The 72089-nt window shown below is 40.9% G+C and overlaps 2 pseudogenes; one reads left to right on the top strand and one right to left on the bottom strand.

Annotated features, from left to right (window-relative positions):
• Positions 1-22046: 22046 nt before the first annotated feature.
• LOC123955945 lies at positions 22047-69925 on the top strand (annotated as a pseudogene).
• On the bottom strand, positions 26431-26945 carry LOC123925253 (annotated as a pseudogene).
• Positions 69926-72089: the final 2164 nt, after the last annotated feature.

The raw sequence follows: 72089 nt of genomic DNA, 5'->3' as shown, positions 1-72089 counted from the left end.
AGGTTCCTCATGAAGGAATTTAACTTCTGAGCTCCACACTGCCTCATTTCAACATTATACAATGACCTATCTTCTTCAAATCCTCCCCCATCCTAGCTGCTTGGAATTTCTGGAATTTCTCCTGCACTAGCAGACAGGCAGTGCCAGCTTCCCAGCATTTTATAGCAGATGAACTGGACCAAAAACCTGCTGGATGGGGAGGTCTATTTCAAAGAAAAGGAGGGACACGGAAGAGAACATGTGTATACTACGCCGAGATCACCTCAGTCCACGATGGCCCAGTGTCCCAATCCGGACTCAACTGGAAAGCTCTCAGTCTGTTACTGACAGCTAGCTGCTCCATATAACTCAGTCGTGGCCTTTGGATTTCTTTGGCTCAGTCTTCATGCATTTATTTTCATTTTTTATACTGCATGTTCTTCCTTAAACTGTGCTATCTTTTCCTTTTACAATTTGTTTTTGCCCTGTTTGATTGCGGTGTTGGATGACTGATAATATTACTTACGTGGTGGGGGCAGGGGAGACTTAAAAACCCCCGTGACTTGTGTTGGTGCAAGTGCTTAACTTGAACGTACAACTGAACAGACTTTCCAGAGGTAGGAGGCGAGGAGCTGTGAAGGCATCAGAGCTCCTGGTAAATGGGGACACTCATAAAAACAGCACAAACTGTCTTTTCACAAAATCAGCACTTTATTTTTTTAAAAGATTTTATTTATTTATTTGACACACAGAGAGAGATCACAAATAGGCAGAGAGGCAGGCAGAGAGAGAGAGGGGGAAGCAGGCTCCCTGCTGAGCAGAGCTGGATATGGGACTCTATCCCAGGACCCTGAGACCATGACCTGAGCCAAAAGGCAGAGGCTTAACCCACTGAGCCACCCAGGTTCCCAAAATCAGCACTTTAGAAGTCAAGTTTCTGAAACTCAATTACAGAAACAAGTCAGGGAGTTTGAAATACTTGCCCAAGGTGACTTGTGACCTAACTGGTGGGAAGCAGACTCAGGAGCAGAACCTACCATTACAACATTCTAGAGGACTCAAGGACTTTCAGTATCCCCTGGTCCAGTGGCTTTAGCAAGCTAGAAACTTGAGACTCAAAGGAAACCTCATTAAGGACAGATCCAGTCTGCGGGTGCAGATTGGAATGAGCACAGGAGTTGAAGCCAGGATGTTTGTGTAAAAATCTGGGTGACCTTTAGTGAACCATTTAACCTTTTCAAACCCCAGCCTTCACGCAACTGCATCACAGCCTCTGATCTCCATGATCCTGCTGGGGCCATCCACCACGTGGCCACTGCTGCTCTGGGAGCCAGTTGGGGCCATCCACCACCATCGTGAGGGCAGGCACTACTCCAGGTCACTGTTGCGCCCTCACCGGGCAACCAGCCAACCTTATTCTTTGTGTTGTCTCCCTTGAGTCCCTTGTCCTACTCTCACAAAAGCTGCTCCAGACTCTCACCACCCCTGCTACATTATTTTTTTCCCTCACATTGCCTCAACAACCTTAGCCTCAGTTTATGTGTAAACTCACAAATAACCAGGAAACGTTGTGCAAATTTTTAACTGCCAATTAGCAAAGTTACCTTTTTTGCAAAAACCCTAATCCATTTGCCTCTGTCCTGTTGTCTTGCTTGCTGTATCCTGGTGCCTCACACCCTGCCTACCACCAATGATGCTGGTGAAGGATGGGAGACTCAGAAGCCAAGTCATTTGTCCAAAGTTATATAAATACTAATGAAAGAGCTGCAACTCCGCAGAGTTCTGTTCAATTCTGAAGTTCATGGCCCTAACCTCCCAGAAGGCTTCCTTTTAAAAGCAAGAGAGTTGCAGGAACCCGTTCTTTCTCCTGAAATAGACCTCCCTTCACATTTTATAAATTCACTTGGCAGCTTAAACTCCCTCACAGGAGTGGCTCTTTCTGTTATTGCTGCATTAGGAATAGAGAAATTTAAGATGTTGAAAAGCTTAACATCTCACAGAAGCTCAGAGAACTAACTGGAAAATGCCCTTCTTGGTGTCCACTCACACTTTGTTCTAAGGGTAATTCCCCAGGCCTCTGATGGCCTGGACAACAGGACTTTACAGAGTCCTGCATTACTGCCGTCAGTATAGGTAGGTTAACCCAATGGCATTTCAGATCTGGGTTCCAAACAGCAAGTGAGTCAATGCACTGACCCCTGTGCTCCAGGAAGTTGTTTGCTACACTTGGGACTACGCAATCCAGGGACATTAGTACAGCGACTATGTGATGAAGGGGCAGAGGTGACGTAGGTCAAAGGTGGGGGGACCGAGTGGCTAACATGAAAAAGCAAGACTTTGCTACTTCAACAGTATTTCACAATGCACTAGTTAATGATACAAAAATGGGGATATAATTTCATCACTTGGAGCATGTTGGCCCTAATACCATGTGGATGTGTCTTAACAAACTGTTAATTGGTTCAGACATGATAACGAGATAAGTATGGTCGTGTTCCAATAAAACATTTATCTATTGGGGAGGGGAGGCGAACCATAAGAGACTATGGACTCTGAAAAACAACCTGAGGGTTTTGAAGGGTCAGGGGTGGGAGGTTGGGGGAACAGGTGGTGGGTGATGGGGAGGGCACGTTTTGCATGGAGCACTGGGTGTTGTGCAAAAAGAATGAATACTGTTACGCTGAAAAAATAAATTAAAAAAAAAAAAAAAGTAAAAAAAAAAAATAAAATAAAACATTTATCTATGAGCATTGAAATATGAATTTCGTATAATTTTTACCTGTTACAACATATTATTTTGATTTTTATTTCTTCAGACTTTTAAAACTTAAAAAAATTTTTTTTTTGTATGGCTCACGACCCTACAAAAAGAAATGGCAGGCCATGGGGTGTTTGGGGGGCTCAGCCGGTTAAGCACCTGCCTTCAGCTCAGGTCATGATCCCAGAGTCCTGGGATCCCTCTCCTTCTGCCGCTCCCTGCCACTTGTGCACGCTTGCACTCTCTCTCTCTCTCAAAGAAATGAATTAAAAAATCTTTTGAAAGAAAGAAAAGGAAGGAAGGAAGGGGAAGGGAAGAAAACGGAAAGAAAAAAGAGAAAGAAAAAAGAGAAGAAAAGAGAAAAATGGCAGGCCATCTCTGGCTAGCAGGTTGTGATTTGCCGACCCCTGGTTTTGACCAATGATGACGTACCCCCTTGGGACTGTAGGAGATGCCTACCTTTCCTGAGACATCACCACTGCAGACCTGGAGAGGGCTCAGGGGGAAGCAGGGTTTTGTTAGGTAATCAGGAATGTCCCCCACAGCATATTAAGCATAGGGTAAGATTCTTAAGGTTTAATCATTTTTAAAAAGCAGATTGCAGGGGCACCTGGGTGGCTCAGTGCGTTAAAGTCTCTGCCTTCGGCTCAGGTCATGATCCCAGGGTCCTGGGATTGAGCCCCACATCGGGCTCTCTGCTCCTCGGGGAGCCGGCTTCCTCCTCTCTCTCTGCCTGCCTCTCCGTCTAGTTGTGATTTCTCTCTGTCAAATAAATAAAATATTTTTTAAAAAAAGCAGATTGCATGACAACTTCATGAAGACACGCAGGCAATGTGTTATGGCAGCTCAGAGAGCAAATGCATCCTAGTTGTGTGGTCAGGAGATTCTTCAGAGAAGGGGATGCATTTGAGTGGAGCTCTTACTGTCTAAAATAGTTACTAGACAAATTCCATTTATGGAGTGCTTATGACCAAGCATTGTGCACTTTCCCATTTCGTACTCACAACATCCTATGAAGTAGACACTTACAACTGGGAACACATAGGCTTACAGCTCAAATAACTCCAACCACCGAAGGCCCTTCTTGCTGACCTCTGAACCCCCGTCCTCATTGCTCTCCCCCACCTAATTCAGAATTTATTTTACACTTTCAAAACAGATAGAGGGAACACAGAGGAAAAGTATGATGATGAATTCCCTGCCTTGGAGGCCCAGCAGGGACAAAACCAGATTTCTCTGACTGGGGTTCATCCAGACTGCTGGGAAGGGAACCCCAGGGAAGACAAGGGAAGCCCAGGGTGCCCCACCCCCACATAGAACTCTGCAGTGAGTCCATCCCTGTGCTCTAGCTGCAGGCAGCATATGCTTAAAACTAAAGAGTGTTTGGGGGCACCTGGGTGGCTCAGTGGGTTAAACCTCTGCCTTTGGCTCAGGTCATGATCTCAGGGTCCTGGGATCGAGTCCCATGTCCGGCTGTCTGCTTAGCAGGGAGCCTGCCCCCCCGCCCCCCGCCTGCCTCTCTGCCTACTTGTGATCTCTCTCTGTCAAATAAATAAATAAAATCTTAAAAAAAAAACAACAAAAAACTAAAGAGGATTTCACCTTAACGTCTACATTTTAAAGCTGGAGCATTTCGGCAACAAATAAGCACAGAGAGCTCATCCTAGAAGTGAAAAGAAAGGGCTATTCCTCTGACATCTGGAACTCAAGCTGCTGTGCTCAGTTTGGCCCCGCAGGCTCAGGCAGACACATGAGGGGGCGGCGGCTGCTTAGTTGAGCAGGCTTTCCAACCCACCGAAGATGGAAAGGCTTCCAGGCTCTCCTTCCATGTTTCTTGCATAGACTGGAGAAATGCAGTCTGTGCTAAAATTACTAGCTTACGTGAGACTTCCCTACAATATCGAGATTGCTTGCTTCAGGCATGAGTCCCTCACAACCGGTGGACATACCTAGTAATGGCTCAGAAGCCATTGCTGAACAGAACTGCCATGATGAATCACAGCAGAAAACTCTTGCTGCCGGACGTGGTAATGAGGAGCAGAGGAGCCATGGCCTCCAAACATTGACTGAAACAGCAAGAAGCCCGACGCGCTTAACAGTCGTGGGTCGTCGGGAAATCGGCTGCAAGTGAGGAGTGATTGAAGCCGGCAAGTACAAAAGTTCTATTCGGGACAAATTCTTATGTGTTGGAAGGAAAGCACTTCATCAACTCCTAGAGTCAATGATCATAGACAGATTATTCAAAGCACACGCTCACACAGAAAAAGCAGATTGCATGTCAATATGGACTGCAGCTGGACAGTCCCAACCATTTCTGCCTGTTGAAATCTGCCTGCTATTTACCAAGACCTGTATCAAACACAGGCGGCTCAAAAGCCCTTTCATGATCTGTTGTTCTCCCAAACATGTCCCTTCATTGCTTCCTATCAATAAGGAACTTTCATTGACCACTGATGGGCTCTGCACCAGCCCGTGCTGAGTGCTAAAAATACAGAAATGAAAGACACAATGGCTAGCCTCAGAGAAACTTCAGTCCAGGTAAAGGAGGAGGAAACAAATAATTAAAATTTGGTGAGGGCTTGCCGCAAGAGGGGGGCGGGTAGTGTGGCATCCCAGAGAAGGGAACGAATAAGGGACAGAAAAGTGAGTTGTAGGGGAAGTCCCCAAGGGACCCCCATACTGGGGTGGGTTTTGAAAGACAAGTGGCCCTTTCTTGAGGGAGGAAAGCCTGTTGATGTATCACTCAGAACTCTTACTTGCAATCAACAGAAGCCAACTCTGGAGCACAAAAGCGAAAGATTACAAGGATGCTGGGTGCCTTCCGTGTTTGCTGAATGAGCCGATGGAGCTCCCCAAAGAACTTCTTGCAAGGGTCTCCAAGCCCACTGCAGAACTGTTGAGCCATGGAAACCATGCTGCAACTCCTTCAGAGCTTCTAGATGTTATAGTCTGTACTACTGTCGCTTTCCTACCAGGGCCTCTGCATCCTAACTGCTGCTCTTCCCAGCCGGGCACCTTCGTTACCAGCCTGGCCAGAGAAGTCACTGCCACGCCATGGCCACTGCCTTGTTTTGCTCATTTCCAAATCAATAAATCACACAGAGGCAGCCGATGGAAGGAGTGTGAGTCAGGCAGCTGTACCCTGATCTGCAAAGGGGGCTGCGAACGTGAGATTTCTGGCTTGTCTTAAAAGACAAGTTTCCTTGGTAGAATTCCCCAAATGTAGGCAGGGCTGTAAGACAATGCCAAGCAGCCAGAAAACATGACACATGTCCGCTGGAGGCAGGCTGAGCATTCCCATCAGGAGTGTTACAAAACAAAATTCGGCCAAGTGAATTTGAAGATCTAATTGGTTTTATTAAGTAATTCATGAATCAGGCAGCATCCCATCCAGCAAGTAGAGGGAAGCTGAAAGGAGCTGTGCACAATGGAAGGTTCTCAGAGGAAGGAGGATGGAGCTAGAAGTTATTTGCAAAAGAAAAGAAAGGATTGTTTCAGGCCAGGTCAGCTTCTTTATGGGGAAAGAAAATGGCAGGATTTATCATGGAGATAACCTCACTAGGGCTCATCAGGAGATTTCATATTGACTGTTAAAATATCACATTCCTGGGATAGGTTGAAACTGTAATTAAGTCTGGGTTTGCTGGGGCGGGAGTGGGGGTGGGTGTTGGCAAATGATTCCAATTGGGCTTTTTTTCTTTTTTTTTTTTTTTTTAACAGAGAAGACTGTACAAAGGTACAACTCATTTGGGGAACCATAGAAGTCTGGCTCTGTGTAGGGGAGGTGGGGGTATAAAGCTGAGAGCGCTGGAAAATTCCGCTAGATGGGTGGGAGGAGCCAACCGCTGAGCCCTGGGAGGGGGGTGCCCTATAGTAGAATCTACTCTGTGTCCCTTGCTGAGGCGCAAGAGCTCTGACTTATTCTACCTCTGGCCCCAGCTTTGCCCACAGTGGGTTTTAGGTGCTGTCAAAAGGAATTGTTGTGAGAGATGCCTGGGCGGCTCAGTCAGCTAAGTGTCCAGCTCTTAATTTCAGCTCAGGATCATGAGGTGGAGCCCTACTTCAGACTCTGTGCTCAGTACAGAGTCTGCTTGAGGTTCTTTCCCTCACCCACTGTCCCTCACCCACCCACCCCCATCCCCCACCACTATGGTACACATGCTCTCTCTCTCTCTCTCTTTCAAATAAATAAATAAGTAAATAAAATCTTAAAAAAGAATGAGTCATTGCAATAAATTTGTCAGATTGCACCATTGTCTTACAATTTATCAGTACAGACATTGTAGGTACCTGTGGTCTTCTCTCCCACAACTGTCTGCCTGAGACTCTCTTCCTCCCCCTCTGCACCCCCCACCACTGTCGTGGTTGCACACACTCTCTAAAATAAATAAATAAAATTCTTTTTTTAAAAAACGAATCATTGAGGACGATTGGATGGCTCGGTTGGTAAAACATCTCCCTTTGGCTTAGGTCATGATCGTGGGGTCCTGGGATGGAGCCACATGTCGGGCTCCCTGCTCAGCACGGAGTCTTCCTCTCCCTCTCCCTTTGCCCCTTCCCCTTGCTTGTGTACTCTCTCTCTCTCTCAAATAAATAAAATCTTAAAAAAAACGAATCATTGCAATCAATTTGTTGGATTACATCATCATCTTACAATTCAGCATGAACATTGTAGGTATCTATGGTCTTCTTTCCCCACAACTAGGCCTCCTTGCAATGGATACTTTTCTAAAAGCTAACATGCTTTAGATATGAAAGTTATTCCATTACTAACTCTTAAAGAAACATCCCCATTTTTCATTGATGTTTTCATTTAGATGCAACATCAAAACCATCTTTGAAAATGGTTATAAAATATGGCTTGAGAGCCATAATAAACAATAATCTGTCCAATGATAAAACAGATCAAAACATTACCAACTTTGCAGATCTTTTACACTTATCAGATTAATCGTAGTAAGCATTATAAGCATTTTATAAATATTTTTCAATAAGAATTCTAAAAGCCCATTCTCTTCGCCTTCTTTTTTCTTTAGTGATCATTAGAAGCTGCAAAATCTACTTATAATTGGTCCGATTTTCTTAGAAGTGCAAACTTATCAGAAATATATGAATAAATTTTCTTGTTTAGGTTCTTTTCATCTCTTATGTTCACATCTGACACCAGTCAGATACATCCCTTCAAATTTTCAGAGTCAATAAGCACTTAATTCAGCTTGAACAATTGCCATTTGGGGGAGGGAGAACTTAGTGTATAGCTTCTCCATAACAGCAGGAGGAACAGTTCCTCCTTTGGTCACTACAAAACAGTTGCCTTGGCAACTATGATGCTAGACTACCTCAACCCTACAGTTCTTAGATCTTTCTTCTTCTCATATATATTTTGGTCACTGTGGTCAATGGAAGATTTGAGGTTTATCCTCTTGGGAAGGATCCCTTTTAGTGAACCAAACAAGACAACCAAAAAAGGAAGTTTTTATATTTAGGGATGTTACATAGACGGATCATTTAATATATGGTTAAAAATTGCACTTGTTTTTATCTTTTTAAGCTTTTTTTAAAAGTAGGCTCCAGGGGTGCCTGGGTGGCTCAGTTGTTAAGCATCTGCTTTTGGCTCAGGTCCTGATCCCAGGGTCCTGGGATCGAGCCCCACATCGGGCTCTCTGCTCAGCTGGAAGCCTGCTTCTCTCTCTCCCGCTCTCCCTGCTTGTGTTCCCTCTCTCACTGTCTCTTTCTGTCAAATAAATAAATAAAAATCTTTAAAAAAAATAAATAAAGTAGGCTCCACACCTAGCATGGAGGCCAACACAGGGCTTGAACTCACAACCCGTGAAATCAAGACCTGAGCTGAGACCAAGAGTCGGACCCTTCATCGACTGAGTCACCCAGATGCTGCTGTTAACAATTACCATTATGATTTAATACCAGAAAGCCTAAGAGGAGGTTGATTCCTCTCATCCTAAACTGGTGCTAAGACTCAAAGGAAAGAGGCAGTAGGTCCCATACATTCCAGAAAGAGCTGCCGCGAGTGGATAACCACACCTCCTTGTAGGGTTAAACAGAGGCAGCACAACCTGCTGCCTTCTCATCTATCAGCCCAGCCCTCCTCGTCCAGGCTCCACCGTCACAGTCTGCAGTGGGAGAGTGGCAGGGACTAGGTGGCAGGGACATGTTTGTCATTAGACATAGGCGAACTGTGAGGGCCAGGAAGAGTGCAGGGCTCTTGTTGAGATGCCTATCCCCCCCATTCATAAAATCATTTAGGCCACCAAAGATTGAAGAGGTGAGGTGAGAGAAATAGGTGAAGGGGACTGAGAGGTTAAAAACTTCCAGTTTTGGGGCGCCTGGGCAGCTCAGTGGGTTAAAGCATCAGCCTTCAGCTCGGGTCATGATCTCAGGGTCCTGGGACCAAGCCCCGCATGGGGCTCTCTGCTCAGCAGGGAGCCTGCTTCCTCCCCTCTCTCACTCCCTGCCTGCCTCTCTGCCTATTTGCGATCTCTGTCTGTCAAATAAATAAATAAAAATCTAAAAAAAAAAAAAGAACTTCCAGTTTCATAAAATAAATAAGTCACGGATATGAAAAGTAGAGCACAGGAGCTATAGTCAATAAGGTGGTGATAACGTATGGTGACAGACGGTGACCACACTTACCATCGCGAGTGTTGTGTGATGTACATTATTGTCAAATCTCTATGTTGTGTGCCTAGAACTAATATAACATTGTATGTCAACTACACTTCAGTAATATACTTTTTTTACATTGAGAGGAATATGTTTGGCTCTCTTCCCAGCCAGTAGACTGTGAGCTGCCAAGTCCCTGTCCTCCATGGTGCAGTGAACTGTACAAGCAGAGTCAAGCACGATAAGGAGGTCTGGGGAGGGCTTGGTGTGTGTATTGGGGGCAGCCAGAGTGCAGAGGTCTCATGGACCTAAGGACTGATGCCTGTTTCTCGGAGATTTCTGATGGTGGAAAGGCTTACCGTGCTGGTTTGAAGGTCTAGTGGTCTGGTGAAGGACATCAGGGCTCTCAGCCGGTCCTATGGCCCCACGTGACAGGAAGAGAAGAGCCTGGGGGCTGCCCAAGGAGCCAAAGGAGATGATCTATCGCCTGAAGAGAGATTTGGGGGTAGGCTAACAGCAGCACAAGCCACTGCCCTTGTCTGAGAGGATCGCTCCAGCATGGAGGGAGCCAGAGCAAACCTGGACACTCTGCCCTAGAGAACCCCACAGCATAGTCTCTGAAGAGCCTCATCTGGGCAGAGACCACCAGCATCAGATGGACCCAGAGCGAGGCCAGGGCAAAAGGCAAGCCCGACTTTCCTGTCCCCTTCCTGCCCCATCTTGGAAGAGCTGAACTCACAAGAGGAAAGGGAAGAGAGAAGGAGAGAAATTGGAGTAGGAATTGAATCAGACCAAATTATCCTAACCAAAGGATGAGAAAGTTTTATGATTGGTGTGACCACTCTATTTCAAAATGCAAACTAGACTCTATTGACTGTGCTGTACTTTTTAAATTTTCTGTAGCGTATCACATGCTAAATAATTCACTTATGTATTACGTGTCTTATTTACTGTCTTTCTCTTTTCCACTCACCTCTGTCTTCATCCCAAAATGTAAACTGGGCAAGATCGAGGATCTTTGCTTTTAACTGTTTCCCTGGCGTCTGAAATGATACATTTTGGTAGCCCATCACTACATGTGGCTGCTTAACTTGAACTTACAAGGAAATAAAGTAAATTCATTGCTTCAGTTGCCCTTGACACATTTAAGTACTTAATACCCACATATGGCTAGTGGCTCCCATATGGGGCAGGGCAGGTATGGAAAATTTCGGTATCACTGAAAGTTTTTGTTTAGTTGTCTGTTTGTTTGTTTTAAGTAGGCTCCATGGAGCCCAACTCAGGGCTTGAATTCACAACCATGAGATCAAGACCTGAGCTGAGATCAGGAGTCCAATGGTTAACTGACTGAGCTACCCAGGCACCCCTCACTAAAAGTTTTATCGAACATTGCTGATCTAGAACAATAGCTGGCATGCTGTGGTACTCAATAAATATTTGTAGAATGAGTAATTGAGTGACCGAGTTGTTCTGAAGACAAAATAGTCTATCGGTTAAGAGAACAGGGTCTAGAAGCAAACTGCTCTATTAGTAGTAGTGCGAGAACTTGGGTAAATGACTTGATCTTTCTGCGCACCCATCACAAGACACTTAGCCATTTCTTAACATTTAAAAAGTGCTTTTAGAAAATTGAGTATTTTGGAGAAACACAGATACAATCACTGAAAGGGTCTACAAATAAAGGGATACATCCATTCTTTGGAAGGTCCAGTATATTTGAGGCAACACAGCCTAGAGAGGATTGCAGATCTGGAGTCAGATGGCTTGAGGGGAAAAGCCCAGCACCTATTTTTCCTGCTGGGTGATTAGAATAAGTCTTCTGGGGATGAGAATGAGGGAAAGATACAGTTCTACCAACTGATGCCCTGTGTACTATACCCATCCCCACTATCCCCAAAGCCTAGGTGATCTCACCAATGAAGACTTCCGTGTGCCACATTCTAACCTTCTCTTTATAATAGGATTCTTCACCCTCTGTGTGCAAAATACTAGAACAAGGCATTCAACCAGTCCCCAAATGAATATCCATCATTCAAAGCAATAGTCAACATCTCCTTCCCAAGCTTTGTGCTAAACACTGGAAATTTGGAGAGGAAATATAAAGCCTTGTTTCCCAAATAGCAGGAACTGCACCAAGGAAAGGAGTTCACTGAGTATTGCAGAGGCATGTCTGGGATGCTGGGGAGCAACAGGGAAAGGGCACGGACCAAGCCCAAGGAACCAGGAAGCACACATGGAAGAGGTAATGGCTGAGTCCTGAAGTATGAGAAGCAATTGTGAGTAGGAGTCTGAAAGGAGGAAACTAACTGTGCAACTGCATGAGAAGAAAGGAGAAAGAAGCATGACAGTCTAGAAGCCCCAGTGGTTCGATGCAGGATCAAAGGTGAGGATAATAGGAGAAGAAGTTAGCAAGGAGCAGGGCTGGCCTCCACGGGTCCCACAGACCCTGCTAAAAGTGTTGAGTTTGTTCAGAAGGTGGTAGGGAGTTGAGGAGTAGACTTACTTTCTGATATGAATGTGGAGAGGTGGATAGGTAGCATGGAGGGAACGTTGAAAGCAGGGACTCTGGAGCCCGACTTCCTGTCCTTGAAGACCAGCTCTCCCATTTGATGGCTTTATGATGGTGGACAACTTCTTTAAGCCCCAAATTCCTCACCTTAAAAAGGGAAGAATAATTCTACCTGTGTCATGGAATTTGGTGAAGGTAAGATGAGGTAACATATATAAATAACTTATTATAGTCCCTGATGCATGGTAAGTGGTCAATCAGTGCTAACTATTTTTATTATAGATCATTGGAATAATTAGCAATTCGGGTTTTTTTTGTTTTGTTTTGTTTTTTGTTTGCCTTATTTTTATAGTAAGTGCTAAGTGAATGAACTGACGTCATCACAATGAAAGGTATTTAAAATGTTATCTAGGCACCCTAATAAAAATATAAACATTTTATTCATTTAATAAAAATTGACCATGAATGATGTTCATGGCTAGGCAATGATGTTCGGTGGTAGGCAGTTTTAGACAGAGAATAAAGCAGGGAACAAGGATGACCAAGGTCCCTCCTCTCAGACAGTTTATACTCTAGTGAGGGAGGCTGACAATAAATAAGTAAACAAAAGGGTTGACATGATCTGTAAGCTCCAAGAGGCAGGGAGCTTAACTGTTTGTACCCAAGGGCACGCGAATTAGCGCCTACTGGAGGCGCTTACTGAGTGTATTGAGGGGAGGAAAGGAGATTGCTTCAGAGGGTGATGAGTGTGAGCAAGGCAACGCAACTGGACTAATGACGGAGTGGGAAGGTTGGCTTCACCAGTTGTGGTGCAGCTAAGAAGATGGCTGATGAGCTAAGTTGGAAAGAGGTGAGGGAGGCAATCATGGGACAGTCTTTGAGAAGAGTAGTCCAGGAAAGAGGAGATTCCATGCCAAAGCTAAAAGTCCTAGAGCAAAGCTGTGTTGTGTTTGTGAAGAACAGAAAGCAGACCTAAGTGGCTGGAACCACAGTGAGGGGAGGGGAGGGGGAAGGAGGTGGGAGCCACAGTCAAGCACTGGGCATGGAGGGCATTTAGGTCCATTTCCTCACCCTGCACAGAACCTACCTGGGAAGTTTTTCTATTCCTTCCCTCAGAATGTCTACAGAATGAATTGCTTTGTTTGTCAGCTACCCCCTTGGTCTTATATAATAGAATGACCTTTCCAGGCTGGGGCCCTGGAGACAGACTGGATTCCTCTCTCCTGTTGCCAGGGCCCTGCCCTGCACTTTACCTGCTCAGTGTTTCTCGATGTGTTGGTTTATTTGTGAGACTAATGTAACAATAAAATGAAATCTTACCCTCTGGGGGAAAATTTCTGAAGTACAATGGGGAGCCAGTTTAGGATTTCAAGCAGGTGAAAAAGATGGTCTGAATTATGCTTTAATGAGAGCTTTAGTGGCTAGGTAGGGAAGAAATTGCAGGAGAGTGGGAATGACAGGACGGGGGCCACTTAGGTGACCAGGACAATGGTGGCTTGGACTGGGGATCTAGAATGAGGGGCAGAAGAATGAAGGAACCCCCAGCTCAGGTTCCAATCCTCTGTAGTCTTTTTAGCAGGGATGCACATGTATACACACACATACCACACACGCCATCACACATACCCCACACACCACATACGTACACACACACCACACACACAGACTACACACACACTATACCACACATACACTATATACCACACACACACACCATGCACACTATACCACACACATACTACACACTACACACACACACAATCCTCACACACACATATCCCACCTATCCCTCATGTGCACAAATTACACTGCACACATCCTTCACACACACCCCACAGACACCACACACTATACCGCGCATACCCTATATACCACACACACACCACACACACTATACCACACATACACTGCATACCGCCCCCCCCCCACACAGCATACATATATCCCCCAACCCCCTCACTCCCACACACATACTACATACCACACATACCCACACATACACCCACACACGCTACCGGAGCACCGCATGCCGCCCCCCTCCCCACACCACGGTATAAATGTTTCATGTACCATGAGATTATCTCCGCCTGCAGAGGGCACCTGAGCCCTACAAATATATCCCAGGGGCAAAGGGGTGATAACTCTCAGGAGAAGCGGTTTCCCGGGGACCTAACTTGTGAGGGCCAGGAAAGGAAAAACAAAACAATCCCAACTGGAGCTGCAGTCTTGCTTACTGGAATTTAAAAGCTCTTCTTCTAAAAATCAAATTTTCTTGCCTTGGCTTGTCAAATAAGGCAACAATTTGGGCCTTCGCACACTAGCGTAAGTCGGTTGCAGTATTCAGGCCTCCTCCTGCTGCAGAGAAGAGAGAGAGAGGCAGTTTGACAGGCAGTTGAGGGGAGGAGAAGCCTAATTTCCAGAGAGGATCTGGCCAGGGTGCCAGGCCTGGGGAGGCCCAAAGCTGGGAAGCTCTGAGAAGGGCAGGCAGCGCAGAGGCAGGCCCCCAGGGGCAGCATGAGGGTGAAGAGGGAGGGGTGGGGGTAGGGCAACCAGGGACCTTTCAGGTACCTGAGAATTGGGGCTGAGGACAGTTCTGCCTGGAAACATCTCTGCCAGCTCCAGAAATCATTTGCTGTGTCTTACGCTGTGCAGCTCACATTAGAAGGACGTGATCCTGCTCTTTGAGAAACTTAAAATCCAAAGCCATTTTATATATCAATCTGCTGAGAATGAGTCATTTTCCATTGAGGCTGAGAAGCGAGCACCTAGACAGTCTGATCTGAAGGGCATAAAGCCACTTCCTCTTCCGGCCCCCATCTCCCACACAGGCCGCTGCTGCAGGTCTCCCCACCCTCCCCCCAACCCTGGCCCCCACACACCTGATGGTGCCCTTTGGCTTGGCACACTGAGGACCTAGTGCGAAGGCTACCCTGTGATCCAAGAGACTCCTCCACCCGTGCCCCCACAGGAGCACGTGACCATGACCCTTTGACCACATTGCCTTGTATCTCTTGTTGCATCACCTGTTAACCTGTGACCCTGATCCGATCACCAGACCCTGGAAGCAGGGATGGAGTCTTACTCATCTTTGTATTCCAAGGGGACCGAAACTGTATTTTCACATAATACATGTTACATATTTATACTAATACCAGGTATCCACGTCTATTTTAGACTGGGTTTGATACTCTTGTTTGGCTTGATTTACAGCCTGGATTAGCCTGAAATACATCTATATCTACCGAGAAAGGTAAACATTTCCAACCGTGGATGGTGTGGAAACACAACTGGTGTTAGCGCACCTGTGAGAAAGGAAGGGAAATATTACCTCTGACATTCTGCCACACACCCACCCATTCCCCACCCCAACTGGGAAGCCTGGTGACAAACTATGCCCTAAGTGAGCTCAGCTAGCCTAGCCTCCTTCCTCCTCTCTGCGCCTTCAGCCAGTAGGCTGCCTGGAGAAGAACGTTCGTAATAATTTGATACTTTTACTGATGAGGTCATGTGTAAATTGAAATGACTAGCTGAAAGTGCTGGAGAAGTGGGCTTATTCTGCAGGCATATTTCACAAAGAACAAACCTCAGTGTACCAATGCCACTGGCAGCCTGGCTGGTTGGATTTCCAAATATTGACTGTTTGTGGACTTCCTTCTTGCGTGGTGTCCTCTGTCTGCCCTGACAGGCGATGACCTTGGATTGGATAATCCTGATGTCATGCGGAGAAGTAAACGAGATAGTAGCTACAGATTGTTTAGTACTCCATAGTGGCTGTTGGTGTTGTGATTATCACTGTTTTCTTATTTGTTTATTTCAATTTTTTTTTGGAGAGACGAAGTGGGTGTGCGTAGGGAGGGAGGGGCAGAGGGAGAGAAGGAATCTTAAGCAGGCTCCCTGCTCAGCATGGAGTCCAATGTAGGCTCACCACCCTGAGATCATGACCTGAGCTGAAATCAGGAGTCACTTAACCCACTGAGCCACACAGGTGCCCCATTATCACTAATTAACTGTTACATGGCAGGTATATATGGTACTTCCCAGTTTTGTTGGAGGAAGTTTTATGCACTCTTACACAAAAGCATTGAAACTTAATTTCGAGTTGATTTTAGGGAAGGAATTATTTTGCACATAAAATAACTTCCTTTTATTTACACATGAAATCATAAAATCTGGATATTCAGTAATGTCTACCAAACCTGAAGACAAAATATAAAATCTATGGGCGTGCCTGGGTGGTTCAGTTGGTTGAGCATCCAATTCTCAATTTCAGCTCAGGTCATGATATCAGGGTCCTGGGATCAAGCCCTGTGTCCCGCTCCATGCTCGGGGCAGAGGGTGGGGTCCGCACCTTTCTCTGCCCCTCCCCGTGCTCTCTCTCTCCCTCTCCCTCTCTCTCTCTCTCTCATAAGTAAATCTTAAAATATATATATATATATATATATGTATATATATATATATATATATAGGAGTGCCTGGGTCTCTCAGTCGGTTAAACATTTGCCTTTGGCTCAGGTCATGATCCCAGACAGAGTCCTAGGATTGAGCCCCACATTGGGCTCCCTGCTTAGTGGAGAGTGTGCTTCTCCCTCTCCCACTGCCCCTCCCTTCCCAGCTCATGCGTGCTCTCTCTCACTCACTCTCTCTCAAATAAATAAATAAAATCTTAAATATGTATGTGTATATATATATATATATATACATACACATATATTTATGTAATCTCTATAGCTAAAAGTAAATGTATTGGTATCAGTGAATACTGGTATACAGTAAAGAACAAAGCCACATATTTATTGGAAAATGAATCACATATACAGGTGATGCTAGTGACTGAAAAGTAATGCATAATATAAATTAAATGTGATTGCATATGAAGTATATATAGACAGAGCAAGTGTGATGGAAAATGGAATAAAACAAGCAGCAAAAACGTCAATGAATGCATAAGCAAGCAGCCACAGAACCAGAAAAACTCACCTGGGCAGTGACATTTGTGTTCCACTGACCTGCCCTCACAGCAAAGGGGCTTCTCTATTTGCCCTGTTGTGGTCCTAGCATGAACAGATTGGCGGTAATGGCAGATCGGCAGACTATTTCTAATTTTCCCAAGATGTGTTATTTACTTAGCTCTAAGGTGTTTCTTAGAATTAGCATAGTAGCTAAATAATGTACGAAATGAATGTGGGTAGATTCAGTATTATGGAAGTGCATTAAATGGAAGCAAATTCACTTTTACTATTAAGCTAAACTGCTATTTTATCATCTTTGCTGCTCTTCTGTAACTTTGTGTAATTTCACCCATTTTCAATATTTTTATATAATTATAATATACACCCAACATCATCTTTCAGTTTAGTGAGCCACTAGTGATTGAATCCCACTTCTAACTCAGTAGTGAAAAAATTTCAAACGATCATTAATTCATACAATGCTTTGGAATCAGATCAGTTTTATATAGATATATATAAGGTTTATATATATGTATATATAACACATATTTAACACACATGCACACACCTCCAATTATATATATATCTATCTTCATATATATATATAAAATTGGAGGTGTGTGCATGTGTGTTATGGTAATAAACATAATTATCATATTATCCTCTAGACAGCTGTCAGCAAAGGCTTCAAATCTTGCATTCTCGCAGCTGGGCCAATCCTTTCCCTACTGCACTGCTGTGACACCTGAGGAAGGTCTAATTCTCAACCCTGGTTCTTCCTGTCTGTCCTTCTTATTGCACAGAACCAAGAATGCCTTTCTAGAGCTCAGGATATGACCCTTCCTAAACTCTCAGACTGGCCTTGTCCAAAGATGTGTTATAATTCAGAATATTTGAAAAACTCTTCCCAACATCCAACACTAAATGTACATGCTGCTTAAAAATACAACTCAATGTGACATCAATAACATTTTTACTTCTAGATTTCTGCCTTCGAATCACAGATTCCAGAGATCTGCAGCACCATGAGTTGGCTAGAAACAATGTTCTCCTTAATTTTTAAAATTCTTTCATTTCCTTCAGCATCTGCATGTAGAACTATATTAAAATTCTTTTTTTAAAAAAGATTTTACTTATTTATTTGACACAGAGAAAGAGAGATCACAAGCAGGCAGAGAGGCAGGCAGAGAGAGAGTGGGAAGCAGGCTCCCTCCTGAACAGAGAGACCTATGGGGGCTCCATCCCAGGACCCTGAGATCATGACCTGAGCCAAAGGCAGAAGCTTAAGCCACTGAGCCACCCAGCCACCCCAGAACTATATTAAAATTCTTACAACAGGGGTGCCTGGGTGGCTCAGTCGGTTAAGCTCTGACTCATGATTTTGGCTCAGGTCATGATCTCAGGGTCCTGGGATTGAGTCCTGTGTCAGGCTCCATGCTCAATGGGGTGTCTGCCTCTCTCCTTCTCCCTCTGCTCCTCTATGTGTGCGCTCTCTCTTAAATAAATAAATAAATCCTTTAAAAAATTCTTAACAACAATAACAATACACTCTTCCTGGAATATCTAGTAAGAGTTGAATGATGAAGGTTTAGGTCCAGAAGTAGTAATTGCTGAAAAAATTGGCTTTGGTATTCTCTAGGAGTGCTATGTTTGAAATCAGAAGACAGCCTTATAAAGGAGAGTGCTTCTTAGCCTTCTAGATAGTTTAACATCCTCAACCAAAATGGTTTTCTGCAGAAGCTTCAAGTTTGGCAAACACATCTCTGCGCCAGGAGGATGGGTCCACCCCAAATCAAAGTGACAGAAGTTCCTCTGTCTAGGACCGTTCCAGACCTTGCCCTATGTATATCTTAACCTAACTGTTCATTTTTTTTCTTTTTTAAATTTAAATTCAATTAATTAACATAATGTTTTATTTATTTCAGGGGTACAGGTCTGTGATTCATCAGTCTTATATAATACCTAGTATTCGTTACATCACATGCTCTCTCCCAGTTACCCCATCCCTTCCGCCCGCCCCCAGCAATCCTGTTTGTTTCCTATGATTAAGAGTCTCTTATGGTTTGTAAGAGTCTCTTCTAGTTTGGGACTTATGGAGTCTCTCTGGTTTCGTCTTGTTTCATTTTTTCTTCTCTTCCCCTATGATCCTTTGCCTTATTTCTTAAATTCCACATATCAGTGAGATTATATAATAATTGTCTTTCTCTGATTGACTTATTTTGCTTATGGTGTTCATTTTTAACACCACTAGTAATGGGACTGACAAACACAAATGCCTCTTGACATGGAACACAGTGAAAAATATAACTTCAGTTCTGCATTTCTCCTGATTTAAAAAAACCAATAACTTCAATCTAATCACTAGGAAACAGGAAAAAAAATAAGGGTGTGCTACAAAATAATTCACCTGAACTCTTCATAAACCTCAAGGTCAAACACCTGAAATTAATCTAACATAGCGTGTCAACTATACTTTAATTAAAAAAGAAGTCAAGGTCATGAAGGACAGCGATGCACTGAGGAACTCCAATCAAAGGAGATGAAGAGGCATGGAATTAAATGCAACCTGTGATCTCTGTTCAGGTCCTGGATGAGGAAAAGAGTTTCTTTTGCTCTTGCTATAAAGGACATCATTGTGACAGTTGGTGGAATTTGAATTAGGTCTGCAGATTGAATTATAGTATTATATTGATGTTAATTTTCTAATTTTATAATTGCACTGTACTTATGTAAGATAATGTCGCTTTTTTTTAAAAAGATTCTATTTATTTATTTGACAGACAGAAATCACAAGCAGGCAGAGAGGCAGGCGGGACTGGAGGGAGCAGGCTCCCCACTGAGCAGAGAGCCCAATGTGGGGCTTAATCCCAGGACCCTGAGATCATGACCTGAGTCGAATGCAGAGGCTTAACCCACTGAGCCACCCAGGCGCCCTGAGTATTTCAGTAAGTATAAAAAGTTCCCTCATGTTCTGCCGTACCCAATCACCTCCTTCCATCCCCACTTCATGATAACTTTTGATCTGATTTCTTCCCTTTAGCCGTGTCTTCTTCACGCTGTTATGGAAGCAGAATCATACAGTGTATGGTCTCTTACGTCTGGCTCTGTTTGCTGAGCACTATGACTTTGACGTTCATCAGAAGTAATAGTCTGATCATCACTTTTAGTAGTACACCAATTATAACACTTTTTCTTTATGTGTATCCTAAGTGAAGGTAGAGCTGTGAATAGCTAAATAAGCCATACTGTCATTGTAGTGTATCTCAAAATTCTGTCTGAAGACCACCTGCACCAAAATCACCTGGGTGCTTGCTAGAATCTCGGATTCAGAACTTTTGAGCTACTCACTTATGTGTTTAGTGAGCGCCTCCATGTGACTTCATGCATAAGTAAAATCATAAACCGTCAGGTATTCCAAGATGAACAAGAATATCAGAGTTAAGTGGTTCTGAGTTTGAATCTAGCTCTGCCATTGATTAGCTGCAAGAAGTTGGGCAAATTTCCTAAACTCTCTGCACCTATTTTGTACTTGGAAATACTTAATATATTCCCCAAATACTTTTGAGCATCTATCATATGACAGGCATGGTTCTAGAAACTAGACTGCAGCAGTGAATAAGACAAAGTCCATTCCTTCATGGAACACACATTCTGTCAGAGTGAGATAACAAAAGCACATAAATATGAGATAAATTTCCGTTGGTGGTACTCTGCAGAAAATGAAACAAGGTTTTGACATAGAGGGTACCTTAGTTAAGATACAATCTAGACTACTTGTCACAGAGAAACTAAGAAATATATTTAAACAAGAAGGAAATGTTCCCCTCCCCCCCTTCCTTTGTGAGAGTCTGGAGGAGGCAGCAAGGGACAGAGGTAGGGTGGCTCTCACCTTTCTCTCTGAAAGCCTTCATCTCTCCATCTCCTAGCTGCTTCAGCTCCTATAATCTTGTCTGTATTCCAACTAGGAGGAAAGAGGAAAAGTTTAAGGGGAATTTGTGCCCATTTTTTTTATGGGTCCATCACTTCTAGTCACATTCTGTTGATAAAACGTAGAGGTACCTGTCTGCAAGGAAGGCTGGGAAATGTTTCTTCTGTAGCCACATAGAGCGAAAACACCAGAGGAAGAGGCAAATGGGGATTGGTAGACAACAACAATCCCTGCCAGAGAGTGGGACTGGGTGGTGCAGGAGGCTATTTTAACATTAAAGGCCTCTTTTGGAAAGCAGTAGTTGAGAGTCTGGGCCGCCTGTATGGCTCAGTCTTTTGAGTGTTGGACTCTTGGTTTCGATTCAGGTCCTGATCTCATAGGTCCTGGGATGGAGGCCCACCTCTGGCTGTGCAGTCAGCAGGAGTCAGCTTGGGCATTGTCTCCCTCTGCCCCTTTCCCTGCTCGTACTCTCTTTCAGTCTTTCTAAAATCAATCAATCTATCTATCTATCTTTCAAAAATTTATTTAAAAATTTAACAAAGAAGAAGAAAGAAAGTTGAGCTAGGGTAAATTTCAGTCCTTAGTAATTCGTGAGGCACATTTTCCTCAACATGTTTATGACTCATACGCTTTTCTGTATTTCCGTTTACAAAAAACTGTCCACCAATCTTGATTCTCTCTGGACATGGTAGGGGGAAAATTGACGTCAGCCTTCAGCGGCCACCATGCAAGTCCAGTCCAGAGGTTCGCACCTGATTTCTCAGCCGGCCTTCTCCCGGGGTTTATGCTCATGCACTCCGAGGTCTGACCACCCCTCATCCGTCCTTCGCGGCCTTGCTCAAGGGCAGGACGAAGCCACGCCTTTCTCTTGCACATTTTTCTCTCTGAAACCATTTTGGGGTGGGGGGCGGGCGAAGAAACATACACGTCTCATGTTTTGACTCTACATCAAGAATAGAAACTGAAAAGAAATACTAATTTCTATGTTCCAGGGTAATTTTCCTTTTTTAAGCTTGTGGCCACGGGCCATTCTGAGAATGGGATGAACGCTGTGCATCTTCTCCCCCAGACGCCGCCCAGTAGGGTCAGTTCTCCGCCTCTTCCCGCCCCCCAAAGTAGTACTGCACACTAGATCACTTCCTCCACTCTCTTCCTCTCCCATGCGGGTCCTGATGTCTGAAGCAGCGCATCTTAGCTGACCTCAGGCATCCACTCCACCTAGGCCACTAGAGTCGCGGGGACGCAGCTGACGGGGCCCGGCCGGGGACGATACCGGAACTCAGTTACCGACCCCTGTTGCCCACCGGAACGTGAAGGGACGGAACGCGCCAGGCTGCGGAACGGAAAGAGAGAGCGGGGGACGTGTTTGGCAGAGGGACGGTCTGATCGTTGGTTCTCCCAGTCTGGTTTGTCTCTTGGCGATGTTTCCGAGGCTCTCCGCGATCCTGCCTTTACGCCCTCTCTCCCGCTTCCCTTTATGCTCTGGAGGCTCAGAGGCTGCGATTGTGCGACTCGGTGCTCCGCACGGAACGGTCAGGTACCGCATTTCGGCCCTGTTGGCCCTGCGGGTGTCAAGGCAACCTCCGGGGCTTTCAATGGTCATTCTCCGCTTCCTGGGGTGGATGTTCCAGCCCGCGGGATCTCAGAGGCCGTTGCTTTAAAGCTGAGGAAAGGGAAAGCCCAGAAAGCTAAAATGACTTGCCCAAGGTCATAACGTGAGTGAGAAACAGAGCTACGGTTGCAAGGTTGGCTCCTGTCCCGAGCGCTCCGCCACGCCTCCCCTCATTCAGTCCGGGCTCCAGAAGCAAAGTTGTCTCACCTTTTTTTTTTTTTTTTTAACTTCCCAAGACTATAACGGTCTCATTCCTGCCTCCATTTATTCTTTGATTCGTCATTTAAAGTACTTACCCTGTACCGATACTGGCGTTAAACCCCGAATAACAACAGTTCTGCCGCCACGAAGCTTGTAGTTCACCAAGCATGCAATTCAAGTTTAGCAGAGTGAAGCTGAGATGGTGTGGGTAGCACAGAATGCTTTATTAATTGCAGTCATGGCTGGGTGAGCAAGTCGGGACAGCCAACTATTGCAGGAGAGTTTCAGAGTATCCTTTCTGGAAAAGAAGTCTGATAAAATCTAAAGGGGGGCCAGGGGTTGGAGCTAGCCAGGCCAGAAAAGTAGTTATGCATACTTGGTCTTGCTGTTTATTCTCTAAGATCTCCTGTCATTATGGGAACTTAATTCTACTGCATATAGTGCAAGCAGAACGATTTGGGACCAGGGTCACTATGGTTGAGTGTAGTTCAAAGCAGGTTAGTAGCAACGGAGATGGGAAAAAGTAGCTGGATGGAGGAGAAAAATTGCACAGGTAGAATTGATGTGATGTGACATATGAAATAAGGGTAAGGTAGAGAAAAGATTTAAGCAGGCTACCCTACAAGACAGGTGTACTGTTAATGTTAATAGAAGATTGAAGAGCAGCTTTCAGAAGGCTTTTAAAATATGTCATAGTTTTAAAATTCAAAATATCTGTTATGGTAAGAATCCCCTTCAGTACAGAAGGGTGAGAAATGGTTAGTCAGTATGAGAGAGGAGCTCTTGAATGTCATTTTGGATGTGTTGTATTTGAAGTGCTGGTGAAATGCTCTCAGTGGAAACAAGCCCTGGTGGGAGGTTAGGACCAAAGTTTTATTATTTTAGTGTTATGGAGTTACTGCCCGTACATGATTTTCCTGTACTAAACATAGATTACGTTCTGTGGCCCCATAGTAGTCTTGGAAGGAAACATTGAAAGATGGGAGGTTATATGTGAGATTCTCCTGATTGCCACCTTTGTTATAATACCTTTAATATTTAACTTTAACATTGAAATAATATTTTCCTAAACTGAATCGTACCATGTATTGAATGATATGATGAAGATCCTGTGTACTGATTATAAAGATACTAATTATGTAATTGGTTTTGCATTCTAATTGTTAAGTGCCTCTAGTTGATAGCCATTGACTTTTTTTTTTTTAAGATTTTATTTATTTATTTGACAGACAGAGAGATCACAAGTAGGCAGAGAGGCAGGCAGAGAGAGAGGAGGAAGCAGGCTCCCTGCAGAGCAGAGAGCCCGATGCGGGACTCAATCCCAGAACCCTGAGATCATGACCTGAGCTGAAGGCAGCGGCTTAATCCACTGAGCCACCCAGGCGCCCGCCATTGACATTTTTATAAGCAGATCAAATAGTTTGTTTCAGAATTCTTGGCAATAGCCATTTTTTTTCTTTCATTAAAGGGTCCCTAGTTTGATACTGCTATTGGCTAGCTTTGAGAAGTTGAAATAATATGTAGCCCAGGGTATGATGTGCGGTCTTGAGATGAGTTGTATCAGAAGCACCTGGCATCTTGGTTAAATGCGGGTCCTTGCGCAGTATACCAAACTTAGCAACTAAGAATCTCAGGAATATATTGTAAATAAGCTCCCTACGTAATTCAGATGATCCCTAAAGGTTAAGAACCACTGACTTAACTTCTTTAAGCATCAGTTTCTTGTATAAAACAGAAGTAGTAAAACCTGTCCTGTAAGATTGTAAGGATTAAAGGACGTGTGTCACGTAGCTCCTTAGATATGCGGTCCTCTGGGGGCACCTGGGTGGCTCAGTGGATTAAGCCACTGCCTTCGGCTCGGGTCATGATCTCAGGGTCCTGGGATCGAGCCCCACATCGGGCTCTCTGCTCCGCAGGGAGCCTGCTTCCTCCTCTCTCTCTGCCTGCCTCTCTGCCTAGTTGTGATTTCTTTCTGTCAAATAAATAAAATATTAAAAAAAAAAAAGATATGCGGTCCTCTGATGGGCAATATCAGTATTACTTGGAAATTTGTTAGAAATGCAAACACTTTGTGTCCCTCCTCAAAGCTACTGAATAAGGATTCCTTGGTGGGACTACGTAATTCTTACGCATATTGAAGTTTGAGAAACAGTGTTCTAGCCTGTTAGCTTCGGAAAGATAGGGACCATGAGATTCTGATTTACTATTGTATCCTATCGTCAATGCATAGTATAGTATCCAGCACAGAGTAGATATTGATTGTATTTAATGAATGACTTTGTGTACATTTTACCTTTCTAATCTAACACTTTCATTACCTTTTTACATTTTTTTAATGTTTTCTTTTTTTTTTTTAAGATTTATTTATTTGGGATAGAGAGTGTGAGAGAGAGCACACCCACGAGCAGGGGGAGGGAGAGAGGAAGAGGGAGAGGGAGAAGCATGCTCTCCATTGAGCAGGGAGCCCCACGTGGAGGATGTGGGGCTAGATCCCAGAATGGTGGCCTGAGCGGAAGGCAGATGCTTAAGTGACTGAGCCACCCGGGTGCCCTAGGTTCTTAATTTCTTCAATATCAGGACACCTGGGTGGTGCAGTTGATTAAATGTCTGGCTCACTTTCAGCTCAGGTCATGATCTTAGGGTCCTGAGATGGAGCCTCACATCGGACTCCGTGCTCAGCTTGCTTGGGATTCTTTCTCCCTCTCCCCCTGCCCCTTCTGTTTGTGCTTGCGTTCTTGCTCACACGCGCTCTCTCTCAAATATATAAATGCACCTCAGGAAAAAAAGTTCTTCAATATCAAGTATCAAAAGATTTTTAACACCACAAAAAAAATTAGATATTTGGGTGACTTAGATTTGGCAGATCTCTTGCATGAATTTGAAATAGATGTAATCATTTGTGTCATTCTTTTTCACAAATGTATTTAATGAAAAAAGTGGAAAGTAGCCATTGAACATCCTTTTCACTGGTCCAATTTCAGCTTAGTTTACAAATGGTTATTGGTTAAATGACATGCAGCTCAATGAGAAAGTTGATCAGGTTAGAATAACACCCAGACATTAGAATAATACTCAGACATGTTTTTTAAAGAAAGTAACTTTTTTTTTTCTTTATTAATAGAAATTTCTGGGGGCACCTGGGTGGCTCAGTGGGTTAAGCCTCTGCCTTCGGCTCAGTTCATGATCTCAGGGTCCTGAATCGAGCCATGCATCGAACTCTCTGCTCAGCAGGGAGCCTGCTTCCCCCTCTCTGCCTGCCTCTCTGCCTGCTTGTGACCTCTCTGTCAAATAAATAAATAAAATATTTAAAAAAGAAGAAATTTCTGTATTTTAATACCTTTTAAAGAGGTAGTTTTATATCATGTTAAGAATAAGGACTTGGTAGTCAGTTTGGGGTTTGAGAATAGTAAATTGCAATTTATTAACTCTGTCATGGTTTTTGCAACCTTTTTTTTTTAAGGTTTTATTTTTACTTATTTGAGAGAAAGGCAGAGAGAGGGCACAAGCAGGGGGAGTGGCATGCAGAAGGAGAAGTGGACTCCCCAGCAAGGAGCCTGATGTGGGGCTCAATCCCAGGACCCTGGGGTCATGACCTGAGCCAAAGGCAGACACTTAACTGACTGAGCCACCCAGGCAGCCTGTGGAACCCCCCCCTTTTTTTTTTTTTAATATTAGTTCATGTCTTTTTTTTTTTTTTTTAAAGATTTTATTTATTTGACAGACAGAGATCACAAGTAGGCAGAGAGGCAGGTAGAGACAGAGAGGGGGGAAGAAGGCTCCCGCTAAGCAGACAGCCCAATGCGGGGTTCATCCCAGGACCCTGGCATCATGACCTGAGCCGAAAGCAGAGGCTTTAACTCACTGAGCCACGCAGGCACCCCACAGTTCATGTCTTTTATCAACACAGATACAATTACTTGTTTTCCAGTTTGTTGAAGCAATAGGTCAGACAACATTTGTCACAGTGATGTCTGTCACGGTGGCTAGCCATGAGACTCCAGCACCACATCCATCTGAAGGGCACTTCTGATTCCACTATATAGTATTTCAGGACAGCTAACTTAACCTTTCTCTCATGAGGAATTCTCAAGAAGAATTTCTTGGGAGTGGTATAAGACTTCTTCCTTTTCTTAGCACCATGGTGAAGTCTCAGCCAAAGATGAAGAGTGGACTCCTTTTAAATGTCGTGTCAGACAGAGTACGTCCATCTTCCAGGTCCTTGCCAGCAGAGATCAGTCTCTCTGGTCAGGAGGAATTCCTTCCTTATCCCGAATCTTGGCCTTTACAGTTTCTATTGTATCTGAGGGTTCATCCTGGAAAGTGGTCTTTCCCCATAAGGTTTTTATGAAAATCTTTCCTTTTGGTGATATTTCCACCACATATGGTAGATCACAAAGTTATCACCTTTTCTAAATGTCACAGAATGCATAGAAAATGATCTTGTGTCAAACCTTGACGTAAACGGAGGGAAGCAACAGATGGGAGCTCCAGCAGCCCCAGGCTTCACCCAGCTACCCCAAGGACCAGGTAATCAGTCAGTCTCAGCACACCTGTAACCCATTTGTGACTCACCAGTGTATCTTAGGCCTTAGTGAGCCCTGCGCTACATGACCTTGGGTAAATCACTTCGCTTCTCTGGTTTCTATTTTCCTTATCTGCAGAATGGGGGTAATATGGAGTTGTTGTGGGTATGAGGAAATGTAATCAATATTTTGCACCAGACTAAGCACATAGTATATACTCAATAAATGTTACATTGCTCTTGGGGCATCCGGGTGGCTCAGTGGGTTAAAGCCTCTGTTTTTGGTTCAGGTCATGATCTCAGGGTCCTGGGATCAAGCCCCACATCGGGCTCTCTGCTCAGTGGGGAGCCTGCTTCCTCCTCTCTCTTGCTGCCTCTCTGCCTACTTGCTATCTCTGCCTGTCAAATAAATAAATAAAAAATTTTTAAAAAGTTACATTGCTCGTGTTGGAGAGGATGTGGAGAAAGGGGAACCCTCTTACACTGTTGGTGGGAATGCAAGTTAGTGCAGCCACTTTGGAGAACAGTGTGGAGATTCCTCATGAAATTAAGAATAGAGCTTCCCTATGACCCTGCAATTGCACTGCTGGGTATTTACCCCAAAGATACAGATGTAGGGAAAAGAAGGGCCATCTGTACCCCAATGTTTATAGCAGCAATGGCCACGGTCGCCAAACTGTGGAAAGAACCAAGGTGCCCTTCAGCGGATGAATGGATAAGGAAGATGTGGTACATATACACAATGGAGTATTATGCCTCCATCAGAAAGGATGAATACCCAACTTTTGTAGCAACATGGACGGGACTGGAAGAGATTATGCTGAGCGACATAAGTCAAGCAGAGAGAGTCAAGTATCATATGGTCTCACTTATTTGAGGAGCATAACAAATAACATGGAGGACATGGGGAGATGGAGAGGAGAAGGGAGTTGAGGGAAACTGGAAGGGGAGATGAACCATGAGAGACTATGGACTCTGAAAAACAACCAGAGGGTTTTGAAGGGGCGGGGGGGTGGGGGAGGTTGAGGAACCAGGTGGTGGGTATTAAGGAGGGCACGTACTGCATGGAGCACTGGGTGTGGTGCAAAAACAATGAACACTGTTATGCTGAAAATAAACAAATAAAAAAATTAAAAAGAAAAAGTTACATTGGTCTTGTTACGGTTGCTGACAATAATAATAAAAGCAAAAGGGAAGGATTCAAATTAGAAAATTTTAAAAACACATAAAAGCAGTGTTTTGCAATTGCAGGGTCACAGGGAAGCTCTATTCTTAATTTCTTCAGGAATCTCCACACTGTTCTCCAAAGTGGCTGCACTAACTTGCATTCCCACCAACAGTGTAAGAGGGTTCCCCTTTCTCCACATCCTCTCCAACACACATTGTTTCCTGTCTTGCTAATTTTGGCCATTCTAACTGTTGTCAGGTGGTATCTCAATGTTGTTTTAATTTGAATCTCCCTGATTGCTAGTGATGATGAACATTTTTTCATGTGTCTGATAGCCATTTGTATGTCTTCGTTGGAGAAGTGTCTGTTCATATCTTCTGCCCATTTTTTGATATGATTATCTGTTTTGTGTGTGTTGAGTTTGAGAAGTTCTTTATAGATCCTGGATATCAACCTTTTGTCTGTACTGTCATTTGCAAATATCTTCTCCCATTCCGTGGGTTACCTTTTTGTTTTGTGGAATGTTTCCTTTGCTGTGCAGAAGCTTTTGATCTTGATGAGGTCCCAAAAGTTCATTTTCGCTTTTGTTTCCTTGGCCTTTGGAGACATATCTTGAAAGAAGTTGCTGTGGCTAATATCGAAGAGGTTACTGCCTATGTTCTCCTCTAGGATTCTGATAGATTCCTGTCTCACGTTGAGGTCTTTTATCCATTTCGAGTTTATCTTTGTGTACGGTGTAAGAGAATGGTCGAGTTTCATTCTTCTACATATTGCTGTCCAGTTTTCCCAGCACCATTTATTGAAGAGACTGTCTTTTTTCCATTGTATATTTCTTCCTGTTTTGTCGAAGGCTATTTCACCATAGAGTTGAGGATCCATATCTGGGCTCTCCACTCTGTTCCACTGGTCTATGTGTCTGTTTTTATGCCAGTACCACGCTGTCTTGGTGATCACAGCTTTGTAGTAAAGCTTGAAATCGGGTAACGTGATGCCGCCAGTTTTGTTTTTGTTTTTCAACATTTCCTTAGCAATTCGGGGTCTCTTCTGATTCCATACAAACTTTAGGATTATTTGCTCCAGCTCTTTGAAAAATACCGGTGGAATTTTGATCGGAATGGCATTAAAAGTATAGATTGCTCTAGGCAGTATAGACATTTTAACAATGTTTATGCTTCCAATCCAAGAGCATGGAACAGTCTTCCATCTTTTTGTGTCTTCTTCAATTTCTTTCATGAGTGTTCTGTAGTTCCTCGAGTACAGATCCTTTACCTCTTTGGTTAGGTTTATTCCCAGGTATCTTATGGTTCTTGGTGCTATAGTAAATGGAATCGATTCTCTAATTTCCCTTTCTGTATTTTCATTGTTAGTGTATAAGAAAGCCACTGATTTCTGTACATTGACTTTGTATCCTGACACGTTACTGAATTGCTGTATGAGTTCTAGTAGTTTGGGGGTGGAGTCTTTGGGGTTTTCCATATAAAGAATCATGTCATCTGTGAAGAGAGAGAGTTTGACTTCTTCCTTGCCAATTTGGATACCCTTTATTTCTCTTTGTTGTCTGATTGCCGTTGCTAGAACTTCTAATACTATGTTGAACAACAGTGGTGCGAGTGGGCATTCTTGTCGTGTTCCTGATCTCAACGGGAAGGCTGCAGGCTTTTTCCCATTGAGGATGATATTTGCTGTGGGTCTTTCATAGATAGATTTTATGAAGTTCAGGAATGTTCCCTCTATCCCTATACTTTGAAGCGTTTTCATCAGGAACGGATGCTGGATTTTGTCAAATGCTTTTTCTGCATCAATTGAGAGGACCATGTGTTTCTTCTCTCTTCTCTTATTGATTTGTTCTATCACATTGATTGATTTGCGAATGTTGAACCAACCTTGCAACCCAGGGATGAATCCCACCTGGTCATGGTGGATAATCTTTTTAATGTGCTGCTGGATCCTGTTTGCTAGGATCTTGTTGAGAATCTTTGCACTGCTGGGTATTTACCCCAAAGATACCGATGTAGTGAAAAGAAGGGCCATCTGTACCCCAATGTTTATTGCAGCAATGGCTACAGTCGCCAAACTGTGGAAAGAACCAAGATGCCCTTCAACGGATGAATGGATAAGGGAGATGTGGTCCATATACACAATGGAGTATTATGCCTCCATCAGAAAGGATGAATACTCAACTTTTGTAGCAACATGGACGGGACTGGAAGAGATTATGCTGAGCGAAATAAGTCAAGCAGAGAGTCAAGTATCATATGGTCTCACTTATTTGTGGGGCATAACAAAGAACACGGTGGACATGGGGAGATGGAGAGGAGAAGGGAGTTGAGGGAAACTGGAAGGGGAGATGAACCATGAGAGACTATGGACTCTGGAAAACAACCAGAGGTTTTGAAGGGGCGGGGGGGGGGGGTGGGAGGTTGAGGAACCAGGTGGTGGGTAATAGGGAGGGCACGTACTGCATGGAGCACTGGGTGTGATACCAAAACAATGAACACTGTTATGCTGTAAATAAACAAATAAAAAAATAAAATAAAATAAAATAAAAATTAATCACTTTAAAATAAAAGCAGTGTTTTGAATCCTTCCTTTTTATTTTGGATTGTATTTTTCTTTTTTTTTTTCCTTTAATGCTTCTTTCTAGGACAAAAAATAATGTCCAAAGATACTTTTGCACCAACAGTGTGAATTATAGCAAGAAAGATGAGCAGTCTGCTCCAACGCGTGGGATTTCCAAAGAAACAGAGAGCCAAGAGAGTGTAAAGGAGAGTACAAAAATGACTTGTTAGATATTATTAAGGGCATGAAAATTGAGTTAAGCACAGTAAATGTACAAACAACAAAGCCATCCAGCAGAAGACAACTCAACAATGTGGAAGCTACATTTGGCAGCCTTCAGAAAACTCTGGAAGATGCCCCAAAGAAGAGGTAAATTGAATTGAATTTCAATTACATTGAAAGTAATTTTTGAAACTCCTTTTTCTTTTAGGAAAAAAAATTGAAATTAGAGGACCTGGGAGATGCTACATGAAGACTTAGTCTGTAAACACAGAGACTCTAGCACATGAAAGATACTGTTAGCCTTCTGTGTTTAAATAGGAAGGGGAGAGGCACCTGGCTGGCTCAGTGGGTTACACATGTGACCCTTGATCTTGAGGTTGTGAGTTCAAGTCCCATTTGGGTTTAGAGGTTTCTTAAAGTCTTTGGGGCGGTGGCTCAGGGGCTGAGTATCTGCCTTCGGCTCAGGTCGTGATCCCAGCGTCCTGGGATTGAGCCCCACATCAGGCTCCCTGCTCCTCAGGAAGCCTGGTTCTCCCTCTCCTGTTTCCCCTACTTATATTCCCTCTCTCACTGTCTCTCTCTGTCAAATAAATAAATAAAATCTTTAAAAAAAATTAAGGGGAGCCCGAGTGTCTCAGTTGATTAAGCATCTGACTTTTGATCTCAGCTCAGGTCTTGATCTCCAGGTCACGAGTTAAAGCCCAGTGTTGGCCTCCACCCTGGGCGGGGGTGGGGTGGCCTACTCAAAAATTTTTAAAAAGGGGGGAAAAAGTCTTTAAATAGGAAGGGGACATCTGATACAATCTAGAGAGGAAAAGAGTTATGATCTAATTGAGAATTCCACATGTTTTCTTACATATTCATCAGTGTTATTAACTGCAACTTAATTGCGTCTTTAAACTGTTAATTACCAAATTGTTTATATCCTGATTTGGAGGTAGCCTCATGTCTCTGAAGGACTGGGTTTGAAATTTCCATTTTAAAAATTCCACTGAGCATAGAAGTTCAGCATGTTGATTACAACTGTTTTATATGACTTCCTTTGACCAGTAATTATCAGTGCTCTCAGCTTATGTGGTTTCCTCGGAATATTGTAACTACTTGTACTTGTGAAAAGAGTACTGATTCTTTTTTTTTAAGATTTTATTTATTTATTTATTTATTTTTAAAGATTTTATTTATTTATTTGACAGAGAAAGAGATCACAAGTAGGCAGAGAGGCAGGCAGGGAGAGAGGAGGAAGCAGGCCACCTGCTGAGCAGAGAGCCCGATGCGGGACTCGATGCCAGGACCCTGAGATCATGACCTGAGCTGAAGGCAGATGCTTAACCCACTGAGCCACCCAGGCGCCCCCAGATTTTATTTATTTATGAGAGAGATAGCAAGAGAAGGAACACAGCCATGGGGAAGCTGAAGAGGGAGAAGCAGGCTTCCTGTTCAGCAGGGAGCCAGATATAGGGCTGGATCCCAGTGTCCTGGACACTGGGATCATGACCTGAGCCAAAGGCAGATGCTTAACTCCTGAGCCACCCAAGCACCCCTATTTCACTGATTCTAATAATGTTTTCGCATTGTGTTGTAGTTTAGATGGCAATGTTTTGTTTTAATGATACTTAAATAATGGTGAGTCTTGCACAGATGATGTCATCGATTCAAATAGTAATAAGGTTTGTGGCTTAAAAAACCCCATCTTTGACGTCTCTTAGCAGAATCAGCAGCTAATATAGATTTTTTTTTAGTTAAAGATTTTTAACAGAGAGAGACATAGCAATAGAGGGAACATGCAGAGGGAGTGGGAGAGGGAAAAGCAGGCTTCATGCTGAGCAGGGAGCCCAATGTGAGGCTCCATCCCAGGACCTCAGGATCATGACCTGAGCCAAAGGCAGACGCTTAATGACTGAGCCACCCAGGCTCCTACTAATGTAGTTTTCTACTTTCCAGAATGACTTAATATTTTTATGAAACTTATTGCTTTCTGTTTTGTATCCCATTGTATCAAAACTATTCTTGGAATGTGTAATTGGGTGGTAGAGAATAAGCTAATTCAGTGTATACCTGTCCTAGGTACCCCCTCTCCTCTATTTATTCATTGTTAAATAATCTCTGTACCCAATGTGGACAAACCCACAACCCTGAGATCAAGAGTCAGATGCTTTACTGACTAAACCAGCCAGGTGCCCCATCTTTCTCCTCCTTTTTAGAAACAAACTAAAACAAAAATAGTAAGTAAAAGTATATAGAATTTAGATGATATAGATATACATGCATATATATATATATATATATATATATATATATCTTTATTGAGAGGTTTTTTTTTTTTAAGCTTCTAGACCTGTTTGTGACCCATTGTGGTTTTTTATTACAATTATATAATTTAATTATTTATTATAGAAATGGTTAAAATAAGTTGAATATTTTGCAAAGACTCAGAAAAGATTTTTTTTAATTCCTTTCCAATTAGGTATGAATGAGACAAGCAGAAAAATGTAAGAAAATTCTGCACTTAGAATGCTTTGTAAGCCTTTTTAAGTTCTTGATCTGAGTTTCCGCTTTAAAGAAACCAAAATTGGAACTCGGAGGATATTCTATGGTGCAGTGCATATATAAAAGATACATGTTGGAATTTCTGTTCAAAGAAAAGCTTTGGTCCTACATCAAAATATTGGTGAACGAGATACATTTGTTTTAAAAATTTATCTTTTAGGGGTTCCCAGGTGGCACGGTTCATTGAGCCTCAGACTCTTAGTTTTGGCTAGGTTCATGATCTAGGGGTTGTGAGATCAAGCCCTGCATCGGGCTGTATGCTCAGCATGGAGTCTGCTTGTTCCTCTTCCTCTGCTTCCCCCCATTTGCGCTCTCTCTCTAAAATAAATAAATCTTTTTTTAAAATAAAATAAAAATGTACCTTTTAGGGTCCATTGGCTGGCTTAGTCAGCAGAGCATATAGTGCTTGATCTTGGGGCCCTGAGTTTGAACCGCACATTGGGCATAGAATTTACTTAATTAAAAAATTGTTTTTAATGTATCTAATGATTTTATTCCCCGCCTTCTTTTTCTAAGGGATCCCAGATGCACAGATTTGGGTTAATCATCTTTGACTCATGATGACTGTCATGGCTCCATGTATGACCTGATTTTAGTTTTTTATTTGTATTATGTATTAAACAGCTGTTGATGAAGTTAGTGTGACTGCATAGCAATTACTCCAAAATTGAGTGGCATAAAACAACCATTTTTAAGGCTCATGGATTCTGTGGGTCAAGCAGTTTGGACAGGACACAGTGGAAAAGGCTAATCTCTGCTCTGTGCTTTCCTCCCTTGGAAGACTTGGAAGTCCAGGGGCTGGAATCAGTTAAAGGTTTGCTCATTCATAGCTCTGACAGTTGAAGCTAGCTGTTAGCTAAGACCTTAGCGCAGGACTCTGCGACCTGGGCTTTCTCACTGCGTAGCATCTGGGTTCCAAAGGTAAGTGTCTCAAGAGAAAGTGAGCCAGAAAGAATTTGTGTTGTTTTTATGGTATAACCTAGGACTCATACTGGATGAGATTGGATACTTTCCTGTTTCATATTGATTGTGGGGGGGGGGGTTACTTGCTTTTGTATCATAGCAACTGCCAGAAAAGCATCTTCACAAAAATATATCATCAAAAGGAATGCGGTGGTCTAGTGTTAACACTGGGAACCACCTTGACTTAGTAGTTTGCACGGTCACTGACTGATGGCTGTGTTTCCCTGTGGTGCTCCAGGGTGCCTTAGGTCATTGTCTGAGAACCTAAGTCCTATTCTGCACTGAGCTCCCTGTGTAAGCCTGTGGGACCACACTTATTAGTTTCTTAGAATTCCTGTTGTCTGTTCATAGGCTCCCTAAGGCACCATTTTAAATCTTCCTAAGATCTTGGGGAGCCTGACTGGCTTAGTTGGTAGAGCATGAAATTCTGGCTTAGTTGGAAAAGCATGAAATTTTTTTTTTTAAAGATTTTATTTATTTGATAGAATGAGAGAGCACAAGTAGGGGGAGCAGGAGAGGGAGAAGCAGGCTCCCTGTTGAGCAGGGACCCTGATGCAGGGTTCATATGGGCTCAATCCCAGGACCCTGGGATCGTGACCTGAGTTGAAGGCAGATGATTAACTGTCTGAGCCACCCAAATTTCCTGAGCATGGAATTCTTGATCTCAGGGTTGTGAATTTGAGCCCCATGTTGGGTATAGAGATTACTTAAAAATAAAATCTTTTTAAAAAAATCTAAGATTTTAACAAGGGGTTTTGTAGTGATACCCATGGCTGTATCATTAAACAGTGTTTTCCTGACACTGCACTGAATTTGATCTCTCTTCAGAAGCTATTTCTTTTTTTAATTTTATTTAAATTTAATTAATTAACAGATAATATACTATTTGTTTCAGGGGTACAGGCCTATGATTCATCCGTGTTAATATAATACCCGGTGCTCATTACAACACATGCCCTCCCCAATATCCATCACCCAATAACCCCATCCCTCTATCCCCTCTCCTCCAGCAACCCTTAGTTTTATTTCCTGTGATTAGGAGTCTTATGGTTTGTCTCCCTCTCTGGTTTCATCTTGTTTCATTTTTTCCTCTCTTCCCCTATGATCCTCGGCCTTCTTTCTTAAATTCCACATATCAGTGAGATCATATCAGAAGCCATTTCTGAATTTTAGCATCATTTCCTTCCTGGAGGAGCTAAGAAGGAAAAATGTTTTATTTTTGATTCCTGCAGATCTTGGTTCCTTTATATGGTGCAGTTTTTTCTTCTCTCTGTGTTCTTGAATTTTACCATCCGCGACTAAGAAGCCAAGAGGCACCTTCTGCATTGGAAGTCTCCTTAGACTGGCTTACCCAATTCCCTGGGTGTATTTCCTGTTTTCCATGTTACTAGAAACAACAGTGTTGCTCAACAGAAGTCCCCTTTCCTGCAGCTTCCAGTAATGTTGATTTTCCTAAAGTTCTCCCTCACAGCAGCTTTGAGGGCCCTCTGGCTCTAAGTCTCTTTGAGGCCCTAGTCTCTTATGTATACTTGCCTCAGGGTCTTTCCTGTTTCCACCCACTGCCTAATACCCAAAGGTTTCCCATACATTTTAGGTTTTTTGTTACAGTAGCACCCAACTTCTAGATACCAAAATCTTCCAGTTACGTGTTGGGGCTTAACGGACCATCCCACGGCTTGAGCAGAGCGTGGTGGAGGTAGCCGTGTCGGCCCCACTCGGCAGTAGTGAGGGCCAGCGCAAGGGGAAGTTTCGCTCACGCACTTTCCAGGGGCTGGTGCTAGCTCCTGGTTGAGACCATGTTTGGGGCTTTTTGCCGGAACACTGAGCCAAGGCCTCTCCATAACCTGCTAGCTGAGTTCCAGGGACAGACATCTCAAAAGAGCCAAACCAAAGCTGTGTCATCTTATATGACCTAGGCTTGCAAGTCACCGTGCATCATCTCTTATCATTGTGTTCATCGAGGCAGTCACAGTTCGCTCTGGTTTCAAGGGGAGGGAACATGGAGTCCCTCTCTCTATGGGAATGTGGCAAGGTTTTGGAAGAGTCTCTTGCTATATCTTTCTGTCAAATAAATCAACAAAATCTTAAAAACAAAAAAGCAGTACCTAGGGAACCTGGGTAGCTCTCTGGATTGAGCATGTGACTCCTGATCTTGACTCTCAAGGTCATAAGTTTGAGCCCCAGGCTGGGTGTGGTACCTACTTAAAAAAAAGCCAAATATTTAAAAATAATTGATTTTGTCAGAAATGGATTTTTTGGAATGACAAAAAAAGTTTTCTCTGGAAAAGAATCATTTTACTTTCCACTAAACTAATGGCATAATAGGTAATGCCTTTTTTTCTTGTTTTTAATTTTCTTTGTTAGAACCAAGTCCGTGAGTCCTGAGTTGGAAGCAGCAGCATCTGCTGTTGCAGATTTTCTCCCTTTTGATAAGCAGACAACCAAGTCAGAGCTGCTCAGGCAACTCCAGCAGCATGAGGAAGTCTCAAAGGCACAGAAAGATGGAGAAAGAACTAAAATTAGGTTAGTGAATCAAATAGTTCTGTCGGTAATGCTGCTTTTTCAAAATAGATTCTTTTCATGTGACTGGTGAATAATGTGCACAGTATATCAATTTGTACATTAAATATTTCTCATAGGTGGAATATTGGTAATTTTTAAAAAAAACTGACATGTTAAGTAAGATTGCAGTCTTTCGAAGATCAATGGAATGGTTTAAATTTTTCTTTCTCAAAGTTACATGAGTTCTTGTCCCTGAAAAAGAAATGATAAATTCAGTATTGTGATTAAAAACAAGTAGAAGAATAAGACAGAATAGTAAAAACAAGTAAAAGAATAAGACAGTTTCTTTTGTGAGAATATTAATTTTTTCCTGTTAAATAATTTGCTGGTCTTATGTACAGTATGATTATGTTCAGGCCTGTTTCCTTCACTTTTGCTCTTATCCTTATGTTTTAGCAGACACCTCCTCACTCTGCCTCTCATTATTTTATGCCAAGTTTGAAGTTGATATACTACTTCAGATATCTGATACTTTTTCATAAGTGACACTTTTTTTTTAATAGTGTCACATCAGAGTGACACTTTTATGTTTTAAATGAACATTTCTGGGAATGCCTGGGTGGCTCAGTGGGTTAAAGCCTCTGCCTTCGGCTCAGGTCATGATCCCAGGGTCCTGGGATCGAGCCCCGCATCTGGTTCTCTGCTCAGCAGGGAGCCTGCTTCCTCCTCTCTCTCTGCCTGCCTCTCTGCCTACTTGTGATCTGTCAAATAAATAAATAAAATCTTTAAAAAAAAAAATGAACATTTCTGAAGAATACCTTCAAAAGTTATATTTCAAAAAGAAATATAAATCTTAGTGGTCTGTGGGATGTGAATTAACATATGACATATAATCTTTCATTTAAACATAATGCTTTGTGCTGTTACAGTACATGGAAATAAAATATGAATTAAATAATAGGAATCTTATGAATTAAATAATAGGAATCTCGTGTATCAGAATGTTTATTACTGTCCTGTAGCTACAGTTTCTAATACACTTGACCTTTTTCTTATTTCAGTGTCAGTAACATAATATCAGATATGAAAGTTGCCAGATCTGCCACAGGTAGAGTTAGTACAAGACCAGTGCATCAAATTCAATTTGATGAAGGAACTGACAGTTTCATGGGACAGAAGACTGATGATCTTAAGAAAAGGTACTCAGGCGTTGCAGTCTGTTTGGTTTTGCTGGTTTTATTTGTTTCTCTGTAGATTTACTTTATTCTGTGCATGTTATTGCTGATAGGTATTTGAGCATTATAGATGCTTTTATCTCTCTCTTCTTACCCTGCATGTACCATTTCCTATAGAGGAAACGATGTTCTGGGTTTTGTAGTCTTGTGCTTTTCTATACCATTAATCACATTGGGCCCTGCCTCCTATTTATCCATGATGAGTAGAGATCTCCTGATTTAAGATAAGTGGAGCTGATTGAATTCTGAACCAGTGAGCATTTGTGAGAAGCATTATTTTTCATTCTGATATGTACATAACAATATTTGTATAATTATCATTATTCATACCTTAGAGAAATAATCTGCCATCCAAAAAAAAAAGAAAGATCCATTATAATACCTTAAGGTGGTAGATTATTTGTGGCAATTTGAATTTGGTGATTTGCAGACTTAAAGATGCTAAGCCATGCCTTTTGTAATTATTTTATAATAAAAAGCTGTCTGTATTTACAGAAAGTTTCTGTTTTCTCTCCTTCAATCCCATGAAGTAATAGTTGGGGAGGGGAAACCAGATATTTAGTATGCTCTAACAAAAACTAACTGATCTTGATAGAAGGAGGAATTTACAGTTGGAGTGTTTTTGACATGTTGTGTATTCTTTGGATTTTCTTTTAAGTATAGTCCCAGCAAGTTAATCAGAAGTTAAACTACTGATTTGTACAGGAAGATTGGAAAAGATAGTCAACTGTTAACAAAGCAAGTTCAAGAAGTTACAATGATTTAGAGAGATTCTCTGAATTACTAATTTAAAGTGATTTTATGCCTGTGACATGTTGGATAGAGTATAATGTATACTTGGAGTTTTACTTAAGATTCCTCAAAATATTTAATTTCAGGGCTGCCTGGCTGGCTCAGTCAGTAGAGCATGCAACTCTTTTTTTTTTTTTTTTTAAGATTTTATTTATTTATTTGACAGATAGAGATAATAAGTAGGCAGAGAGGCAGACAGAGAGGCGGGGGGAGCAGGCTTCCCGCTGAGCAGAGAGCTTGATGTGGGATCAATTCCAGGACCCTGGGATCATGACCTGAGCCGAAGGCAGAGGCTTTAACCACTGAGCCACCCAGGTGCCCCTAAAATTAATATTTGATTGCTTCCTCTCAATCCCATGAAATTTAACGTGCATAAATAATTTTTGTCCTGAGTCCCGTATCAACCTTGCCTATTTTAGTCAAATTTAGGGTTATCCAGAAAACATTCAGCCCTCTGATTCATTCTCTTTCTTGCAAAATAAAAGGTATAAGATGAGACAATCTGCTGTGAGATTATCCTCCTCAGATCTTTGATCTTGGTATTCCCCCATTCCCCATCTTCAAGGAGAACTGCATCTATTTTTAAGACCCTATAGCCTGGAGCCAAGTTCACGGTATACCCCACTCTACTACTGCAAACTCAGGACCAACTGGAATCCGTGTGGAACCAAGTTCATTGTATTCCCCACTCTACTACTATCCCAGGACCACCAAGAATGTGTTGTTTGGGGTTGCCATGGACACGGAACTCTTATTGCACTACTGGCTTGTTACAAGCAACAGGTAAGGAGCTAGGGGTGGAGGGCTCTCCAGACAAGGGTATCCTATACTCTACTTTCTATGTTGACTAACGTTGCCCTTCATCCTCACTGAGAGTAAAAAGAATATAATATTCTAGAGGGAGGGCTGGAGGATGGGGGAGGGTAAAGGAAGGGGGTCTTTGTGGCCACAGACGGGAGGTTTTGCCTTGTGCTGAGCTGTGGGGAGCATTAATAAATGTTTGTTTTTTCCTGGGGACCTCCCAGAACCTTCTCACCCTCAGGGAACCAGAGGTGGAGGGACTGTGGGGTGAGGGTGTATGGATGGGTTATGGGCGTGCACTCGGTCAATATAGGACCAAATAGCAGTAACCTTGTTGCTGGCCAGGAATTGGGGCAAGATTTGACTTAATGGGCTTGGTTTGGGGAAATAAAAATAAAAAAGGAAAAGAGTTAAAGGCATCATCCTGGAAGGCAGGAAGAAAGAACCCTGCTATTAGTATCTCTAGTAATGTTTCCTCCCATTTAGGAAAATTTGTTTTCAAGTGACAATATCCTAGTCTTTCTGTGTCTACCACCCTTCTGCTTTGGCCCCTCGCAAGCCGCCCTGCCTGCAGGCAAGCAGATCTGAGCTTTGCAGGGTAGGAGTACCCTTAAATATGCGGCTCTGCCTTGGTCCACCCCTTCCTGGCCACCTCTGGAACAGATGGAGCAACCTCAGAGCTTTGGGCTTCCTACTCCCACTGCCCATGAGGTGCTATTTCTTGTAGGTACGGAATTTACAGGCGGTTGGCTCTCACACCCAAACTCATCATCAACATTTATGCCCAAATTGACCTATTTATGAAAATATATATATATATATTTTAAGATTTTATTTATTTATTTGACAGATAGAGATCACAAGTAGGGAGAGAGGCAGGCAGAGAGAGAGAGAGGAGGAAGCAGGCTTCCTGCCAAGCAGAGAGCCCGATGTGGGGCTCGATCCCAGGACCCTGGGATCATGACCTGAGCGAAAGGCAGAGGCTTTAACCCACTGAGCCACCCAGGTGCCCCATGAAAATATTTTTTAATTTATTTTCATTTTTTTCTCCTTGTCCAGAATTTAGGCCTTGTGGCACATTTCAGCCTGTCTCCTTGACAACTTGGATTGCCACGTTAACTTGGCAATATCTTATTCTCCAGTGACTTCTAGTTTTCTTGCATGACACAGATTGTTCTGTGCAATGTTGAAGGATGCATCTTTGCTTTCCCACCCTTTGATTTATGCTACAGAATATTTCAGGATGGAAAGATCATAAATCCCTGTGATAATATAAAATTGATTTGAAATGAGTTTGTTTCCCTTCCTGGGTCCTATGTAGCAAGAGAACAATCTTTAAAGTATCCTGTCTTTGAATTAAACTTATTGTACATTCAAAAAACTTTTCTTCTATTTCTCAACCCAGAATAAAATACTGAGGGGAAAATATAAAATGCACATTTCACCGGATTGATAAAATTGTACAGCATTGTAGATTTTATAAGTTTGTTGATTCAAGACTTGAGAAATGCTGATCCATTCCTAATAAGTTCTGTGTGTGACTTTCTAATTGGACAAATATCTTATGTGTTTTAAAAATACTGAATTTACTATGTGCCTTTCCTTTTTTTAGATTAATTGTAGATTAAATACAATCCCAAGATAATAACATGCAGAGATTAAAGAAGAGCCATTTATATCTCTGGTTCATGCTTCGAAAAAATAATAAGTAAGTAATAAGCCTTAAATTTACTAAATTTTAAGGATAATTCTCAGCCTTGGTTAATAGAATAAGGAATACATGTACGCTTTCTTTCATGATTAATGTAAACTATATATAAATGAAATTTGACAAACTCACAATTTAAAGATCTTATTTTATGCTTATAATTTATTTAAAATACTACAGCGTAGGCAGTATGCCAGTAATAATATGCATGTGGTAGCCACAGCCACTTTCTCTAAAATTTAAATTCAATTTAATTAACATACAGTATAGTATTGGTTTCAGAGGTAGAATTTAGTGATTCATCAGTTTCAAATAACAGCTAGTGTTCATTCCATCGACTGCCCTCATTAATGCCCATCTCCCAGCTACCCCATCCCCCCGTCTACCTTATCCCTTGACCTACCTCCCATCCAGCAACCCTCAGTTTGTTTCCTAGAGTTAAGAGTCTCTTACAATTGGTCTCCCTCTCTGATTTCATCTAATTTTTTCCTTCCCTTCCCCTATGTTCATCTGTTTTGTTTCTTAATTTCCACGTAGGAGTGAAATCATATGATAATTGGCTTTTTTTTGGTAGACTTATTTTGCTTAGCATAATCCCCTCCAGTTCCATCCATGTCATTGCAAACAGCAAGATTTCATTCTTTTTGGTGGCTGAGTAATATTCCACTGTATACATATGCACCACCTCTTTATCCATTCCTTTGTTGTAAGACATCTGGGATCTTTCCATAGTTTGGCTACTGTGGACTTAGCTGCTATAAACACTGGGGTGCATACTCCTTCCAATCATTATGTTTGTATCTTTTGGATAAATGCCTACTAGTGCAATGCCTGGGTCATAGGGTAGTTCTATTTTAAACTTTTTGAGGAACCTCCACACTGTTTTTCTGAGTGCCTACACCAGTTTGCATGTCCACCACCAGTATAAGAGGGTTCCCTTTTCTCTGCATCCTTGCCAACTTCTATTCTTTCTGGAGTTGTTAATTTTAGCCAGTCTGATTGGTGTAAGGTGGTATCTCATTCTGGTTTGATTTGCATTTTCCTGGTGCTGGGTGACGCTCAGCATTTTTTCATGTGTCTGTTCTCCATTTGTATGTCTTCTTTGGAGAAATGTCTGTTCATGTCTTCTGCCCATTCCTTGACCAGATTTTTTGTTTTTGTTTTTGGTTTTTTTGGTGTTGAGGTTGATAAGTTCTTTATAGATTTTGGATACTAGCCCTTATCTGATAAGACATTTGCAAATATCTTCTCCCGTTCTGTAGGTTGCTTTTAGTTTTGTTGACTGTTTCCTTTGCTGAGTCACAGCCACTTTTAGCTTCTCCTCTGGGACACCTGGATGCCCTATTAGGGCTGCTCTGTCCTTTTTGGGGAGGTGACCATTTTGAGATGGCCACTATAGGGGCTTTAGTTGCCCTATCTCAGTCAATATGTGAAACACTGTTAATTACCACAGGGAAGGTCACAGATTTTTATTAGTGATGAGTGGCTTGCAAATCAGCATGCTAGATGTTAGAGACCTATGACTCTTCAAGATCTGTGAATTGGTTAAAACAAATAATAATAGTTACCTTTGCAAGAGTTGTAATGAGGACCAATTGAAATATCTGTGAAACATCTGGACAGTGCCTGGCACTTAATAAATTACCACTTAAATATCACTTTTGTGATACTCTTTCTTTAAGTTTAAGAAATTTATTTTTCAAATTTTTTTTTCTTAGATGTCTATAATCCAAGTGTTGGAGATCTGTTTTTATCCTTCGTATCAACTGGCTTTTCTTTTGTATGTTCTATTTTTTTCCTGCTATTTTCTGGTGTCTCAACCTTGTCTTCCAACTCCAGATTAATTTGCTTTTCACATGTATCCAAACTACTATGTATCCCATGAAATGATTCTTTATTTCAACAATTAGACTTTTAAGTTTAAGATACCCTCTTGTGTGTGTGTGTGTGTGTGTGTGTGTGTGTGTGTGTGTGTGTGTGTCTATGTGTCTGTGTGTGTTTAGAAGTTACCTTTATGAGCGTATAAGCAAGCAGAGGGTAGAATCCTGGCCTTATGGTAAAAAAACTGTCATTCACTTTATGCCTTCAGGTGTTTTACTAGACCTTTCCTGGTCTCAGTCTTTTTGTTTTTGTTTCTTTTTAGTTTCAGGAGTAGAATTTCATGACTTATCAGTTTTAACACCCAGTACTCATTGCATCAAGTGGCTTCCTTGATGCCCGTCATGCAATTATCCCTTCCCTCCACCCACCTCCCTTCCAAAAACCCTTAGTTTATTTATTAGAGCTCAGCATCTCTTAAGGTTTGCTTCCCTCTCAATTTTCATCTTATTTTTTCTTCCCTTCCCCCTATTTTGTTTCTTAAATTCCACATGTGAGTGAAATCATATGGTATTTGTCTTTCTCTGACTGACTTATTTTGCTTAGGTTTTTCCTTAGGATTTCTTATTTTCATTTCACTTACTATCCTCTTCCCTTGTACCTTTAAAAGGGTATTTCTTTTCTTTTTTTTTTAAAGATTTTATTTATTTATTTGACAGAGAGAGATCTCAAGTAGGCAGAGAGGCAGGCAGAGAGAGAGGGAGAAGCAGGCTCCCCGCCAAGCAGAGAGCCTGATGTGTGGGGCTCGATCCCAGGACATTGAGATCATGACCTGAGCTGAAGGCAGAGGCTTAACCCACTGAGCCACCCAGGTGCCCTTTAACGGTATTTCTAACGCTTACTTAAAATCTTGGTCCGTATGATCCAGTGGTCCGTATGATCTGTTTCAGATGGTATATGTTGTTCAGTTTGTTGTATTTTGTTTTCCGTGATTGTACTTCTCGGGTATCTCTTTATTTTGATTTGTGATCTTACATTCCTTGTGGCCATTGACCCCCCCCCTCCCCCCCCGTCTGGTAACTGGTATTAGGGAAGGGCTAATGATTTGCTTGGGACAATTTCAGTCTGTAGCTGGTCTCAAAGCGTAATTATTATTAGCATGTCTGTTCCACTTTCAAAAGTATCCTCTTTTGGATGAGGTAATACAAGTCATCCTTGTTCAAAGCTGGGACCTAAGGTATATCTTTCTCAGTGTATTTAACATGAGGGTGATAGCCTGGGGACAGAGAGTCTGCAGAACAGTGAAACACTGCGACCCAGGTAATTTCTGTAGCCAGGGTACATCACCTTTAAGGTCCTGGACAAAAGCAGCGTTGGAGAAGGTAGCCTTCTAGTTTGTTCACCTTGGCCTTGGAGGTAGGGGAGAGGTAAAAGCCCAAGGATTGCTCTTCAGCCTCCCTGCTTTCATTAACTAACCTAATGCTCCCCAAATTTTATTCTAATTACTTCTGGGTAGTTGCTACTAAGAACGGCAGTGACTATCTCTAGGGAGAGGCAAGAACAGAACTTAAAATTTTCCATTCCACTCAGCTCCTCAAGACTGCCTATAGCAGCCTTTTCCTGTCTGCTAGTTAAGGGACAGCTGTATCTCCTTGGAGACTCACGGGGTTTGTGCTATTGTTAGTTTTTTAAATCTATACTTTAGTTTAATTTCTGTAGTTTTGAAGGAAGAGCATCATATGGATAGAAATCCAATATTTCCCAGGAAATTATGGGAATGTAGTACTTTGGAAATCTTGAAGTGTTTTTGAAACGTAAATATTGTCTTTTTATGTTGTTGTCACTGATTTTTTTTTTTCATATTTGTGACATTGGTATTTTTGATATAACATTTGGTGAAGAGGGCAGGCTGCCTAAAAACTTGTAATGTTTGTGCGATGGTGAACTTCAGCATGAGTTTATGAAGTAGACACATGCAAAGTGCATTTTCAGTGTGTCTTATTTTACAGGTGAGAAAGTTAAACTGTAGGGAGATTAAGTTATCCAACCCAGGAGTTTGGTGGCAGGAAGTCTTGACTTTGGATAACTTAACCAGATACCTCTTTGTGATGATCTGAGAGAAAAATCATTCTGAACACTTGTTCTGTTTTCACTTCAGAAAAATCCTTTAAACATTCTTGTTTATTTCTTCTATACCAAATGATGGCCAGAGCCCTTCACACTGGAATATTAATTGTTTTGACAGTTTCTTTATTTCTGTGTCCTTTGCTACCTATTACCTGGATCCACCTCCCTGTGCCTATGGCAGATCATTCACATATCTCAAGTTGATTCCAGAATGTATGAATGGTTGACAAAATGGAGAAGAAAGGTGGTATAATCACAAAAACTACACCTCCCTTAATTCCTTCTTTTTCCAGTGAACAAAGAAACAGCTGAGAGTCTGTCTCAGAGGTTCCGTTGCTATACCCTGAAACTTCCTGTTGTTTCTGTCATGTTTCCTCGTGATTTTATTTGTCATGTCCTAAAATTCTATCAGGAAAAGGAACCTGATTGCTTTCCAAAATGATGTTAATTTTTGTATGTTTTTTACTTTTTGACAGTATTATGGATTCCTTCATAGGATCCTCTGACGACAGCAATGCCAAGGGGTAAGTTGACTTGACTGATCTGAGTACCAAAAGGTAATAGAGAGCATTGGTAGCAGTTAGAGGTTTCCATAAAAGATTGTAAGCTTCTTTAGGTAACTGTCTTTCTTCTGGGGTCTAAGTAGAAAAAAGAACAAGTCGTAAGAGGGAGACTTTCTACTTAAAGTTTGTTTGGGACCCTGAGTAACCAAAACTCTTAGGAAACTCTAATAATGTCTGTGTTGAGATTCTGCTAAATGGGCCAGGTGAAGAGAGGATCCTGTTATTTGAGCAAGAAGAGGTGCCAATGGACAGGGTGCAGTGGATCTCCCACAGAAAAGAATGGAGCTGGGACCCTGGGTGGCTTAATCAGTTAAGTATTTGCCTCCTGTGTTCCTCTGCCTCTCCTCCCTACTCCCATTGTCCCACTTATGCTCTCTCTGAGAAATAAATAAATAAAATCTTAAACAATAAAAGAAGAAAGAATGGAGATAACAGACCTCGGTCTTTCCCCTTTACTCTCCAGAGATTTGCAGCCATCTAAAACTGGTGTCCTAGGTGCCTGGGAGGCTCAGTCATTAAGCATCTGCCTTTGGCTTAAGTCATGACCCCAAGGTCTTGGGATCAAGGCCCATATCAGGTTCCCTGCTTGGCGGAAAGCCTGCTTCTCCCTCTCCTACTCTCCCTGCTTGTGTTCCCTCTCTCTCTCTCTGTGTCTCTCTGTCCAATAAATAAATAAATAATCCTAAAATAAATAAAATAAAACTGGTGTCCCAAACATAAACCCACCATCATATTGGAGGAAGACCCTGCCTCAGGTGTGCAGTTTTCTGAACCAAACCGAGGAACAGAAAATACTTACATGACACATGAAGAATAAGGATATAGTGAAGGAATGTGATAATCAGGAAATAACCCGAAAGGCTGTTTACTTACAAACCAAGGTTGTATTTTGAAGTAAATTCAACATCAGTGCAGTTCCTTAGGAAAGTTGAGTTTAGCAGTAAAGAATTGCACTTATCTTGATTTGTTAGGCTTTTCCGACAGACCTGAAATTTTTAATACAACTATATAAAACCCCATTTCTTTTTTTTTTAAGGTCTGATGTTCATTTTTTTTTTAAATTTCTTTTCAGAGTAACAATATTCATTGTTTTTGCACCACACCCAGTGCTCCATGCCATACGTGCCCTCCTTAATACCCACCACCTGGCTCACCCAACCTCCCACCCCCCGCCCCTTCAAAACCCTCAGATTGTTTTTCAGAGTCCATAGTCTCTCATGGTTCATCTCCCCTTCCAATTTCCCTCAACTCCCTTCTCCTCTCCATCTCCCCATGTCCTCCATGTTATTTGTTATGCTCCACAAATAAGTGAAACCATATGATACTTGACTCTCTCTGCTTGACTTATTTCACTCAGCATAATCTCTTCCAGTCCCGTCCATGTTGCTACAAAAGTTGGGTAATCATCCTTTCTGATGGAGGCATAATACTCCATCGTGTATATGGACCACATCTTTCTTATCCATTCATCCGCTGAAGGGCATCTTGGTTCTTTCCACAGTTTGGCGACCGTGGCCATTGCTGCTATAAACATTGGGGTACAGATGGCCCTTCTTTTCCCTACATCTGTATCTTTGGGGTAAATACCCAGCAGTGCAATTGCAGGGTCATAGGGAAGCTCTATTTTTATTTTCGTGAGGAATCTCCACACTATTCTCCAAAGTGGCTGCACCAACTTGCATTCCCACCAACAGTGTAAGAGGGTTCCCCTTTCTCCACAACCTCTCCAACACACGTTGTTTCCTGTCTTGCTAATTTTGTCCATTCTAACTGGTATAAGGTGGTATCTCAATGTGGTTTTAATTTGAATCTCCCTAATGGCTAGTGATGATGAACATAAAACTCCATTTCTTTTTTTTGTTTGTTTTGTTTTAAAGATTTTATTTATTTATTTGACAGATAGATCACAAGTAGACAGGGAGGTAGGCAGAGAGAGAGAGAGGAGGAAGCAGGCTCCCCACTAAGCAGAGAGCCCGATGCGGGCTCGATCCCAGGACCCTGGGATCATGACTTGAGCCGAAGGCAGAGGCTTTAACCCACTGAGCCACCCAGACACCCCAAAACCCCATTTCTAAGGAAAATTGAAATACTGGTTTCCAAATAACTAATTTACAAAGGTTTTGTGTATGTGTGTGTGTGTTTAAGAATTCAATCAGTTTACAAATTGAAGACAACTTCTAAGTTCAGAAAAGTTTGGCTTTGATACAAAGTTGGGTATTCATCCTTTCTGATGGAGACATAATACTCCATTGTATATATGGACCACATTTTCTTTATCCATTAAGTCCGTTGAAGGGCATCTTGGCTCTTTCCACAGTTTGGCGGTTGCGGCCCTTGCTGCTGTGAATATTGGGGTATTTGTATCAACATGGATGGGACTGGAAGAGATTATGCTGAGTGAAATAAGTCAAGCAGAGAAAGTCAATTATCCTATGGTTTCACTTGTGAACATAAGGAATAACATGGAAGACGTTAGGAGAAAGAAAGGAAAAGTGAATTGGGGGAAATCAGAGGGGGACACGAAGCATGAGAGACTGTGGACTCTGAGAAACAAACTGAGGGTTTTGGAGGGGCGTGGAGTGGAGGGCTAGGTGAGCCTGGTGGTGGGTATTCAGGAGGGCACATATTGCATGGAGCACTGGGTGTGGTGCATAAACAATGAATTGGAACACTGAAAAAATAAAATTAAGTTTAAAAAAAGTTTGGCTTTGAAGTCATTGGGGTCTGATCATAGATGTTTTTAATTCTTTAGAAATAATCCAAGTGAATTCATATCTGGAATTTCTAATGAAGTCGCAAATGTAGGGTAAAGTGTATTGAAGGGGGTAGAGAAATTCAGTCCACAGTATCCATGGCAGTAGAGAATCTTCTGGACAAGTAGCTAAATTTTATTCTAACAAATCATGTTTAGCTAGCAAATCATGTCTACTGTAACTTTTAGATTTAGTAAATTCTTGTTGATCAAATAAATTGGTCACATCACATTACAAAACTGGTAAGTTTTTCCATTTGTTCGTGTTTAAAATAAGCTAGACTAACTCTTCAGCCACAGTGATAGTTATGAAAACCTTGATTTTTTCCTAATTCATGTGAGTAAATTGGGTTGCAGTCTGGGGGGAGGAAGCTATAGATGGGTCTCTTATTTGGGGGAGAGAAAGTTTATTCTGAGGCAGGAAGAAAATGGAAAGCTATGCAAAGATGTCAGTGTGGACAGGGAGGGTATATAATCTTTTTAATTTACAGAAAAGTACCATATTTAAAAAAATTTTTTTTCCGTTTATCACACTTAAGTGATCTAGTTTGAAAATCTGACTAGATCTTTGAGAGTAATTTTTTCAGTCTTAAAATAGAGAAATGTAGAATACTACTTAATCTTCAATTGCGTTCCTTTCTCATTTTTTTACTGGATGTATTCTGATTCCCCATTTTGTTGATTTTGTCTGAGTAATGACTAATAGAATGTGAACACATTTTGCTGATTAAATTTTTACTCATTGGAGTTCATTTGACTTGTATCTAAGTAACCTGACTGAGAGTACTTGCTATTGCTCTGAGCTGAAGGCATTTTTACTCAAGCCAAGGAAAGAATACATTTTAAAAATCACAGATATCTGAACAGAAATAGTCATGGGATTTTTCTGCTTCTCTCCTGGCCAGTTATTCAGCTATTTAAAGTCAGTGTTGGAGAATGAGCAGTGCTAAAGAGGAAATCAGCTGGTCACTGGTGGAATTCGTTTGCTGTCTAGACAAAGATTACATGGAAGATATAGGGCCAATTAATAACTACAAATACTTCTTCAAATTACCTGTAATTTTCTCTTAAAATTTTTTAAAAATTCCAGTATAATTAGCATATAATGTTAATAGTTTCATGTGTACAATATAGTGATTCAGCAATTCTATACATTACTCAGTGTTCATCATGATAAATGTATTCTTTAATCCTCTTCCCCTATTTCATCTGATCCCTCCCACCTGCCCCCAGGTAACCATCAGTTTATTCTCTATTTAAGGATCTCTTTTTTGCTTTGTCTCTTTTTTACTTTGTTTGTTTGTTTTGCATCTTAAATTCCACATGTAAGTGAAATCATAGTACATTTATTTTTCTCTGACTGACTTCACCTAACATTATGCCCTCTAGATCCATCCACGTTGTTGCAAATGGCAAGATTTCATTCTTTTCTATAACTGAATAATATTCCATTTTGTGTTGTGTGTATCCTCTCTCTTCTTTATCCATTCATCTATGGATGGACACTTGGGTTGTTTCCATACTGTGGTTATTGTAAATAATGCTGCAAAAAGCATAGGGGTTGCGTATCTTATTGAATTAGTGTTTTCATAATCTTTGGGTAAATACCCAGTGTTGGAATTACTGGATCATATGGCAGTTCTATTTTTAATTTTTTTTAAAAGAAGTGGATTTTTTAAAAAGATTTTATTTATTTATTTGACAGACAGAGACCACAAGTAGGCAGAGAGGCAGGCAGAGAGAGAGGGGAAGGGAAGCAGGCTCCCTGCTGAGCAGAGAGCCCGATGAGGGGCTTGATTTCAGGGTTCTGGGATCATGGTCTGAGCCGAACGCAGAGGCTTTCTTCCAGGCACCCAGGCACCCCTCTATTTTTAATTTTTTGTGGAACCTCCATACTGTTTTCCACAGTGGCTGTACCAGTTTACATTTCCACCAGTAGTGCATGAGGATTACATTTTTCTACACATCCTTGCCAACAATTCTTGTTTCTTGATTTTAGCCATTCATTTTGACAGGTGTGGGGTAGTAGTATCTCATTGTAGTTTTGATTTGCATTTCCCTGTTGATAAGTGATGTTGAGCATCTTTTCATGTGTTTGTTGCCCATTTGTCTTCTTCAGAAATATGTCTAGTCAGGTTTTCTGTCCATTTTTAATTGGATTACTTGTTTTTAATAGTTGATTTTTGCTTTTGTTTTTCTTGCCTGAGGACAGATATTTAGAAAAATGTTGCTATGGCCAGTGTCAACAGAAATTATTGTCTTTATTCTCTTCTAGGATTTTTGTAGTTTCTGGTCTCTAATTAATTAATTTATTTATTTATTAATTTAACATCATATTTATTTTTTTTAAATTTAAAATCAATTAGCTGACATATTCATCATTAGTTTTTAGTGTAATGTTCAATGATTCATTAGTTGCTTATAACACCCAGTGCTCTTCTCACACTTGTGAGTTTATTTTTGTGAACTGTAGGAAAGTGGTCCAGTTTCATTGGACCTATTTTGCATGTCGCTGTCCAGTTTCCCCAGCACCAATTGAAGAGACTGGCTTTTTCTCATTGTATATTCTTGCTTCCTTAGTTGTAGTTTAATTTGACTCTATAAGTGCATGTTTATTTCTGGCTCTCTATTCTGTTACATTGATTTATGTGTCTGTTTTTTGCTAGCACAATACTGTCTCGATTACTACAGCTTTGTAGTATATCTTGAAACCTTGGATTATTTTACATCCAGTTTTGTTGTTCTTTCTCAAGATTGCTCTGGCTGTTCAGTGTCTTTTGTGGTTCCATACAAATTTTAGAATTGTTCTTGTTCTGGAAGTATACAGTTTGTATTTTGAACAGGAATTGCATTGAATCTATTAATTGCTTTGGGTAGTATAGACATTTTAACAAGATTAATTCTTCTAATCCATGAGTACAGAATACCTTTGTATTTGTTTATGTTGCCTTCAATTTCTCTTATCAATGTTTTATAGTTTCAGAGTATAGGTCTTCCATCTCCTTGGTTAAGTTTGTTACTAGGTATTTTTATTTTGGTGCAATTGTAAATGGGACTGTTTTCTAAATTGCTTTTTCTGCTACTCCTTTATTAGTCTGTAGAAAATCTGATTTCTGGGTATCCTGCATCTTTGCTGACTTCATTTATTCTTTTTTTTTTTTTAAGATTTTATTTATTTATTTGACAGAGAGAGATCACAAGTAGGCAGAGAGGCAGGCAGAGAGAGAGGAGGAAGCAGGCTTCCTGCCAAGCAGAGAGCCGGATGTGGGACTCGATCCCAGGACCCTGAGATCTTGTCCTGAGCCAAAGGCAGAGGCTTAACCCACTGAGCCACCCAGGCTCCCTTCATTTATTCTAACAGGTTTTTTGTGTTTTTTTTTTTTTTTTGGTGGAGTCTGTAGGGGTTCAATGAATAATAATTGCAAATAGTGAGTTTAAATTCTTCCTTGCCAAATTGAATGCCTCTTATTTGTTTTCTTTCTCATGTTTTCTTTCTTTCATCTGATTGCTGTGGCTAGGACTTCCACTACTATGTTGAATAAAAGTGGTGAGAGTGGACATACTTGACTTATTACTGATCTCAGAGGAAATGCTCTGTTTTTCATCATTAAGTATAATGTCAGCTGTGGTTTTTTCATATATGACCTTTATTGTGTAAAGGTATATTCCCCCTAAACCAACTTTGTTGAGAGTTTTTATCATGAATGGATGTTGAATTTTGTCAAATGCTTTTTCTGCATCTAATGAGATGATCATATTTTTATCCTTCATTTTATTGACGTGGTATATCACATTGATTTGTGAATATTAAATCATCCTTGAATCCCTGGTATAAATTTCACTTGAATATGGTGAGTGATCCTTTTAATATATTGTTGAATGTGATTTTTCTAATATTTTGTTTAGGACTTTTGCATCTGTGTTCATCAGTGACATTGACCTGTAGTTTTCTTTGTTTGTGGTGTCTTTGCTTTTGGTATCAGGGTAATGCTCACCTCATGTTATGAATTTGGAAGTTTTCCCTCCTCCTTTATTTTTGGAATGACTTGAGAATAGGTATTCACTCTCCTTTAAATGTTTGGTAGACTACACCAGCAAACCCATGATGGTCTGTACTACGTTTGGGAGGAATTTTTTTGATTATAAATTCAATTTTATTCCTAGTAATTGCCTATTCAGATTTCTATTTCTTTCCAATTCAGTTTTGGAAAATTGTATGTTTCTAGAAATTTATCCATTTCTTCTGGGTCACCTAATTTGTTGGCATATATTTCTCATAGTATTTTCTCTTTCTTTCTTTCTTTTTTTTCTAAAAATTTTATTTATTTATTTGACACAGAGAGAGAGATCACAAGTAGGCAGAGAAGCCGGCAGAGAGAGAGAGGGGAAAGCAGGCTCTCAGATGAGCAGAGATCCCGATGCAGGGCTCAATCCCAGGACCCATTTGTTTCTGCTCTGATCTTTTTTACTTCTTTCTACTCATGTTGGGCTTTGCTTATTCTTTTTCTAGTTTCTTTAGGTATAAGGATATATTTTGTATTTGAGCCTCTCTTGTTTCTTGAGGTAGATTTGTATTGCTCTTTATCTTCTTTTTAGTACTGCTTTTGCTTGCTCCTAAGATTTTCGATTGTTGCTTCATCTTCAGTCTTTTTTATTCTCTTCTCTTTTTGATCTCTGACTAGATGAATTCCACTCCACTGTATTAGAGTTCACTGAAAGTTTCTCCCACTTGGGTGATGGGGGTCCAGAGGTACAAATTTCTAGTTATAAAATAGGTTATGGGGATGTAATATACAACACAGTGACTGTAGTTAATAATACAGGATTGAATATATGAAAGTTGCTAGGAGAGTAAATCTTGAAAGTCCTCATCACAAGAAAAAATTCTGCTAAGTATGGTGACAGATGTTAACTAGACTTATTGTGGTGATGATTTTGTAATTATATACAAATATGTCATTAGGTTGTACACTTAAAACTAATATAATGTTAATAATATAACTAATATAATCTTAATAAAAAAGTTTTTAAAAGATTAACAGGAAGAAAAGTCATTCTGATGATGTGCTCTACCTTCAGTTTAGAAACTTCTGTAAACAGAGTTTAGGCAGATCCTAATCTAGCTACTTCTTTCTGCCCTCCCAAATAGTGACTAGGGACTGGACTTGCCGTTGAAATTCTCATTGTTCTGGCATTTTCCTTCCATTCTCTCTATATCCTTTCAACAACTGTTACCTCGATCTACCTCCCCATCCTTACACTGTCGTGTCTCCATCTCTCTCTTCCCAAATTTATTCAACAGTTAGCAGAGTGGTTGAAAAATTGGGAAAGAACAGGCTAATTTAGTCATTATTGAAACTTTTCTCTTACTTGCTTCTTACTATTTCCAGTAAATATGCACATGCATATGCATGTGCCCACACAGGCACACACATGGACACACACCCACACACCCCAGAGGCTGGCTTACACTGTGGTAATTCAAACCTGTTGCTTCAGGTTCTGTCACCTCTCCTCAGGAAAAAGCATGATTTCCTTCCACATTGTCTGACACTATTTTTTGTGTATTTTATCCCTCTGGCAGAAACGACAATGTTCCAGTGCCCTCTTCAATGTCCCCTGGCCATAATATCAACAATAGGTGAGTTGATTTCCTGTCATCTGAGTTGGAAAATGACTTGGAAACATCAGTGGTGATACAGCTAATTCAGATGCCTGTCAGCTTCTGTATGTAACTTTTTTTGTGGTTTTGTTTTGGGTCTAGATGGGAAAAGAAGGAACAAATCAAAGAGAGGGAACATTTACTCTGGGCCTGTTTGTGACCTGAAGGGATTACCCCTCAAAATGCTTGGGAAACTATCCGAGTGTCTGTATATGACATTCTACTTATGTAGTCCCAGGGTGGGGAGAATACACTTGGAAGCAAAAAGGCAATAGCAGTGGACAGGAAGCAGAGGAGCCCTCAGCAGAAAATAAAGGAACTAATAGATCCGAGATCTTTCCATCACCCTTCAGACCTCTACCACCATGTGAGCCTAGTTTCCCTAAACCCAAACCCGCCATCATATTGGATGGAGTCCCAGCCCCAGCCCTGAAGTTAGATGGCCATATCTGAGGAACACGGAAAACATCCACGAAGCATGAAGAGTAAAGACGTGGTAGAGGGACTTGGAATCAGAAAATTAGATGGCGTAAGGAGGACAGGGACCTACAAACTACAGCCGAATTGGAAATAGATGCAAGTGCAAAAGCAGATACATATTGGAGTTAGGTTCAGTAGTCAAGAAATGTTTTAAAATCACTCTTGATCCATTAGGGATTCTTTTACAGCTCTAAGAATTTTATTTCTACCATATAAAGCTGCATTTCTAGGGGAAAATGAAATACTTCTTTCCAAATAGCCAAATTACATGAGAATTTTTTAGTGTTCAACCACATTATGATTTGTAGACCAATTGAATCTTATTTAAATGAAAAAAGTATGTAAGATGTTTGATCAGATACATTTTATCCTTTAGTTCTGATCCCAATGAATTGACCTCAGCAACTGATAAGGAAGTCACCAATAAAAGGTGAGATAAACATATGTAAAGATATGCCAGAGATATTCAACGCAGAGTTTCTTGGACACTGTAAAATGTTGGCCGTCTCCACTGCTTTATGTAACATATTTTTTATCTAGTTTGGTGGAAACTAGATCAGATAGATCTAGTTAGATCTGATAGACACTCAGGTCTTCCTATCTGAGTTACCAGCAGCCAAAACTCTTAGAAAACGATCAGATTGTTGTATGAGATTCTACTTGAATGGGCTGTATTGGTTTTCTAGGGCTGTTTTAACAAAATATCACAAAACTGAATCGTTTAAAACAACAGAAATTCATTTTCTCGGTCTTAGAGGCTAGAAGTTGATATCAGGGTGTCACTAGGGTTGTTTCCTTCCGAGGGCTGTGAGCAAGAATCTATTCCATGCCCCTCTCCTCGCTTCTGGTAATTACTGTCAATCTTTGCTGTTCCGTGGTATGTAGAATCATTGCTCCAATCTCTACCTTAATCTCTACATAGGTGAAGTATGTGTGTTTGTGTCTACCTTTTTCCTTTGTATTAGGACACCAATCATACTGGATTAGGAGCTCACCCTAAACCAGTATGACTGGGTCTTAATTACACCTGCAGCAAACCTATTTCCAGTAAGGTCACATGCTGAGTTACAAGGGATAGGATTACAACATATCCATTTTTGGTGGGACAATATTCAACTTATAATATATGACAAGTGAAGAGAGAGTCCTATTTGGAGCCAGAAGAATAATGGCAGTAGACCGGGAACAGAAGAGGCCTTAGTCGGGAATAATGGAACTAACAGACACTGGGTCTACCCCATGGCCTCCAGAGCTTATGTGAGATAGCCCTGAAGCTCACATCCACTATCATGGTGGATAAAGCCACTACCTCAGACCTGCATTGCTTGACCCTGTCTAAGAGGCAGGAAAGATGACCATGATGGGTGAAAGTAAGAAGGTGATGGAAGGACTTGCAAATCAGGAATTTAGATGGAATAAGAGGGACATGTACACTATAAACTGAAGTTAAAGTGAAATAAATGCCAGCACAAAAGGCTTATATATTTTGGGATTAGGGACAGATAAAGAACTTAAATTACTTAAAAAGAGAAAAACAAAAAACAAAAAAGAAAAAAAAGAACTTAAATTACTTAAACCTTGATGCTTACTATTTTCACAATTCTAAGATATCAGTCACCACCATATGAAATCTTATTCCTTTAAAAAAATTTTAATTCCAGTATAAGTAACATACAGCATTATATTAGTTTCAGGTGTACAACGGGGATTCCACAAATTTATACATTGCTCAGTGCTTGTCACCATAAGTCTGCTCTTAGTCCTCTTTCATCTGTTTCATCCATTCCCCCCACCCCCACCCTGGGTAACCTAGTAAAGAGTCTTTTGTTTTTCTGACTTTTTGAGGAACCTCCATACTATCTTCCAGAGTGGCTGTACTAGCTTGCATTCTCACCAACAGTGAGAATTACTCCCATCCTTGTGGAGAAACTATAAAACACTGATGAAAGAAATGGATGCATTTCTCCACATCCTTGCCAATGTTTGTTGTTTTCTGACTTGTTAATTTTAGCCATTCTGACTGGCGTGAGGTGGTATCTCATTGTGGTTTTGATTTTTATTTCCCTGATGCCAGTGATGTTGAGTACTGTTTTCATGTCCATCTACAAAGGAATGAATAAAGAAGGTGTAGTAGATATATACAGTGGAATAGTACTCAGCCATCAACAAATGAAATCTTACCATTTGCAATGACATTGATGGGACTAGAGGGTATTATACTGAGCAAAATAAGTCAGTCATAGAAAGACAATGATGATTTCATGCATATGTGGAATTTAAGAGATCATAGGTGAAGGGAGGGAAAAATAAGATGAAATCAGAGAGGGAGACAGACCATAAGAAACTCTTAACTATAGGGAACAAACTGAGGGTTGCTGGAGGGGATGTGGGTGAGGGGATGGGGTAACTGAGTGATGGGCATTAAGGAGGGCACGTGATATAATGAGCACTGGGTGTTACATGCAACTGATGAACCACGTAACTCTACCTAATGTTAACTGAGTTTAAATAGAATCTTTAAAAAAGCTTGGGTTGTATTAAGGAGGGCATATATTGCATGGAGCACTGGATATTATACACAAACAATGAATCATGGAACACTACATCCAAAACCGATGGTGAACTGTATGGTGACTTACATAAATAATGAAATTTAAAAAATAAAAGAGTTTGGGGTTTTTGTTTCTTTATTTTTTGTTTTGTTTCTTCAGTTCTACATATGACTGAAATTATATGGTATTTGTCTTTCTCTGACTTATTTCACTTAACATTATACTCTCTAGATCCATCCATGTTGCAAATGGCAAAATGTCACTATTTTCTATGACTAATATTCATTTGTGAGTGTGTGTATATGTGTGTTTACATATATGCATACATACCACATCTTCTTTATCCATTCATCTATCAATGGGCAGTTCAGTTTTAGCCATTCTGAGAAGTGTGAGGTGATATCTCATTGTAGTTTTGATTTGCTTTTCCTGGATGATGAGTGATCTTGAGCATCTTTTCATATGCCTGTTGGCCATCTGGATATCTTCTTTGGAGAAATGTCTGTTCATGACTTCTGCCCATTTTTAAATTGGATTATTTGGTTTTTGGTGTTGGGTTGTAGAAGTTCTTTATACATTTTGGATACTAATGCTTTATTGGATGTGTCACTTGCAAATAATTTCTCCCATTCAGTGGTTGTCTTTTGGTTTTGGTTGTTTCCTTTGCTGTGCAGAAACTTTTTATTTTGATGTAGACCCAACAGTTTATTTTTGCTTTTGTTTCCCTTGTCTCAAGAGAACATATCTAGAAAGATTTTGCTGCAGCTAACATCAAAAATTACTGCCTGTGCCCTTTTTATGATTTTAGATCTCACATTTAGATCCTTTACCATTTTGAGTTTATTTTAGTGTATGGAGTAAGAAATTGATCCAGTTTCATTCTTTTGGAGCTAATTGTCAAGTTTTCCAAACACCATTTCTTGAAGAGACTATTCTTTTCCCCTTCCATATTCTTGCCTCCTTGTTGAAGATTAATTTGACTATATAATCATGAGTTTATATCTGGCCTCTCTGATCTATGTGTCTATTTTTATGCCAGTACTGTACTCTCTTGATTACTATAGCTTTATGGTTTATCTTCAAATCCGGGATTGTGATACCTCCAGTTTTATTCTTTTTCAAGATTGCTTTGGCTATATGTGGGTATTTTGTGGTCCACATGAATTTTAAGATTCTTTGTTCTAGTTCTGTGAAAAACACTGGTAATTTCATAGGAATTGCATTGAGTCTGTAGGTTGCTTTGGGTATTATTTTAACAGTATTCTCCCAGCCCCTGAGCATGGAATATCTTTCCATTTGTGTAATCTTCCATTTCTTTTACCAGTGTTTTATAGTTTCCACAATATAGATCTTCTGTCTCCTTAGTTAAGTATTTCTAACTACTTTTTTGGTGCTATTGCAAATGGAACTGTTTTCTTTATCTTTTTGCTACTTCATTATTAGTGTACAGAAATACAGTGGATTTCTGTATATTGATTTTGTGTCCTGCAAACTTAATGACTTTATATATCGATTCTCGTGGTTTCTTGTTGGAAATTTTAGGGTTTCTATATGTAGTATCATGTCATCTGCAAATAATGACAGTTTAACTTCTTCCTTATGAGTTCGGATGCTTTTATTTCTTTTTCTTGTCTAATTGCAGTGGCTAGGACTTCAATATTCTGTTGAATAAAAGTGGTAAGTGTGGACTTCATTGTCTTGTTCTTGATCTTAGGGGAAAACTCTTTTTTATCATTGAATATGATGTTAGCTATGGGTTTTCTTATATGGTTTCTATTATATTGAAGTATGTTCCCCCAAACCTACTTTGTTGAGGGTTTTAATCATGAATGGATGTTGTACTTTGTCAAATGCTTTTTCTGCATATATGGAAAAATAATCCATATGGTTTTTATTCTTTCTCTTGTGTATCACATTGATTTGCAAATATTGGACTGCTTTTGCAGACCTAGAGGAAACAACGTTGATTGGGATGAATGATTTTATTAATGTATTGTTGCATTCAGTTTGCTAATATTTTGTTTAGGATTTTTGCATCTGTGTTCATCAGAGATATTGGCCTGTAGTTCTTCTGCCTTTTTTTTTTTTTGTAGTCTCTTTATCTGGTTTTATTATCACGGATGGCCTTCTAAAATGAATTTGAAAGCTTTTCTTCCTCTTCTTTTTTGGAATGATTTGAGGAGAATAGTTATTAGTTCTTCTTTCATATTTCATTGGAGTCACCTGTGAAAATATATGGTCCTGGACTTCTGTTTGTTGGAAGATTTGATTATTGTGTCAGTTTCATTGTTGGTAATTAGTCTATTCCAATTTTCTATTTATTTCTGATTCAGTTTTGGAAGATTATATGTTCTAAGAATAGATCCAGTTTTTCTGGGTTGTCCAACTTAAAATTTTTTCATAATATTAAAAATCCTTTATATTTCTGTGGTGTTATTTTTCATCTTTTATTTCTGATTTTGTTTGAGTCCTTTCTTTTTTTTTTTTGATAAGTTAAACTAAAGGTTTATTGATTTTATTAATTTTGTTGATCTTTTTTTTAAAAAAAAAAAGAGCTCCAGGTTTCATTGATCTGTTTCATTTCTTTTTAGTTTCTGTTTTGTTTATTTCTGTTCTAATCTTTATTACTTCCTTCCTTCTACTGGTTTGGGGTTGTGTTCTTTATCCAGCTCCTTTAGATATCAGGCTGGGTTGTTTGAGACTTTTCTTGCTTCTTGAGGTAGCCCTTTATTGCATCAAGCTTCTCTCTTAGAACTGTTTTTGTTTCATCCCAAAGATTTTGGACCATTGTATTCTTTTTTTCATTTGTCTCCATGTTTTTTTTTGATGTCTTTTTTTATTTTTTTTTGTTTGACCCATTCATTGTTTAGTAGCGTGTTATTTAATCTCCATGTATTTGTGTTTCCAGATTTCTCCTTGTGGTTGATCTCTAGTTTCATAGTGTTGTGGTCAGAAGAGATGCATGGTATGCGTTCAGTCCTTTTTAATTTGTCGAGACCCGTTTTGTGGCCTAAACTGTGATTGATTCTGGAGAATGTTGCATGTGCAATTGAGAAGAAGATGTATTCTGCTGTTTTAAGATGAAATATTCTGAATATATCTATTAGATCCATCTGGTCCAATGTGTCATTTAAAGCCACTGTTTCCAGGGTGCCTGGGTGGCTGAGTCAGTTAAGTATCCAACTTGATTTTGGCTCAAGTCATGATCTCAGGTTGTGAGATTGAGCCCTGCATTGGACTCCATGTTCAGCATGGAGTCTGCTTGAGATTCTCTCTCTCCTTTTGTCTGACCCCCTTTTGTGCTCCATATATATACATATATATCTTTTTTTTTTCTTTTTTTTCATTTTATTTATTTTTTCAGTGTAACAGTATTCATTCTTTTTGCACAACACCCAGTGCTCCATGCAAAACGTGCCCTCCCCATTACCCACCACCTGTTCCCCCAACCTCCCACCCCTGACCCTTCAAAACCCTCAGGTTGCCCCAACCTCCCACCCCTGACCCTTCAAAACCCTCAGGTTGTTTTTCAGAGTACATAGTCTCTTATGGTTCGCCTCCCCTCCCCAATGTCCATAGCCCGCTCCCCCTCTCCCAATCCCACCTCCCCCCAGCAACCCCCAGTTTGTTTTGTGAGATTAAGAGTCATTTATGGTTTGTCTCCCTCCCAATCCCATCTTGTTTCATTTACTCTTCTCCTATCCCCCTACCCCCCCATGTTGCTTCTCCATGTCCTCATATCAGGGAGATCATATGATAGTTGTCTTTCTCCGATTGACTTATTTCACTAAGCATGATACGCTCTAGTTCCATCCACGTCGTCGCAAATGGCATGATTTCATTTCTTTTGATGGCTGCATAGTATTCCATTGTGTATATATACCACATCTTCTTTATCCATTCATCTGTTGATGGACATCTAGGTTCTTTACATAGTCTGGCTATTGTAGACATTGCTGCTATAAACATTCGGGTACACGTGCCCCTTCGGATCACTATGTTTGTATCTTTATATATATACATATATATCTTAAAAACAAAATAAAACCACTGTTTACTTGTTGATTCCCTGTTGGGATGATCTGTCCTTCATGTAAGTGGGGTGGTAAATTCCCCTATTTTTTATATATATATATATATATATGCAGATATATATATATATATATATATAATATATATATATTATATATATATACACACACACTATTATTGTATTACTATGAATGATTACTATCAATTATTTTATGTTTGTTATGAATAGCTTTGTGTATTTGGGTCCTCCCATGTTAGATGCATATATATTTCCAATTATTTATCTTCTTGTTGAATTGTTCCCTTTATGATTATTATATAGTGTCCTTCTATGTCCCTTGTTACACTCCTTGTTTGAACATCTATTTTGTCTGGTATAAGTATTTCTATCCTAGCTTTGATTTCACTTCCATGTGTGTGATAGACTCTTTTGTATCCCTTTGCTTTGAATCTGCATGTGTCTTTAGTTCTGATGTGTGTCTCTTATAGGCAGCAAATAAATGAGTCTTGCTTTTCTTAAATTTTTTTTTTTAAATCCATTCCATCACCTACATCTTTTGAATGGAGCATTTAGTCTTTTTACGTTCAAAGTAATTATTGATAGGTATGTACTTACTGCCGTTTTGTTACTTGTTTTATGGTTGTTTTTATAGTTCCTCTGTTTCTTTTCCTCTTTTCTGTCATGGTTTGTTGGCTTTCTTTAGTGATATACTTGGATTCCTCTCTTTATTTTTTTACATATCTATTTCTGGTTTTTGATTTGTGGCTCCATTAGGTTTATATATAATATCTTATGCATGTAGCAGCCTATATTAAGTTGATGGTTGCTTAAATACTCAATCGTCAGAAAGGATGAATACCCAACTTTTACATAACATGGATGGGACTGGGGGTGCCTGGGTGGCTCAGTGGATTAAACCGCTGCCTTCGGCTCAGGTCATGATCTCAGGGTCCTGGGATCGAGCCCCGCATCGGGCTCTCTGCTCCGTGGGAACCTGCTTCCTCCTCTCTCTCTGCCTGCCTCTCTGCCTACTTGTGATCTCTCTCTCTGTCAAATAAATTAAAAAAAAAACAAACAAAAAAACATGGATGGGACTGGAGGAGATGAGTGAAATAAGTCGAGCAGAGAAAGTCAATTATCATATTGTTTCATTTATTTGTGGAACATAAGGAATAGCATGGAGGACATTAGGAGAAAGAAGAGAGAAATGAAGGGGAGAAATAAGAGGGGGAGACGAACCATGAGAGACCACGGACTCTCGGAAACAACCTGAGGGCTTTAGAAGGGAGGGGGTGGGGGAGTGGGTGAGCCTGGGGATGGGTGTTAAGGAGGGCAGGGATTGCATGGAACACTGGGTGTTATACGTAAATAATGAATCATGAACACTGTATCAGAAACTAATGATGTACTGTGTGGTGACTAACATGACATAATAAAATAAATTTGAACCCATTCTAAAAGCACTAAATTTTTACTCCTCCCCCCACATTTTAGATGGTGTCACACTTTACATCTTTTGTTTTGTGAATCCCTTGACTGATTTTTATAGATTTAGTGTTACTGCTTTTGTGCTTCCTATTTTCTTATTCCTGCCTATGATCTCTTCTTTTCACTTAGAGTCAGCTTTAAATTTCTTGTAAGGTTGGTTTACTGATGATGAATTGGTTTAAGTTTTGTTTGTTTAGGGAAACTCTTGATTTCTCCTTCTGTCTGAATGATAACCTTGCTGGATAGAGTACTCTTGGTTGCAAGTTTTTTTCTTTCAGCACTTTGAATATATCGACCACTCCCTTCAACCTGCAAAATTTCTGCTGAAAAATCAGTTTATAGGCTTATGGGGTTTCTTTTGTATGTAACTGTTTACTTTTCTCTTTCTGCTTTAAAAATTCTCTCTTTAGGGCACCTGGGTGGCTCATTTGGTTAAATGTCTGCCTTTGTCTCAGGTCATGATCCCAGGATCCTGGGACTGAGCCCCACATAGGGCTCTCTGCTTAGAGGGGAGCCTGCTTCTCCTTCTCCCCCTACTTGCTTGCGCGTGCACTCTCTCTGAAATAAATCTTTAAAAAAATTATCTCTTTATCACAAATTTTTTGCCATCTTAATTACTATGTGTCTTGGTGTAGACCTCCTTGGGTTGATATTGTTTGGGTCTCTCTGCCTCCTGGACCCGGATTTCTGTTTCTTCCCCCAGATTAGGGAAGTTTTCCACTTTATTTCTTCAAATAAATTTTCTGCCCTATTTTATCTCTCATCTCCTTTTGGAATCCCTATAATGTGAATCTTATTATGCTTGATGATGGCACTGAGTTCTCTTAATATATTCTCATTATTATTATTATATTTTCCTATCTCATTTTCAGCTTGATTGCTCTGCATTACTTTGTCCTCTAGGTTACTGATTCATTTTTCTGCTAGTACTCATTCCCTCTAATGTATTTTTAATCTCAGTTACTGAAGTTTTCATTTTGATTGGTTCTTTTTTATGATTTCTTTCTCTCTGTTGAAGTTCCCACTCAAGTTCTGCACTCTTTTCTTAAGTCCAGTGAGTAGGTTTACAGCCATTACTTTAAAATCTCTACCAAGCATGTTACTTATCTCCATTTTGTTAGGTCTCTTGCTGTGATTTTTTGTTCTGTTTTTTTTCATTTGGGACATATTCCTCTGTCTTTTCATTTGTCTAACTCTGTGTCTGTTTCCATGTGTTGGGAAAGTAGCTACATCTCCTGCTCTTGAAAGAAGAGTTCCAGTGGTGAGCTACAGTACAGTCCCCTGTCAACAGAACCTGGCACTTCAGGAGTGTTCAGGAGTGTCTGCAAGCTCCTGTTGCAGCTGAGCTTTGCTTGCCTTCAGTCCAGTCATTAGCAATGGCTCTCTTTGCCTATTATGGGCAGGGTTTGTTCCCTGTGTTTTAGTGGGCCAGTCTGGGGCCACCTCCAGCTTGAGTTGAGTCAGACTATTTGCCATTTGCCACTGCAGGGCACTCTCACTTGTGCTCTGAGATGCTTTTGTTGGTGGGCAGGGCCTGCAGTCAGACCAGATGTTTGTCCCCCACTCACTGTTGGGTCTACAGTTGAACTGGTGTGCATGATTATTTTCCCTTACGCCAGGGCATGGGTCACTTCAGAGTGGCACTGGCCGCTGTTAGGGATGCTGGCATACTGCTTGTGACACAGCTTTGGAAGATCTCCTGCTATGTGTCACTCTGCTATGAGAGAGGAGCTCTTGGTCTACAGTGATCCAGTATGGAAAGAGACCTGCAGCCACTCCTGGAAAACTCCTGCCCAGTCTGGGATTGTAGGGACATGTCAGCAGGAGAACAGGGGTGCAGAATACAGTTAGTAAGCTAGGTGGAGAGTGTGCTGCACCGGTTCCCACAAGTGTCTATGTAACTTGGCTGAGGGTTGGGAGGGAAATGGCACCTGCCAGCACTTTTGTTCTTGGAGATGTTTCCCAAAGTTTCCCTCCCCCTCCAGAACATGCTCTCAGATTAGTAAGTAAATCTCCTTCCTTTGTACCCCAGGTGTTTTCAAATTGTTGTGTCAATGCTCTATCTTTGGGAGCTGTTTGTTGTGCTGTCTCTTTAAGAGCAGGTACTTAGTTTCATATTGTCCTCCAGCTCTCCCAGAGCTGAGCCCACTGATTTTTAAAGTTCCAGGCATTGAGTCCCACTGATTGTAAGAACTAGTGAAGTTGCTCCCCTCCGGCTTTCAAAGCCCAATGTTATGGCAGTTTGTCTTCTCTGTGCTTGTTTCGCATGCCTGGGTTGCCTGGTGTGGGGTCTTCTCATCTATCGTCTCTGTGTCCACCACATCCCTCACCCCTGTGGGGAGTTCTGTGGGTCCATGTAGTTCTTGACTGTGTCTCTGCCCTTCCTACCCTCTGTGATGTGGTCTCTTCTCTACATTTAGGAGTGTGGAGTCTGTTCTGCCACTCTTGGGTTATTTGGGGGGTTATGTATACTGATGTAGGTGTTATCTAGGTGTATCCATGGAATGAGGGGTGCATAGGATCCTCACATTCCAACATCTTGTCCAGCAGTCTAAAGCCTTATTTCTAATACAAAAAATGATATATCGATTCAATTTACCAGTACATGAATTTTTAAAGATCAACCAGTTCATGAGCGTAGAGTAATTACAATTGTTTGGACAAAAAAAGTAAATCTAGAATTATATGTGGTATCTGACCATGCACCTTTTTAATCCTTTAGCCGAAACCATTACGAATTGACATCAGAACCCTATGAGGAAGGCAGCCATGAAATGTGAAATTGAAAAGCATAAATATATATATATGTGTGTGTGTGTTTGTGTGTGTGTGTGTAAAGTAATAAGTACATATATACATATACATACTCTTATCAACATAAACACGTATACATTCATGCACATGCTCACATACAACAATACAACAGAAGTAAATGAAGATGGAAATTTATGAAATTAGCTCTCAGGAGCATCCAAACCAGCAAAAAGCTATTTCTTTTTTTTTTTTTTAAGATTTTATTTATTTGACACAGACAGAGAGATCACAAGTAGGCAGAGAGGCAGGCAGAGAGAGAGGACGAAGCAGGCTCCCTGCTGAGCAAAGAGCCCGATGCGGGGCTCGAACCCAGACCCTGAGATCATGACCTGAGCCAAAGGCAGAGGCTTAACCCACTGAGCCACCCAGGCACCCCCAAAAAGCTATTTCTAAGTCTTCTCACAATTACATCGGTAAGTAACTTTATCTTTTAAAGATTGACTTAAATAAAGGAGAAGCAAGTCGTGAAAGGGATGCTTCTTCCTCTAAGTATGTTTGTTACCCTTAGTTAGTAGCAGGCAAATCCTTAAAATATCAGATTGCCTATATAGGAGACTCTACTGGGGTGGGCCAAGAAAGAACAGAATGGTATTTGAAATAAGGAGGAGTCAGCAGTGGACAGAAAAATGGAGACCTCAGCAGAAAAGAATGGAGGTAATACACTGGTTGTGTCCATGACCCTCTGGAGTTCTGCTGCTGTATTAAGCTGATCCTCCAAACCCAAATCTGCCATCATACTGGACGAGCCTCTGTCTCAGGTTGTTAGTTGCTTGACCCTAAAAGACCTCCATGAAGAGTAAGCAGGTGATGGAGGGAAACCTCAATCTTTGAGGTCAAAGAGATATGTACCTCTAAACCTACAAACTAAAGTTGAATTGAAATAAATTCCACCACCAAAGGAAGTTACACATTGGATTAAGTTAATAATGAACAGGGCGCCTGGGTGGCTCAGTGGGTTAAGCCGCTGCCTTCGGCTCGGGTCATGATCTCAGGGTCCTGGGATCGAGTCCCACATCGGGCTCTCTGCTCAGCGGGGAGCCTGCTTCTCTCTCTCTCTCTGCCTGCCTCTCTGCCTACTTGTGATCTCTCTCTCTCGCTGTCAAATAAATAAATAAATAAATAAAATCTTAAAAAAAAAAAAAAGTTAATAATGAACACTTTACCTAAATCTTGATGTATTAACTACTCATGGACATAAGATAATCATTATTACCATATAAACCTCATTGCTAATAATAAACTGACACACCAAGTTCCAGGTTACTGATTTGCACTTGGATTTTTAAAAATCAGACGGTTTATATCATAGACTGTTGTAACTATTTGAATGGAAAAAGTATATCTAGAATTACCCGATGTCTGACAATGTACCTTTTTTAAAAAAAAATACTTTATTTATTTATTTGACAGAGATCACAAGTAGGCAGGGAGGCAGGCAGAGAGAGAGGGGGAAGCAGGCTCCCTGCTGAGCAGAGAGTCTGATGCGGGGCTCGATCCCAGGACCCTGAGACCATGACTGGTGCCGAAGGCAGAGGCTTTAACCCATTGAGCCACCCAGGCGCCCCACAATGTACCTTTTTGATTCTTTAGCCCTGCCCAGAATGAGTGGACTTGGGAAACCTATGAGGAATCCACCAGTGAAATGTGAGATATGCATACATAAATTTAAAATGATATATATAATCTCAACACATACATGCATGAAACTATAAAGAAAGAGACTGAGATTTGTAAAAGTCATTCTCAGGAGTATCCGTGGCAATAGAGACCCTTAAAAACTGTTTCTGAGTCTCTGTAGTGTATATATGTAACTGTCTTTTCTTTTTTTTTTAGATTTAATTGAATAAAAGAATTCATAAGACAAATGCTTTTCCCCTAAGTAGGTTTGTCCCCTTTAGTAGCAGCGAAACCCTTAGATGAAAGTAAGGAGAAGAGAGAAAGCCCTGAGACCCAGGATTTAAATCGATAAGAGAGATGGGTGCCTCCAAACTGAAACTGAATTTAAAATAGATTCTACCAGAAAAGGCTGTTACACACTGGGAATAGGGTGACAGTATAGAACTTCTCATAGATTGATACATTAATTATTTATAGGCCTAAGTCATTGGCATCATTTATATAAAGCCTCATTTCTAATAAAGAATGAACTACCTGGTTCATTTAGGTGAAAAGTAAATAATTTTTAAAGATTGACTGGTTCATAAGTATAGAGCAATTGTAGGTATTTAAATGGAAAAAAGTCAGTCTAACATTACATGTGGTGTCTATGTGCCTTTCTGATTCTTTAGCCCTGCCCAGAGTGAACTGACATTGGAAAACTATGAGGATTTCACCACTGGAATGTGAGCTATGCATGCATAAATTTAAAATGATATGTATAATCTCAACACATACACACATGCAACAGTAAAGGGAGAGACTGAGATTTGTAATAGTCACTCTTGGGCATCCATGGCAATAGAGTATCTTTAATACTGCTTCTCAGTTCTTACTGTAGTATATGTAGGTAACTTTCTATCTTCTTCTTCTTTTTTTTTAAGATTTAGTTGAATAAGAGCAGAAGCCATAAGAGGGATGCTACTTCGTTTGAGTACATTTGTTTCCCTTAGTAGCAGCCAAACCCTTAATGAAAGTAAGGAGAAGAGAGAAAGCTATGAGAACTAGGAATTAAATGAATAAGAGGGATGGGTGCCTCCACATTGAAATTGAATTGAAATAATTTCTACAAAAAGGCTGTTACACATAGGGATTAGGGTGGCAGTATAGAAGTTCTTATGGATTGATGGATTATTTATTTGTAGGCCTAACATAGTCATTAGCATCTTTTTATTTTATTTTTTCAGAGTTCAAAGATTTATTGTTTATACACCACACCCAGTGCTCCATGCAGTACATGATCTCCTTAATGTCCACCACCAGGCTCACCTAACCCCCCACCCCTCTCCCCTCCAAAACCCTCAGTTTGTTTCTCAGAGTCCACAGTCTCTCATGGTTATTCTTAAGAGCATCTGCAACAATACAGCGTCGTTGACTCTTTCTGAATCTTTCAGTGTAGCACCTATAGGCAACTGTTTATCCTTTTTGGCTCTAGTTAGGTTAAAGAAGAACAGGTCATAGGCGGATCCTTCTTCCTCCTAGTGACTACCAACCAAAACCTTTCAGGGATTTCCAGAATGCCTGTGTACGAGACTTACTTGACTGGGTGAAGAAGGGACAGAATGCTATTTAAGACAGGAGGAGGTAGCCGTAGGCAGGGGGCAGAGGAGCCCTCAGCAGAAAGAAAGGAGCTAATCAAACATGGATCCTTCACCCTCCAGAGCTTTGCCACCAGGTGAAGCCACGGTCCCAAAGCCACAGTCACGTGGAGGGAGCCCCTGTTTCAGACCTGCCAGTTACTTGACACCATCTGAGAGCAGGGAAGGCAAGCATGGGAGGTGAAAGGCGGTGAAGGAGAGACTGGGGAAGCAGGGAATTCGATGGGAAAGAAGGAGGTATACCTGCAAATTGCGGGTGAATTTGAGATCAGTTCCACCATAATAGGCTGTTCCACACTGGCCAGGCTCCGTAGTTAAGATCTGTACTTGATCCTTGAATCATCTGTGTTTTTGCTAGGTCCATAATACTTATTACAAACATGTAAGTCTTCATTTTTAGGGCAAACGAGGTACTAGGTTTCAAATAATTGATTTGCATGTGAACTTTCTACGTGTCAGTGAGTTTATAAGTTCAACTAAGAAAGTAAGTCTGGAAGTCATGTGATGTCTTACCGTGTCTGTTTTTAATCCTTTAGCCCTGGCCAGAGTGAATGGACAGCCCCATCCACAGAAAGACTCTCCGAAGTAGTGTGAGCTATGATGAATACATAAATAAATATGTATCTGTACACACACACACACACACATACACTCTGAGATTTGGGATGTTTGCTCTCAGGATCACACATGGGAATACAGACTTTCCGTGATACTCTTTGTAACATCTTCTCATGGTAAACCACTATATGTAATATTCTTTGTCTTTGACGGGATATGTGAAAAAGGATGAACAGGTCATAGAAGGCATTCTCTTTCTCCTAGGCTTCACCCTTAATACTATCAGCAAAACTAATAGGAAACTCCAATTGACTGTGTCTGTTGCTGTACTGGAGTGGGTTAAGGGAAGTGAAATACCTTTTTGGAGAAGGAGAGTGACATTAAATTGTAAACAGTAAATGGTAGGAGTGACAGGATGCAGAGAATTGCTTTGCAGAAAAGAGTTGAGCTAATAGACCAGATCTGTCTGTGTTTGCCAGCATGTGCGACTGGTCCCCCAAGGCTTGACCTATCATCACATTGGATAGAATCATTGACTTAGACGTGTGGTGTCTAAGATACCATCTGAAGGTTAGGAAAGACATCCATGGTTCCTAAAGAGCACAGATGGACTAGAGGGCCTTCAGGAATTTAGGTTAGTCAATACAAATGTATATCTACACTGAGGTAAATGAATAAGTCCCACTATGAGAGGATGTTGCACACCGGGTCAGATTCAGTAGTAAAGAACTATATTTAAACTTTGAGTCATTAGTTTTTTGTTGTTGTTGTTGTTTTTGGTAAGTATGAGGTATTCATTATGAACATATAAAGTCTCATTTCTGGGGGAAATGACATACCAGGTTTCATATAACTGATTGATGTGTGAATTTGTAAAGGGTCAACTATTTTGCAAGTTAGAGAGTAATGTTAAAATTTGAACCAAAATACTTGGTTTAGAAAATCATGTAGTCTGACTGTGTCCCTTTTTAATCCCTTAGTACTACAGTGAGTGAATTTACAACGGGAACTTCTGATGGAATCAGCAAGGAAATGTGAGATATGAACAAAACTATCCACATGTAAATATAAGTATGGGGTAGGGGAGAAAGTGAAATTGAGATTTGGGAGATTCATTTGCAGGAGGATCCATGAACTGTAGTGTCTTGGACACCATTTGTAACTTTCTGTCCGGTTTGAGTGGAGTTTAATAAAAGAGGAACAGGTCATAAGAGAGATGCATCTTATTCCTTGTCTTTTTGTCCCCCTCAGTTAGTGGCCACCAAAACTTCTAGGAAACTATCCTAATGCTCCATGTGTAAGACTCCACTAAAATGGAATAAGAGAGCAGAAAAACCTATTTTGGAGCAGGGAGAAGGTTCAGGAGTGAAGAAATGTACACAAATTGGATTCATTAAGGTTTTCCCCACAGGACTAGGATTCTCATTATAAGTGTAGAAAGCCTCATTTGTAGGGAGACATTAAATGCCAAGTTTCAAATGACCAGTTAGGTTAACTTTTAGGTCAACTAGACTGCAAATTGTAGCATAGTTTAGATAATTTTCATCTACAAACAAGTCTAGAGAAACATGAAAAGTCTTAAAATATGCATTTTTAATCCTTTAGCAATGACCAAAGTCAGGTGAAAAAGCTAATTTGTGTTGACCCTTTGATGAAAGGTGAGATATAAACATATGGAGATAGAGGAAGGGAGATACAGAGATTTGTGGAATTAAGGGAAGTATTCATGGTTATAGAGTTTCTTTGGTACTTTATCTAAAGTCTTTGCAAGCTTCAATATTTAACTTTCTTTCTCTTTTGCATCTTTTTTGGGGGAAAAAGAACAGATCATAAAAGGAAATAGTCTGTTACCTTCAGTAGCGTCCAAAACACTTAGGAAACTACCAGATTGCCCAAGTATGAGATTCGATGTACTCCCTCAGTATGTGGGCCAAGAGATGACAGAATTGAATTTGGAGCAAGGAGGACTCAGTGGTGGATAGGGAGCATAGGACCCCTCAGCAGAAAAAAAATGGAGCTAGCAGACCCTGGATGTATCTCTCACCTCCCAGAGTGCTGTCAACATGTGAGTCTGGTGCCCCAAAATTACCATCACACTGAAGGCAGGTTGGCAGTTACCTGACCCTTTCTGAGGTGCAGGAAAGGCTTCTATGATGGGTTAATAGGTGGTTTAGGGACTTGAGAAGGCAGAAAATTACAAGGGCAAGCAAGGCGAGTATCTACAAACAGTTGAATTTGAAACAAATTTAACCACAAAATGGTATTACACTTGGTAATTAAAAGAAGTGTACATAAACCTGATTTATTAATTTTTTCCACAGGACTAAGGTTTTCATTACAAGAAAAGTTCATTTCCAGGGAAAAATTATATAATACTAGGCTTCAGTGAGCTGAATAAGATTTAATTTTTTC

This window comes from Meles meles, chromosome 14 (genome assembly GCF_922984935.1).
Source record: "Meles meles chromosome 14, mMelMel3.1 paternal haplotype, whole genome shotgun sequence".
NCBI lineage: Eukaryota > Metazoa > Chordata > Mammalia > Carnivora > Mustelidae > Meles > Meles meles.
The sequence above is the reverse complement of the archived record's forward strand: the minus strand, read 5'-3'. Positions and strand labels throughout refer to the sequence as shown.